General features: G+C 33.4%; 1 protein-coding gene across 3 annotated transcripts; it reads left to right on the top strand.

Moving 5' to 3' along the window:
* Window positions 1-5,883: 5,883 nt before the first annotated feature.
* On the top strand, window positions 5,884-30,949 carry LOC148618434 (uncharacterized). 3 transcript variants are annotated; one of them, XM_088577353.1, is made up of 16 exons: window positions 5,885-6,153; window positions 6,592-6,668; window positions 8,720-8,797; window positions 11,316-11,398; window positions 11,811-11,925; window positions 17,464-17,586; window positions 17,939-18,061; window positions 18,529-18,657; window positions 18,837-18,959; window positions 20,296-20,418; window positions 20,767-20,889; window positions 21,358-21,486; window positions 21,666-21,788; window positions 29,004-29,126; window positions 29,408-29,552; window positions 29,931-30,949. In XM_088577353.1, the coding sequence occupies exons 2-16, from the start codon at window positions 6,593-6,595 to the stop codon at window positions 30,076-30,078; spliced, it is 1,764 nt and encodes a 587-aa protein (XP_088433479.1). In that variant the 5' UTR covers window positions 5,885-6,153; window position 6,592; the 3' UTR covers window positions 30,079-30,949. The 3 variants fall into 3 exon arrangements, with proteins under 3 accessions (XP_088433481.1, XP_088433479.1, XP_088433480.1); XM_088577355.1 differs by lacking the exon at window positions 29,004-29,126 and having other exon boundaries at window positions 5,884-6,153; XM_088577354.1 differs by lacking the exon at window positions 20,296-20,418 and having other exon boundaries at window positions 5,889-6,153.
* Window positions 30,950-65,058: the final 34,109 nt, after the last annotated feature.

Genomic DNA, 65,058 nt, shown 5'->3' with positions numbered 1-65,058 from the left:
TGTATATATTAAAGACATGATATAATGCACATGTGAAGTCATATGATATGGTCAAACATTGCAGAGACGAGAGGCACTAGAGGCTCTAGAGAGCCTGAATCGATCACCTGGTCTTTCAATAACTCAAAATTTGAAAGACTAGGACCCTTAGCCCTATTGTACTTTTGTCATAAGAAGGATTTAATCAGTAGAGAGCATCATAGTTTTCCAGTCGGTTTTCAAATTATAAAATAAAGGCTGTGGCTATTTTGCGGGATCCGGTAAAATAGCTTATACAATGTTATTTTGCTATTTTGCCATTAGCATTTAACAAAAATACAAGACTTCATACATTCAAAACTTTATAAACATATTTTTTTTATTAAATTGGTGGTATGATGTAGAATGAAATTCTATAAAAAGTCATAATATTTTGAATGAAAAGTGTAATAAAAAATTAACACATAAATTAAAGTATAATAGGAATGCTAGTCATTAGAAATTTACAGATTTTCTGTCATAAAAAATGGTTAAATTTGTTAAAATTTTGAATGTATTTTTTTTTTAAATTTAGACATAAATTAAAGTAAAATAGAAATTCTACTATTTAAGAGTAAACAAAGGAACCAAGGTTATAGCAGCAATCAAAAGAATGTAATCCGGAAACAAAAACCAGACATGAAAAACAGACATACACAACAAAGAACATAAAGTAACTAAAATCATACACACAAAGTAACAAAAGTAGTAAATGAGCAACTCCGACTCCACTAAAAACTGGGAGCATGGACCAGGTGCACTGGTAGGGTAAGCGTCCTCTGCTTTTCTAGAAACACCCGTCGAGTTGTTCATAAGAAGTCAAGTCAAGGGTAGACGACAGAGTAATGGAAAACTAAGACACCTTGAAAAAAATCAGTTTTCACGGTGCAGATAGATACACCGTAACGATCCACGAGTTCATGGTGACCATAAAACTTGTGTAGTGATGACTTCGATCTTGTAGCAATATAACCCTGTTCCAGAAGCCTACTTGTAAGAAGTCTAGTGCGATGCAAAGTCTGTGTAGTTACGGCAAGCTCTGGCATAACATAATACTTGTGATATGAAAACTCAATACGCAGGTGCTGAAGGGATGTTGCTACAGATGATAGGAAAGTTGACCATTCTGAATGAAAAGTCATCACGTTTGTCGTAAAGTTTGGTTAATAGCTTTCCCTTACCATCGATTTTTAAGTGTAGGTCAAGATATGAGGCTGACTTCACAGAGTCTGTAGAATCCTTTATCTCAAGTTCTTTGGGGTAGATGCTATGTATCAAATTCCCGGAACCAGGATTGTTCCTAGATAATGCGTCGACCATCTATATAGCGGAAACCGAGATAAAAGCTCTAGCTATACGATATTCTTTCTTTCGGGCCAGTCAGCTATAAAGCCTCACAAAAGTGAAGAAATACACATGTAGATCAGCAAGTTGAGGAGCACATGCAGTTTGTTCCCATTGGAATGCCGAGCGTTTTTTTGTTATTGTTTTTTTTCAATGCGTCCACCACATTGGACAAATAAAATTGTCAATAAAAAATTCCAGCATTTTGAAAATATCTTCTACTATATATTTGGAAGATGATTTGGAATTTTTTCTTACAAAGTAAGTTGAAAATTGACACAAGTTTTCTTTACATAAAAATATAAATGTTATATACGTTAAAATTAAGAATAAAAATGGATAAAATTTTATACAAAATTAAAGTACAATAAGAATTCAAAATTTTCAAAATCGATACAGATAGTCTTTATATGAAAAATGGGACTGCAGTTAAAAATGTTATGAATTAACATTGTACATACATGTAGATTATATGAATCTTCGTCACAAGTTTAATTTACATATTTATATCGGATGGTCCGAATTTTATTTAAAATGTTTTACTTCTGATAAAATCATAAAAAGAAATTGAAATGTACTCAATATAGCTTATATATAATGTCAGTAATGTCATGTAATATTTTATAATTTATAATAACAGCATATCATCATTTATAAAAAAAAAATATAGGTTCGGCAAAATAGCCACTGCCTAAATTAAATCATATTCAAGGTCAATAACTCCAACATCGGTCGACAGATCTGTTTCAACCCTTTTGTATGCGAGTTATTTCAAAAATCTTCAATTTGATCCCTATGGCCCTATTTGCCATATCAAAAATTCCCACAGTGATTGTTAAGGATATCGTAATAAACTGTTGGACCCCTATGTTCTATTTTTAGTAACGACGGTCACGTTTTAACGGGTCATAAAACCCAACAGCCATTTTGTGCATAATACCATAAGTATGGGTCCCGTAGTCTCTGATGAAAAGATTTTTGAAAAATTGTCCTCGGACGACGACGGGCGCCAGGGACAATATGGTACTACTTACTATATAGTAATATAAAGTCCCTGCGGGCGCCAAGTGGTGGTAATAGCTCACATGACCCTTTGGGCCATGTAAGTTAATAACCAACATTTATATCCAAATTAACTGTAATAATATGCTGTATGTAGTTTTCATATATTTTTAAAAGAATGTGTAAACAGCTATCGGGCACAGCAGAGAATAGGCAATCGCAATGTGCAAGATTACAACTTGGAAGCAATACATAATCTATGCTATTAAATTTAAGCCATCAGTTTTTATCGAATACTAACTACTAAATACCTTATTGGCGCAAACTCGTCAACAGCAAACAAGAGGCTCCCAGGAGCCTGGATCATTTCAGCAATTGAAAGCTTCTATCTATTATAGTTTTCAAGATATTGGCTGAACACTGTAAAAAATACATCATTTTTTACCTTTTAAGTTCAATAACTCTTACAAGGAGTCGCCTGACAACTTTGATCCCAGAAGACGTTTGAAAGCCTTATAATAAGGATCATTTCAGCTATTGAAAGAATTTGGCTGGACCTAACGGTTTTAGAGAAACATTTCTATATGCTATAAGGGTTAAGGTCCAATACAGATAATATTACAATATAACGAAAATAGGTATCGTGAATATGTCAATGAGACAACGACCCCACCGGGATGAACAAGATCAGCTCAGAGCCTCCAATGGGTCTTCAAAGACTGACGAAGAACCCTTCACACTACAAGACTGCAGCTGGCACTAAAACAACAGTATACACAGGTACAGCGAAATACTTACCCCATATACTCCAGCAACATAAAATTAAAAAGTAAACTGAAAGTGAAAACGAAACAATACATACAGAGTAGTATAATAGGGCATCTAATGGAACATTAAATGATACCCCGCCACATTGTTTACATGTTTAAATGTAGAATTTAAAAAGAGTAGAAATGGTGAAAATGTCAAAGAACCAACACAACCAGAATGACAAATATCAGCCAAAGGCAGAAAATTATTTTTAGGATTTAGCTGAAAATTGATCTTCACCTGTAAGTTCATAAAACTAAACAAGTGTGCAAAGTTTCGAAGCAATTCTTTCATTCATTCTCATCTGGAAACATGTATCGGTAAAGACAGGGGGATGGTAAAGAATGAAAAAAAAATGGCATTACTCGAAAAACAATTTTTGAATTTACATGAAAATCTAAATTAATCTGTATTCTATAGTACTAAATAACTGTGCAAATTTCAAATCATCGGTAAAAAGGGGAGGGGTAAAGAGTGAAAAATGGTATAACTCAAAAAAAAAATTATTTAGCTGAAAATATTTAATCTGTATTTCATAGTGCTAAACAACTGCACGGAGTTTTAAATCAATCAATTGATTCGTTCTCAATTTATCATATGGAAACTGCGGGGACGGACGGACGGATGCACAACCGCAATTTTGTTCTGAGGGTATCACATGATACCCCTGTGATTGGTTATAAATAGGAACAGGTATGGTGAAAAGCATCAAATGAGGAGAGATATTCCTGATTTTGAAAAAAAATATATACTAAACACAGTTATACTTTAATCATTAACATGGTAATTAAAACATCATTAATAATATATATGTAAAACTATAGTAGACTCTTCATAGCAATCAAACAGTTAACTATAAAAGAGGAAGTAAATCTGAGAATTTTGTGATTTAAAAAACGACATGTTGACCGTATTTTTGTTATTTACTATATTAGATATTTTCTCACATGTCGGCAACAAATCTCTTTATATGTGAGAAGTTAGTGAAACTTTAATCATTCCAGATTGTTTTGTTTTCCTCATTCGAAACCGGTTTTCACAGTATATGTCAAAAAAAAAACGCGATACAAAGTGCCCACCTAAAAGACAAAGAGTTACCATAGGAGAAAAAAAGAGAAAAAGGATAGGAAAAATAACGGATCTTAGAACTGATGTCTGACATAGGTTCTTAGCTTCTAAATTACTAGATCAGTTAAAGAAGATAGTTCTGAAAATAGGGGTACCAGCAGCAGGTTCATCAGAAAAAGAAGGTGCTAGGGCATTATTTGCCATTTTTGTCAATTTTACATACGAAAATTTCAAATTTCCAATAAAAAAGAGGGGTGCCAACCCCTTGGACCCTCCCCCTGGATCCGCCACTGACGTGTATGGTACTTCGATCGCTTCCTGATTGTCCCACATTTGAAAATTACAGGTTGAACAGGTAAGATTTTTTGGTGAGACAATTTGGGAATGGTATGTGGGACAATCGGGTATTGTTTTGATTATAATTTTGCTTCGTAAAACTTGCATTAGGTTTAAAGGCATCAGTAGAGGACGTTTAGATAAATTGAAGATTTTAGCTGAACAGTCTATACTCAACCTCTCACGTGCTATACGTTACTACCTAATGGGTCAAGACAAGCAGACAAACCGAAGGACCTATAACTATACTATCACTTCGAATGAGGGCATAGTTGCTTCAAGAGTATGATCTAGTACCAACATCAACACATCTACATCCTATTCAAGTATTGCAAAGAAGGGAAAGTGGCCAATGACGTTAGCATTAACCAGCACCAAGCTGGAGGTATCACCCCAGCCAAACGCCAAAAGTACGCACTGATCAACACCAGACTGCAACAATACAGAAGTATGCAGACATGGCCAATGTCCGCCTGCTATCATATTTTTGCGATGGCTGTTCGACAAAGAAGAAAGCAATTTGGTGTGTGGCCAAAATGTAAACAAAGTGATGTGTCGATTATAAAAATGTTTTGTAGAGCAATTTTCTTCTTTGAATAGCTAAAACATCACATTCATTTTGTAAAATTTATGTAAATATATTCTTTTGCAAAAGTTGTAATATAAAGAAAAGAAAACACCAAAACATCCAGATTTAAAACTTTATTAATTGACAAGAAAAATCTTCTAAATAAGCAATAATTAATTTAACTATTTAGCAATATTCTACCCAGAATTATATGTGGGGCAATTAGAACTTTTGTGTAGGACAATGAGAACTATAAAATTTTCAAAAGTGCGACAATCAGGAATAAACCTTATGCAATACCAGGTCATTATTGTGTGATTTGGGGGTTATTTGTGACTGATTTTTTTTTACATCAAGCCTTCTTACTACTCATGAACTACTTATGAAACCACTATGGTAGGATTTTAGTTGATGTGTGTTGTTATGGAGTCTTGGTAGTATAGAGGGTATGTACTGACATAGTAAGCGTCTCTACACGCCGATGCTAACAAGCGACAGAAACCCGAAGAATCTGTACTTGACGCATATGACTACACTGTGCATATGATTTCTCCCGCTTGACAATATAACATGGGTGATTGTGTAAAGTACCAGTGTCGTTATATTTACCAGTTTTTATATACTAGTATACCTTAAATACATATGACGTATTTTAAATCATTAAGATAAATAGAACATGACCAACTTATTCTTCAGTTAAACTGAATTTCTCTCAACCATTCAACTAGAGAGTATACGTAATTATATAGACCCTGTACGCATAAACTGTCACTATTAAAAGAACTGATGAAAACTGGATTTTTTTTTGTGCACAAAAGAAGTTGTCATGTTGGTAGTCTGATTTTCTGCATATGGTAGTCTGACGATCTACAGTGCGCATGTACCACAAGCCATTTCTCTGAAACTCTGGAAATTTTCAATCTACATACTCAGTTGACAGGTTCTGGATCAGTTTACTCGGCAAATCTATATTTAAAATATCATTCAACAAAGAAAATCATGTGAAAGTAAGTCTTACTTACACGTGTGTTTGTTTTAATTGGGAAGAAAATGACATTTTACATGTATTTTGAGACGTTGAGATTTTAAAAATGAAAATGCGAATACTATTCAGAAATTTGGGTTTAAGAAACCAATAAATCTCTATGTCGATCTCTTCACTGAAATGGTACGATATGGTGTGATCATATTTTACAAGTATTTCTAATAAATTAACACATTTAAAAGACAAACATTAAGTACACTTTAAATTGTATGGTCATATTGAAGGAGTATTTAAGTTTTAATCCCTTTCAACAGTAACCAAGTTTTCTTTTATTTGTTTACATCATTGTCCATTCATGTCTATTATTAGTTTCTATAAAAATTCTCTCTTTCCAATTTCTTTTTCACATACACACACACACACACACCCTATTAACGTGATTTGTTATATTGCTTTACAGGATGCAGGTTATGGTAATACTACTCGCTGTTTTGTTTAACGCGTCCTCTGTGTCTAAATGTTTTGGACTTCTCTCTGGTAAGTCAACATTTTTTTTAACTTCCTCAAATTTTAAACTTCGGTCTTTTATAGGCATTTATGTGTATGATAGTTACAAACAATTGTTTTCTTTGTAAACCACGTAGTATATAAGTGAAAAAAAAAAGATTTCCAAAACTAATAGTTCATTAATTACTCCCACTTGCTCATTGACTGTTCAGTAACGGCGTGCAACTGTTAATCGCGGGAAAATTCGATATGCATGCGTGTTATACTTCCGGGAGGTAAGACTGTGCAGAACAAAACAATTTACTTACGGTATTGAATATTGAACATGCTCATCAACTACTCGGCAGTTAACACGAAAAGGTCTGTAGTTATTCATTAAATAATTTTTTTTAACCAAAAGAGGTGTCTGCCTCGTGATAACAAGTCCAGCTTTTAACCACTCGGCCACACTTCCCCAAACTTATCAAATTTCAAATCAGAAATGTTATGATATATAAGTGTCGTGATTTTAGAAATTTGCACTAGAACAAATTCCTAATCTGAATACTTTTTGGCAGCATCACTTTAACTGTGGAACAAATTTGCGCAGATTACTAGGAATTATAACTCCACACATTTTTGGAAATCGGATTCAGGGAAATTTGACATTACTATATTGGTGCACGACAGTGCTTCACTTAATGAACATCTGTTCAATCTTCTAATTGCACCTGTGATCATTTCGAATCAACCTCCCATTTTCTGCTTTTTTTGTCCCAATTATACTCTATTACGAAATAACAACATATTTTCAATCTTACTTGACGTATCTTGACTGTTAACGTATTGTTGTGTGGCTCTAATTTTCTAAATACTGAAAAAGGTGGAAGTTGTTCTTAAAGTTCAGAAGTTTATTATCAAAAGTGAAAGTCTCGTTAATGCTTGATTTTCATGTATTGCATCTCTTCACTATTAAAAAAAAATGAAAAAGTTACGATGATTTAGTTGATACCCCATGCCACTCATTAGATTTTTTGCCAACAAAAAACAAACCACAGGAAAGTGATGACATCACGAAGAACTCTCCTATCTCCGAGTGCTATTGTACCCTGAGGTTGCTAAATCTGCCCTGCTTATTCCGGGCAGTCGATCTCCATCTTTTCTCCGTCAACTCTTTTGTCTGGACACATTGATTTGTGATAATTGCCGGCAAGCGAATGAAGTATTATCGTAAAAAAAGATAGCTGACGCAGTAAAATTTGTTCTTTTTACTAATAATTTTCCACATTCCATTCAAGACAATAACACATAGCACGCAATTTCAAGTTTGGATGCATTTTTTCCAACGCCTCTGATCAGTATTTGGGCACTCGGGAAACATAATTGTGATCAGGTGACTTACGTTTCCATAGAAGAGCGTCTTTAAGGTCAAAGGGTAAAAAGTGATACTATACCGACTGCGTCGGAAAAAATGACAAATTGTCTTGCCCTCCTGTGTAGTTACAGTCTATAATAGCGCAGAGGGACACCATTGATTGAGTACTATGACATAAGTGGGCGGATAATAATTTATCACCTCCATTGGTCACCACTGGGCGATACCGCTGCTGGTGGACCTGAGGTCCCCGAGGGTATTCACCAACCCAGTTGTCAGACTTGTCTGACCCCGTATTATATCTATATTTTATTTACCCTATTTATGAAATCTTGCAGTATTCCAAATTTAAAAATACGTAAAACACTGAGGCTTCATTCCTTGCATTGCATATGGTAGAACCTCTCGGTGATGGATTTGGCTGCCTCTTTCGATAGTTTTGGTTTTGAGTACTTCTTGTATATAAACTAATATTTTGATTATGATCTTCCTACATATTTGATTTTAATGCTACTGACGAGAAACACGTGTGCAGTATATCGAAATTTACAATATATAAAACTGGTATGTTTTGTTAATTAATTATCCAATATGACCGCTGGTCATTTTTACCGGAAGTGGTACGACGTCATGAGAAATTTATGTAACGTATGCTTTTAGTGATATTTGCTTGTGCTTACTTGAAATGTCGTTGAGTATAAACAAAAATCATTTTTATCAATTCTAGCGAGAGATGTTAGCCAATCACGAACAGAATTTTATGACAAACGGACCGCATTTAGCTTTTTGACTCGCCATAAGCGCCGTAAGTATTGTAAGATGTGTTTGTGTGTTATTCCAGCAATGCCTTGGAATTCCAACATCTTACGTCGTAGGGGTAGTGTGGGTTTGTGTGTAATTTATTCTGATTGTTCCTTAAATTTGGTAGAATTTAAATAAGTAATCAAGGGAACCAAGGTTATAGCGGTAATCAAAAGAATGCAATCCAGGGACAAAGACCAGACATGGAAAACAGACATACACAACAAAGAACATAAAGTAACTAAAATAATGCATACTAAGTAACAAAAGCAAATGAGCAACTCGGACTCCACTAAAAACTGGGAGCATGGACCAGGTGCACCGGTAGGGTAAGTATCCTCTGCTTTTCTAGATTATTGCTTTTAAATAATGTTTATTAATCACATTTTAACCCTATTTTAATTTCCTTATTTGTGGGTAATACCTGATTAAAAGTGTTTTAAACGCCATACACCATTGCGTGTCTATCTCTTCTGTGTATTTTAACATATCGGGACGTTTATGACATTATGACAAAAAAGAAGTATATGTTTTGGTTCAGTATTGCTGTTGTTTCCATTTGCCTTAACAGGGCTAAGCGCTGCAAAAACATATGAAAGTAAAATGAGTTTTTTTTAACCTTTTGCTAGAAAGCTTGAATAGTTTTTATATGATCTAAAAAAAGAATTCGGTCATATTATGGTATCACCCTGTCGGCGTCGTCGTCGTCGTGTTGGCGTCCGTGAACTTAAGTTTATCTACGAAAAGTTGAGTAAAACTTATCCATTCCATTTGAAAATTAAACGAACATGGCGGGGGTGGGGGGCTATAGTTTTTGAACGTTTTTTCTCAACTCCTTTTGGAGACATGGGGCTAAAACGGAGAAAATAGGTGTAATCATTAAAATTGATAGAAAAAGTTTGTTGTTGATCATATTTTTATGATTCAGATGTCAATCTTTTCCTTTTTCAATTCTGTTTTGAAAACTTTTACAAGGTAGGAGTATCTTTAACCGTTTTGAATTTGAGGGGTACAAAATTCGGCCTTGCCCTAAAAAATAAACTCTTTCATTTCTGGTCCGATTTTGAAAATTTTCAAATTTTGTGCTTTATAGTGTCCAAACCGATTGTATCCATAATGAACTATAACTCCCTAGTCTTGAGTGTGTCAAAAACTAATATTGTGTCCACACTGGCCCCAACCGTTCAGGGCTCGACCATTACGATCGTATCATGCTGCGCCCTGCGAAGCTCTTATTTTTTGTGTGCAAAGTTTCCGTTATGACTTACAGATTACCACCATTGGCATTCTATGTATCTTTTTACACGTAGGTAAGAAAACATTGATTCCTACCTATAAGCAAAATGTTCTTAAATAATATGAGGCAGGTTTAATATTTAGGAGGACAAAGTTAAATGTATTGATATTTTTTGTGCCTTTTGCTCTTTTGCATTAACTAAGACTTATAATTTAACAAAATTTTAAAATGCGAGCTATGAACATTTTATTTTTGTTAAAGATACAAAACTGGTAAAAATCCCTTTGCTGTCGAGACCTTTCAGAGCTTTCTTAAAGGTGTGTTTACACGATGATCTCTGAAAGTATGTTCTATTTGTATTTAAGTTATACGCTGGGTTTCGCTATGTCCATTCCCTTTTCTATCACTCGTTAATACAGATGACTAAAATCAGGCTCCTAATGCTTCTAAAGTCATAGGTTAAATTCGTATTGATTAACAATTCAAGGATTTCGTCTATTAATTTTCATCTTGTTTATCCATTTATTTTTTATCGTTTCGTTTCGTTTTTTTTTTGTCAGATACAAATTAGTTTCTTCATTATGGTTCTTTTGTTCAAAATTATAATTTGTCCTCACTCTCTGGCTGTTTAGCTTTGAATAATCTATCTACCTTGTTTTTCTTGATTTCAGTTGTATATAGTTTTTATTTACGGTCGTATAAATGGTATGGCAGTGTCGTCGTCGTTGTCCGCAGACGGTCACTGCATAATAACTGTAAACAAAACCAACATTTTTCTAATTTCCATGCAATAACTCAACTACAAGTATTAGTGTATGGATCCATAAGAAATTGTACAACAAGGTTTCTTACCCCAAAAGAGTGTTATTTTTTTATAGTTATGACTTGGACGGTTTTAGGAGTTTTTGCAAAATAGGCCAGCAACAAGCATTTTCCTGATATCCGGACACGAACTTGAGTAAAAGTTTAAAATCTCTTTGTAATTGTACCACAAGGTGCCATACCCCATAGGAAGACCTGAATCATTTTTGGTGGTTGTGACTTGATCTGTTTAGGAATTAGGAGCTAAAATAGGACCACTTCGACTCTTTCTTATCCTGTTTCAAACATTTCATCGCAATCAAAATTAAGAGCTGTATCAAGCATGAATGGCGTGTCTATACTTTCCCCTACTTTTTTCAGGATTAGATCTCTGTGTTATCAAACTGCGGAACATTTTATTAAACACGTTTATTGAACGCGTTATAAGTAAAGTTATTTGAGTCTTAATGCTTGCTATTCCTAGATTTAGAAGAGGAATGTAGTCGCAACGAAGGGGGTTGTAGATGGGAAGAAGTTGAAGAAGTGTTAACCCATAGTTCCGCTGTCGTAAGTTTATATGGTTTATGAATAAGTAAATTTATGTACATACATAGGCATGAAACGGCACTGAATCCATTGAGAAATACATTTTTGTTTACGGAATATGTACTAACGTGATCGACACTATAAAACACTAATGACAAAAAGTGCGCATTCAATTCGTAATCATTGCGAATTCAAATCTAATTACGCGATCACTCGTAATTGAAATAATTCACATTAATATGGATATAATGTTATATTTACGTTTCCAGTGCGCATTGACTAAATGCGAATTACGCGTGAACGCAGCTCTTTAGTCAGTTATGTTTTGACGTCTGAACCTACATATGTAGGACGTCGCTGTCCCTATTATATGAAATAGTATAGTCATTTTTTTAAATAAAAAAACTGAAATCGCTGTTGTGTAAAATTACAGAAAAACTTCATGATACAATGGAATTGTCGGAGCAGAACATGTGAACCGGGAACAAAATGTACTAACAAAAACAACGACTTTTCACACATCTACAATGTTATCGTCCACTGTGCAGGTCTGTATCGATTACAAATAGCTACTAGTATGTCAATTGTTTGTTAAACAATTGAAAGGTCTTTCCCTTGAAAACTTTCTCTTTGTAATATACACATTAAAACATCTACAACAGTTTGACTTTTTGCACTTGGTGACCTTGTCAAATGCAATTGTCGATGTTCCCATCATGACTTTTGTCATGTCAACTCGACGACCTTTCGTTAGATATACAACAACCCTACTTTCTGTGAACTTTAGAATTTTACACTTAATAACCCCAACTGGGTTCTTTTTCTATATAAATAAATTGAAATTTGAGACGTACACATTATGACCTTTAATTTGATATGAGACAACCTAACTATATAAACAACTTAAGTTTTGCACTCATTGACCTCACCCAAGTAATTTATTTCGAGTCAAAACATCGGTATTTCAGATGTACGCTTTAAGACCATTCATTTGATATGTAACAACCTTACCCTCTAAGAACTTTAAATTTTTGCACTTAATGACCCTACTATTTGAACATGTATTACTTATCATGGTTGAAATTTGAAATGTGCTTATTTAGACCTTCAAAATGATACATGACCCCCTTCGACCAAGTTGAAAAAAAATGATACAATATATCAAATCTATAAATAGGTATTGATGAAATAAATCAAATCATTGGAAAATATGAAAATTGTAAGTATCAATGGTTTTTTATATTGGTTGTATTGGTATTTTGTGAAACAGTTGTACTTGTGCAGATTTTTCATTCTGTGGAATGACCATTTGTGTGTCTGCTGTGGATTTTAATATATATATATAAAACTTAAAATTTCAATAGATCCGAAACTAGACCAGATATGTCAAATCTGAAAACTGTATGATAATGTAGAACATATACAACAAAATTACAAAATAATTTGGGCAATTTTTGAGCTCATTTTGAACCCAAATTATTATTAAAATATGATGCAATAACAAACTCCAGAACCGGAAGTCGTAGAGACATGAAACTACCACCATACATCTTTGGATTACCTAATCTTGAAAAAAAACTTACAAGGTCAAGGTCATACGTTTATGTCAAGATCACAAACCGGATTCTGCAAAGCATTTAATTTGTCATAACTTTTGAACAGACGGTCTGACAATGTAGGGCTTATCGAGAGGGTCATTTCATACCCTGTATGTATACACATACCTCTTATTGTTTTCTCACTATCAAGGCCTGTAGTTTGCAGTGAGAACGCTTTCTAGCACTCTATGAACTTTGACCTTGGTTGCAAATGAAAGGTCACATGGACCAAAGATCATTGATGAAGGGCCAATGTTTCTACAACTTCTGGTTATCGAAATATAAATTTGAAAAAAAATAAGTATGATATTTCAAGGGATATAACCCCTGTATGGTTTGATAATAAAATACATGTTTATATTTATTCATTAGGTATTCATCTTGTGTACATGAAACAGTTTTTAGATTGATTCTATCTATTATGGTTTTCAAGATATGAGGGATTGAAATAAATTGTTTTAAGGGGACATAACTCTTAAAGATGATAATGAAATCCTTAGCAGGGTCATTTTCTAATAGAAAATGATGACATCTACATGTTCACCAAGTATGATAATGATATCCTGAAAAGTGAGTTCGGGGGACCTATTAATCATATTGATAAGACGCTAATAAACGGGGAGATAACTTCTACAATGGATAATGAAATTCTTCATGGGATAATCCTGTAACAGAAAGAAAGAATATTGTTTAGTTAGATCCTTCAATCTCAGTTTCCGCTATATAGATGACGTGTTATCTTTAAACAATCCTAATTTCGGGGATTTGATACATCGCATCTACCAAAACGAACTTGAGATAAAGGATACTACAGACACTGTGAAGTCAGCCTCATATCTTGACCTACACTTAGAAATCGATGGTAGAGGAAAACTATTGACCAAACTTTACGACAAACGTGATGACTTTTCATTCAGAATTGTCAACTTTCCTTTCATCTGTGGCAACATCCCTTCGGCTCCTGCATATGGAGTGTTCATATCACAACTCATACGTTATGCCAGAGCTTGCCGAAACTACGCAGACTTTTTGTATCGCGCTAGAACTCTAACATATAGGCTTCAGGAACAGGGTTATATTGTTACAAGATTGAAGTCATCACTACAGAAGTTTTATGGTCGTCATCATGAACTCGTGGATCGTTATGATGTATCCATCAGCACCATGAAAACTGATTTATTCAACGGGTCATAGTTTTCCTTTCCTCGTTTGTCTACCCTGGACTTGACTTTTTATGAGCAACTTGGCGGATGTTTCTAGAAAAGCAGAGGACTCTTACCCTACCGGTGCACCTGGTCCATGCTCCCAGTTTTCAGTGGAGTCCGAGTTGCTCATTTACTTTTGTTACTTTGTATGTATGATTTTAGTTACTTTATGTTCTTTGTTGTGTATGTCTGTTTTCCATGTCTGGTCTTTGTCCCTGGATTACATTCTTTTGATTACCGCTATATCCTTGGTCCCCTTGATTACTCTAAGAGAGGTCTATCGATGGTTCAAATTTTGTAATGATATCTTGAACGATGACGCTACAGGGCCGTGCCAAAGTAAATATTGAAAGGGGAAAAAACTACCACTCTGTGACTTTTGACCTTGGGTGCAAATAAAAGGTCACATGGACCAAAGATCATTGATGAAGGTTCTACGTCTCTACAACTTCCCGTTCTCGAAATATAAATTTTTAAAAATTAGGTATAATATTTCAAGGGATATTACTCCCGTATAGTTTGATAACAAAATACAAATTTATGTTTATTAATTAGACCGTCTGCTTATGTGCATGAAACCGTTTCCAGAATTATCCTATCTCTTATGGGTTTTAAGATATGAGCGATTAAAAGAAACTGTTTTAAAGGGACATAACTCTTAAAGATGGTAATGAAATCCTTAGCAGGGTCATTTCCTAATTGAACCTGATGACATCGACATGTTCACAAAATATGGTCATGATATTCTGAAAAGTGAGTTCGGGGGAACATATTGAAAAAAAAAGCCAATAAAAGGGAGATAACTTCTATAATGGAATTCTTCACAGGGTCATCTTGTAAAAGTCTTTAATGAGCTCTATCGATGGTCCAAATTCGGTAATGATATCTTGAAAGATGAATAAGGGAGAGCATGTCAAAGAAAATTTTGCAAATAACGGAAGAATAAAAAAGAAAAAAAAACATTAGAAAAACAATAAGGTTTTTCCCTGGTAGGGAAAGCCCTTAAATATTTTCGAAAATAATTTGGATATTTAAAGTTGTATTGCAGTCAGAATAAAAATGACCTAGTGTAATAATAAGGTTAACACTGTATGGAATTTTCACCTCTTAGTTATTCGCGGGCCAAAGATACACTGAAGTTTTTATATAAATATTATAAAGCTGAGTGATGTTAATATCAATGTTCTGTCTGTCATGTGGCCATAATATTGCTCAACCTTGAAACGTCACGTTCGACAGCTTTGTCTGTATACTGTAAAAGCGCTTCGTTTCTGGGTACTTAGTTCCAGAGACATGCAAATTGACATAATCGCCGAAGTTTAAGAATATGATTTCAACAAGAAGGTCTGATGAAGGAATCACTAGCCCTATCCATTCAACACCAAACATGTCCCTTGAACACCTCAATTTCAGCTCTATTATCACATATAATCCTAGATACATCTAGGTTTGATATAAGACGTACCAACTTATGGATTCTCAATTCTTGTAATGACTACAATGCATTTTTTATTGAAATTGTAACAATTAAAGAATTTTAACAATAAAATGGTGTAAAGGTTGCCCGATTAACATGTATTTGCCTTTCACCTGAAATTTTACTGTTATGGGGGCCAGCGATTGTTCGCCGTTTTTTTTGGGGGGGATTTATAGCATGGCAGTCGTTCTTGTAGTTTTGGCACGTGTCCGTGATCCTCACTTAAACTGTCTTATTATTAAATAGGTGTTCAACCACTTCTAATTTTTCGAAATGAGACATTCTGTCGTATATCATTTTTCCGTTTGCTACTGAAGAACCATGTTACTTCCGGTATGTAGTTCTATACGCATGTGCGCACACCTACATATGCAAATTTTGTACTTTTATGACCTGACATGACCTTGTTTTGGGAATGTCGCATAGAATCAGAGTATTAATATACCGAAGTTGTAACGAATTTTTCTTGCTATTTTTACATTAAACTGTTGTTGATTTTTATTGAAATAGACTTATAGAAGATTTATATGTTCCGTGAGCACATTATTTACGATAAATAGAGTTAAAATTTTATGTATCGGGGATTATTTTTCGATGTGAATCCAGCGTCCCGATGGTTGCTAGACGTTACTCCGATAGTTTTTAGAGGTATAAAAACCTTTTTCCGACGATTTCCCAAGGTTGCTAGTTTTGATTCTGGAGTAAACAAGATGGATTTGTTTGTCCAGAGCTGATTTTGGAGTTTGCCTAAAGTAATTATTGTGTAGAATTTAGCCGGAAAGAGCAAATTATAGCGTTGAAACACTTTTATCATCGAAATCAATCTCTGTCCATTTTTGTAAATATTTAGATCCGTCCCTACATGATACGACTGCAGCTCATGATCAAGTAAGTAAAATGTTACAAGGAAATCCGTTGCAGCAGTATTGAAGTGACCTTTTCTCGACAATGTTTACATTTTTGCTAAACTTTCTTACATGCACACGAAATCAATATCAAAACTAAGTTATTGACATTTTTGTGTTTCAAAGCAGACATTAAAACTGTTAATTACATTAAACGAATCTTCAGCAGTGAAATATAACGCTCACACCACGAATGGTCATGTTTTTGTGGCAGACAGGTTCGATTTTGGATTGTTAAAAAAAAACAACGAAAACAAATCATGTTCCCACGGTAAAAATGATTAAATGAATGATCGGACTAATTGCTGTAATATTAGGGACATATTTACATAAGAACAAACGAAAACATGGAAATGATCCGGACATGTCCTGTACGCGATTCCGAAAGAGTCATTTTTACCCAAAAGAATCCTTTGTGGCTACGCACCGTGTCATCATGACTTTGTCGACCTAATGCACAGTGATGACAACTATTTACAATCCCGTCTATGTTTTTACCATGGTTTACTGTAAGTGACGGCGTTCACAGGAAAACAGAGAGGACGTACAATCTGCCGATAGTCCTACACTTCGTTCATGCACCCATCTGTTGAAGTATTGATACTGATTCCTATGCGGTTTACATCTGGTTTCTATATATGTTATTCCTATCCCATATTTATGGCTTCATTTTTGTCCATTTTGAATGTGCATTACAATTCTCTCAAACTATGCTTACTCCTGACTTCACTATTATACACAAGGGAATGCCTTATCACAATTGTTAGTACAAACGACAAAAACAAGCATATAGTACACAGAATATTTTTCTATGGGGAAATATCGTTTAAGAATATAATAAAAACTAAAATACCCATGAAACACTTAGCATTTATAACAAGTTAATGTATTTGAATTCCAGATATAGACGAGTGTAAACAAAACTCCCATGGATGTACACATACTTGTCATAACACACATGGTTCTTATTTGTGTTTATGTAATGATGGGTTCCAACTTCACCCAAACAACCGTACCTGTGTTGGTATGTATTTTAAAGACATCTCCCACTGACGTCAAAGGAGTTTTTGTTTTCCTTAAGACATGAAATATATTTTTTTCACTCCAATTTAGAAACAAAAAGCCAAATACTATATATTTTTCAAGTAGAATACCTATTTATTTATTTATCTACTAGAATCTATAAAAAAAAACTTCATCTTGTGCAAAAATTGCTTTTACGACAAAATTTTCATTTCTATAAATAATGAGAATTTATCCACTTCTAAACGCCAATGAAATATTTATATATGGAGAGTATTTCTCATTGAAGTCCGATATCATCCTCTTTTAATGGGATTTCTTTAATCTACTATTATTGTTGACGTTTGTTGCAGACATAAAGGAATGTGAAACTGGTCAACATGACTGTACACAACAGTGTTATGAAACAGAGGGTTCATACAGCTGTTCATGTTCCGACGGATACCGACTGTTGGAAGACAAAATAACTTGTACAGGTTAGAAGTGTACAAAACCTGTTCTAATGATTTACCCGTTTGGAAAAGGGTAAAAGAAAACTACTGTCGATAACGAATAACAAACTTTGACAGTCGACATAAAGGTTTTATGTAAAAGAATAAATGATTACCATGGTCAGAATTGAACGAAATGTCATTCCCTGTCAGAACATCAGGTCCATTTTTAAGCTTTAATCAGTTTGTGCATTTCATTTTGGTTTTTTACCAGAGGTTACAATATTGTACTTAAGGAGTTAATTAGACTTGTAAACTGCAAAACACATGAAAACTTCGTTGTTAATTCGAAATATCTTTAGAATACATCAAGAAATGTTTTCAGATATTCATTTAATATGGCTGAATCCTCATTTTATACAATTTTGTCATTAAAAATGTTTTATTATTAGTATTGAATTTTTAGTAGGGTAAAAACTTTGTTACCATATAAACTTCCGTCTTTTTTTTAGATATTGACGAATGTACTGACAAGAACAAGAACACGTGCGATAATTTACAGGAATGTGTTAACGTTCCAGGATCATATCAGTGTCCATGTGTCCAAGGATATTCAAAAGATAATTCAAACGACTGCATAGGTACGATAAGTTAACTACTATGTTACCACTTTCATTAGCTGCTGTTACTAACTATAAAAGCACATTATACTATGTATTTAGATCGCTTTATATAAGTTGCATTTTGTATATTTGTAATGCATACTTGTTTCCAATAGTGAAAATATTATCATAGTTCAACATTTACTTTCATGTTCTAGACGTTGATGAATGCAGTAATAACATCGCTGGATGTTCACATGACTGTGTAAACAATGCAGGGTCCTACGAATGTACATGTAATGGGGGATTTTTTATGGATGATGACAACCATACATGTATCGGTAATGTATAGTTTTTTAATACCAATTATCTTTCCGTTTGTTTGTTTGTATAAATGTTCCCCATCGATAGAAGGATACAAAATGGTGGAGAATTCAAATTTATGAAGATTTGTCTGGAACGCTGTTCAAAGTACGTGGCCGGTAATTTGTAAGGTGTAATTTTGTTGTAGACTTTTCAATCAAATTTAATTCAATTAAAAGTTTTTTAACCTTCCCTGTTCATAGTACAAAAACCATAGTCGTTTTATCAGACAATAAGACAGGTTACTTTAGTAATGGGGTTGAGCGTACTGTTGAATAGGAGATTCATTGTTTGACCGAGATTGTGTGCATCCATCCCACATTTAGCTCGAATATGGTTCCTGTGTATTTGCAAGTGTGTGACATTTGAATGTATTGCTGAATGACTGTTTTACATTTGTAATATCAATTATGTTCCAAATAGGTGAGATTTGTCTCTCCAAGCTGAGTAAACAGATATTTGTATTTTTCGGTTAGATCTTTCTCGCTATGGTTAGTCAACTGGTTTAAAGTACAGGGGAGAATTGTCTCGCCGAGGTGGGTTTCATAGTATTGAAATGGTATGAATTGTCATACAAAGTGCAACAACTCTGACTCAGTTGAAACATGCCCAGAACTTTCTATACAGTAAAAATCGAAATTACTTTTAGATGACTCGTTTTTAAGACAAAACGAAATTTCAATTTCTGACTCATCTTATACTCAAACATCTGTTTCACACAGGCTTCCTTTTTCGTCAGTCTACGGCAGAAAAACTTAAATTCAGTTTTTCCGTTTCACAAAATACACCGATCCCAATTTTGTCACAAATATCAGAGCAAAGTGACGTATTTTAATTTCCTACATATACAGGAAATTTGATAAACGCATGATTGTCGCCTTTCATCTCCATCTCCGGGGACCCGCATTGACATGGTACAACTCTATAAGTGACGGCGTTCACAGGAAAACAGAGAGGACGTACAATCTGCCGATAGTCCTACACTTCGTTCATGCACCCATCTGTTGAAGTATTGATACTGATTCCTATGCGGTTTACATCTGGTTTCTATATATGTTATTCCTATCCCATATTTATGGCTTCATTTTTGTCCATTTTGAATGTGCATTACAATTCTCTCAAACTATGCTTACTCCTGACTTCACTATTATACACAAGGGAATGCCTTTGCAATTGTTAGTACAAACGACAAAAACAAGCATATAGTACACAGAATATTTTTCTATGGGGAAATATCGTTTAAGAATATAATAAAAACTAAAATACCCATGAAACACTTAGCATTTATAACAAGTTAATGTATTTGAATTCCAGATATAGACGAGTGTAAACAAAACTCCCATGGATGTACACATACTTGTCATAACACACATGGTTCTTATTTGTGTTTATGTAATGATGGGTTCCAACTTCACCCAAACAACCGTACCCGTGTTGGTATTTTTTAAAGACATCTCCCACTGACGTCAAAGGAGTTTTTGTTTTCCTTAAGACATGAAATATACTTTTTACACTCCAATTTAGAAACAAAAAGCCAAATACTATATATTTTTCAAGTAGAATACCTATTTATTTATTTATCTACTAGAATCTATAAAAAAAACTTCATCTTGTGCAAAAATTGCTTTTACGACAAAATTTTCATTTCTATAAATAATGAGAATTTATCCACTTCTAAACGCCAATGAAATATTTATATATGGAGAGTATTTCTCATTGAAGTCCGATATCATCCTCTTTTAATGGGATTTCTTTAATCTACTATTATTGTTGACGTTGTTGCAGACATAAAGGAATGTGAAACTGGTCAACATGACTGTACACAACAGTGTTATGAAACAGAGGGTTCATACAGCTGTTCATGTTCCGACGGATACCGACTGTTAGAAGACAAAATAACTTGTACAGGTAAGAAGTGTACAAAACCTGTTCTAATGATTTACCCGTTTGGAAAAGGGTAAAAGAAAACTACTGTCGATAACGAATAACAAACTTTGACAGTCGACATAAAGGTTATATGTAAAAGAATAAATGATTACCATGGTCAGAATTGAACGAAATGTCATTCCCTGTCAGAACATCAGGTCCATTTTTAAGCTTTAATCAGTTTGTGCATTTCATTTTGGTTTTTTACCAGAGGTTACAATATTGTACTTAAGGAGTTAATTAGACTTGTAAACTGCAAAACACATGAAAACTTCGTTGTTAATTCGAAATATCTTTAGAATACATCAAGAAATGTTTTCAGATATTCATTTAATATGGCTGAATCCTCATTTTATACAATTTTGTCATTAAACATGTTTTATTTTTAGTATTGAATTTTTAGTAGGGTAAAAACTTTGTTACCATATAAACTTCCGTCTTTTTTTTTAGATATTGACGAATGTACTGACAAGAACAAGAACACTTGCGATAATTTACAGGAATGTGTTAACGTTCCAGGATCATATCAGTGTCCATGTGTCCAAGGATATTCAAAAGATAATTCAAACGACTGCATAGGTACGATAAGTTAACTACTATGTTACCACTTTCATTAGCTGCTGTTACTAACTATAAAAACACATTATACTATGTATTTAGATCGCTTTATATAAGTTGCATTTTGTATATTTGTAATGCATACTTGTTTCCAATAGTGAAAATATTATCATAGTTCAACATTTACTTTCATGTTCTAGACGTTGATGAATGCAGTAATAACATCGCTGGATGTTCACATGACTGTGTAAACAATGCAGGGTCCTACGAATGTACATGTAATGGGGGATTTTTTATGGATGATGACAACCATACATGTATCGGTAATGTATAGTTTTTTAATACCAATTATTTTGTATGGCAGTTCTATTAATAAGCAAATACACTAACACGAGAAGCAAGGACATTCATTCATTCCTTTATTTCCTCTTTATAGAGATTTGATATGAAATAACAATAGTTATACATACAAGAATTAGACAAATTGAAATGGAAAAACTAACGTTCCAGGATCATATCAGTGTCAATGTATCCAAGGATATTCAAAAGAAAATTCAAAATACTGCAGAGGTACGATAAGTTGACTTATAAATTATTGTATAAAAACAACATTTTATACAAGGTTTTCACTGTCGCTAGCTGCTGTTACAAACTTAAAAACATAGAATATTATGTATTTAGTGTTGTATGTCTATTTTGGATGGTTGTCTGATCACATATAGGTATTTTACTTTTCTTGAAATGCGGGGGTCTGTTCAGATTTCCGAATAAAAAATTAGGTTGAGCTTTTTCCTGTTGGCAGCAGACATATATTTTTTTGTTGTTTACTTGTTTGTGTAAAAAAACATCATAGAAGCTTAAATTTGTCGTATATCTTTCCATTTGTTTGTTTGTATAAATGTTCCCCATCGATAGAAGGATACAAAATGGTGGAGAATTCAAATTTATGAAGATTTGTCTGGAACGCTGTTCAAAGTACGTGGCCGGTAATTTGTAAGGTGTAATTTTGTTGTAGACTTTTCAATCAAATTTAATTCAATTAAAAGTTTTTTGACCTTCCCTGTTCATAGTACAAAAACCATAGTCGTTTTATCAGACAATAAGACAGGTTACTTTAGTAATGGGGTTGAGCGTACTGTTGAATAGGAGATTCATTGTTTGACCGAGATTGTGTGCATCCATCCCACATTTAAATTTGAATATATTGCTGAATGACTGTTTTACATTTGTAATATCAATTAAGTTCCAAATAGATGAGATTTGTCTCTCCAAGCTGAGTAAACAGATATTTGTATTTTTCGGTTAGATCTTTCTCGCTATGGTTAGTCAACTGGTTTAAAGTACAGGGGAGCATTGTCTCGCCGAGGTGGGTTTCACAGTATTGAAATGGTATGAATTGTCATACAAAGTGCAACAACTCTGACTCAATTGAAACATGCCCAGAACTTTCTATACAGTAAAAATCGAAATTACTTTTAGATGACTCGTTTTTAAGACAAAACGAAATTTCAATTTCTGACTCAACTTATACTCAAACATCTGTTTCACACAGGCTTCCTTTTCGTCAGTCTACGGCAGAAAAACTTAAATTCAGTTTTTCCGTTTCACAAAATACACCGATCCCAATTTTGTCACGAATATCAGAGCAAAGTGACGTATTTTAATTTCCTACATATACAGGAAATTTGATAAACGCATGATTGTCGCCTTTCATCTCCATCTCCGGGGACCCGCATTGACATGGTACAACTCTATTGGGGACTCAAATAAAATTTTTTGGGAAATCGTACGTAACATTTTCACTGAAAAGTTTGTTTCATTTAGCGGACATGGGACCAGTGTCTTAATGCATAGTGAAATCCTTCTAAAATCTTGTTTTATCACCAGGTCAAAACGTAGAGGACTTTTATTGTCAGGTATACGAAAAAAAGGAAATGGCTAGAAAAGCCAGAAAATGAAATGCTCACTAGATTTGTCAGTGATTTGCCTGAGCTAATGTCATTTTTTTGTCCGTGCAGAGTTACCTAATGATATGCAGTCTGCACTTTCCTCAGCAAAAATAGCAGATGTATGTTGGTACCGAAAACATGATGAATCGATTAATGCCATTGGAGTATATGGGCCAAAATCAAATAGAAGTGGTACTTGTCAAAGTGAAATTCAAGACCTTAAATGTCAAGTCCAAACATTTACTGAGCTCGTAAGTGGCAATAAATCTGGTAGTAGTGATCTGTCCAATGTTTCGCACACTAAATCAGATGTTTCTGAACATAGAGAGGAGGTTCAAATGCTAACCTCATTAATTTCGTGGACGAACACTAAAGCAACACCTCAAAGTGTACATGTCACCAGTCCTCGGATTGGTAGGGACCATTGTTACAAGTGTAAGGGGCGAGGTCACCAAAAGGTAGATTGTAATTGGAACGGCGATAGCGACAGTTTTCCGTCTGCAAAATGTCAGTTGTGTATGCAGAATGGGCATACAGCAAACAAATGTAATCAATTAGCTTCGGAAAACCAGCCAAGCCCGGAGAACGGGCACGATTTTCCGGGATCAACTCCGTAAATTTTCAGTCTGGAAGAAATACAATATTTTTGTACATGTCTGTGTATATAAGTGATTTAAAAGTTGCTGCGCTTGTAGGTACAGGTAGTTCTATAAATGTGATGTTAAAAACTTGTATGGTTCAATTTCTGGAAAGAGTAAAATTTCGTTTGAGTGGTTAGAAAATTCAGAAGTCAGACTAGCTAACAATGAGACCATCCGAATTATTGCGATGGCATCTATTAGTGAATAAATCGAGTCAGAAGAGGAACTCTGTATTGAAGTATATATTCTCTCTGTTACTTAAAATCCGTTGATAATAGGCCTATTCAACTAGTTAAAGCGATTTTTTCTGAACTATAGTGCTGGTTTATTAAAAAAGGGCAAAAGTTTGAATGGGACACTGACCAGGAATCTGCCTGCCAGGAACTAAAGGCCACGTTAGCCAATTCTGGCGCATCAAAATATCCTAGATATGACTTAACATTTCAGACACTCCAGCACGTGGCATAGGCTTCATGCGTTACCAATTAGACCCCAACGACGAATCCAAGAAACCTCGCATAATCCTGTTTGGTTTAAAAGTCCCAGGCAGCAATCATATGGGCCTACAAAACTAGAACTGTTAGGCATGGTAGTCAGCATTTTAGATTTCTGACTATTTGCAAGGAAATTAATTCGGAGTGGAGTGTGACCACCAAAGCCCTGAAACCGCTGTATCAAAAGCAATTTTAAGGGGTTATATATGAACAGTGGATGGCAATACTTCAGCAATTTTCGTTTGAAATTGTGTACAAGAAAGCCGAGGGAATGCAAGTTTCCGATGCATTTTCTAGATGTGAAAATGAGAACGCGGAGCTCTGTTGAAGATGATCCACATTTTTTGTTCGTTGCAAACATAATAGGCAAAGTGAAAATTTCCGACGGCAAAACATTTTCCGACCTAGTCAGTTTGTTGTTCAAGCAACGGACTAAGTTTCAACAAATAAAAATGAATGATCCGTACGATGCGGACGAATCTGACACGGAAACAAATCTAGGAAAGAACAAAAAGATAACGCTACATGTACAACAAAATTTAAATCAAGAAAGTTTTGGAAATGAATCCGTGAACAACTACGTTTTTCAAAATTTATCCATTTCGGCTGAGAAAATAAAAGTACTTCAACATTAAGACAGGTCATTGGCAAAAATTATCAATTATTTGGAAAACGACACACTTCCTGGAGTACAAAAGGAAGTCAGGCGTTTTCTTTTACAAGTACCAGATTACGCCTTAATAGACGGAATACTATTTCATTCCCGTGTAGCCAAAAATAAGCGCAGTAAGTTGATGAATCACTGTCAACTTGTTATTCCTGAGTCTCTTATTGACACTGTGGTAAATGTTGTGCATGATTCCCCACTAGGAGGACATTGTGGCATATACAATACTTTAGACCATGCAAAGGAACATTTCCTCTTTCCGAAAATGCAAAATTATTACAAGTTATGTACAATCATATCACGTCTGTCAAGTACGGAAAATTTCAAATAAGAAAACTAAACAACCCATTGTTGCCTTTCCAACGCCAGCGGAACTGTTTCATGTATGGCAAGTTGATTTATGTGGTCCATACTCGGTTTCAGTTATCGGTAAATCATTTGTTTTCACCGCAGTTGATATGTTCAGCAAGTTTTTATTTGCTCAACCTATTAGAAATAAGGATGCACTGACCGTCTGTGAAGTTTTTTTCGCTTATTCACAACATATGGAACATGTCAAACATTCTCCGACCGAGGCGCGGAGTTAACTAACAAATGAACTACTAAATTAAATTCAAGAATTCACACCCCTTTTGCGCACCATTGTTTTGGAGCATGCAAACGTCAACACCGGACATTAGCAGAGCGTTTAAGAACTCAAGTGCTACAGGGGAAAGCTTGGGAAAACAAACTTCAGTCGTAGGTATTTTCCATGAATTCGTCAGTAAATAATAGTCTTTCTTTTTCCCCGTTCAAAATAAATTTCGGAATACGGCCAAATTTTTCTCTTTTTAAATTGCCGGTGAATGCATTTAATGACATACCATTAAACATGCAAAATTACTTCAAACAGTTGACATTCAAACTATTCATGACACAGCTAAAGAAAATGCAATTGAAACAGCATTCTACATGGAACAGAAAGAAAATGACAAAATGCATGAACTCCATTTGGGTATTGGGGATTATGTGTATATGCAGCGTGCTTCTACGGGTCCTGGACGAAAATTTCAAGCCATATTTGTTGGACCATTCATTGATAACAAAAGCCATGCCTGCACTTAAGCAAATCTAGAGATCACACTGGAAAGAGAACTTTAAAGGACCCAGTACACATAAACAGATTGAAAATTGCACATGTGCGCGCACCTTATCAAGCTGATTGTATGGTTCAAACTGGTAGTGACATTTCTGACATCATGAATAGTGCTAAAAGTCACGGTAATGATGAATCTTTTGAGTCAATCGGCAGGAGAAACACACACACCCTAAAAGGCGTTCTACAAGGACATTTAATAAAACCGATGCGTTACATAGACGAAAACTTGGTAATCGGTGAAACAGATTGTAAGACAGACTTCTGAAAAAGTTAAAAGGATTCTCGCTAAAAAGAAAAATGGAAGCTCCTACTTCACCTGGTTCAGCTTGTTGGTGAACCAGCAGAAAGTGCGCAGTGGAGAACTATTTCTCAACTATAAATATCTCCAAAATCTCAAGAATTGCCGATTTCACGCCCGCCGCCACTGATAATGTAGGCAACAATATATATAAATTTTTGGGAATTCTTCAGACCCTTCTATAAGTTTAGGTTATCTTCCCTGTATCAATTTGATTCGATGGAGCAGTGTAGCGAATAGTTTCGTCACATTCTGAGGCGTTTGTATAATATCGATTTGTTGTGACATGCATCATTAATTTGATCCTCTATCCTACATAATAACACCTAGATGAACTGTCCCGTACTACCATATATACATCGTGTACTAAGTTAGAGCCCTAGATTATTCCTACGAGGAGGAATGACCCGGCCAGCGAAAGCTATATTTTTATATAGCCTAGCTGTCCGAGTGCTCTAGGGCGCTGGACTTTGTGCAGGCGGTGTTGCCATAGATGTCACAGCGGTACGAGTTCGAGTCCCGCGGAGGGAACGACCAAAATTTGCATCGCAAATTTGACAGTTCTAACATCGTTAGGAATTTTTCAGACCCTTCTATAAGTTTACGTTATCTGCCCTGTATCAATTTGATCCGATGGAGCAGTGTAGCGAATAGAGTAGTCATATTCTGAGATGTATATATATATATAACGTCTCAGAATGTGACGACTCTATAATCCTACATATTAACATCTAAATGAACTGTCCCGTACCACCATATATCGTGTACTAAATTATAGCCCTAGATTAATCCTACGAGGAGGAATGACCCGGCCAACGAAAGCAATATTTTAATTAAATAGCCTAGCTGGCCTAGTGGTCTAGGGCGCTGGACTTTGTGCAGGCGGTGTTGCCATAGATGTCACAGCAGTACGAGTTCGAGTCCCGCGGAGGGAACGACCAATATATATACAACATTACCGTACCTTATATAAAGTGAGAAACAACATGTAACGTCGATGAAAACATTTTCGCCAACATGTTACTAGCACATGTACATAATATTTTCACCCTTTCTTTTGTAACCATGGATAATACATGTTCGTCGGTGAGAACATTCTCGCCAAATGTAACGTTTTGCTGTGTATGCACTAATTGAATTATTAAAACATTAAGTGACGTTACAGCGATGAGTTAGTGCTGTGCTGTTGTGAATTTCCGTGATTCGGTGAAATCATTTTTGCCATTTTTGTCTAGATGTATAGTGATTTTTTCCACTTAACTAAACATTGTTAATAGAGCAATAACTTACATGTCACTGAATGATCACAGTAAAGTCATTGAGGAGTTGTGTAGGAGATAGATTAATTTTCTAATAAGTAGAACAGTGTGGTATATACTTTATAGTGTGGTGGTGTGTATAAAGCTGCATATTAGGAGTTTAGGTCTCTAGTGAGAATTAGTAGTACTCCAGGTTGGTTAAACCAGAACTCTCTAGCACCATTACACTATTAAGTAATGTATTAATTAAATGATTTATTGAACGGGTCATAGTTTTCCTTTCCTCGTTTGTCTACCACGGACTTGACTTTTTATGAGCAACTCGGCGGGTGTTTCTAGAAAAACAGAGGATGCTTACCCTACCGGTGCACCTGGTCCATGCTCCCAGTTTTTAGTGGAGTCTGAGTTGCTCATTTGCTTTTGTTACTTTGTATGTAAGATTTTAGTTACTTTATGTTCTTTGTTGTGTGTGTCTGTTTTCCATGTCTGGTCTTTGTCCCTGGATTACATTCTTTTGATTACCGCTATAACCTTGGTTCCCTTGATTATTCTCGCTTATACCTCATGATTTGCTAAGTTCCATCGTACTATAGTTGACACTTTATCACGTTATTTGCATATGTTATAGGTATGGAGAGGGGATAGGTAGTATGGTTGTGATGAGAGAGTATATAATTTGATTCACATAGTTTCTTTGATCTTGTATTATTTTTACGTGTTGTGAAGCAGACAACCATCGAATAAATTAGAAATTTCTTTTTGTTCGGGCGGGATGTTGTATGTCTATTTTGGATGGTTGTCTGTTCACATAACGGTATTTCCGGAAATTCGGGGCTGTTCCGATTTCCGGATAAAAATTAAGGTTGAGCTTTTTACCTGCTGGTTGTTTACTTGTTTGTATAAAAACATTATAGAAGCTTACTTAAATTTGTCGTATAGCTTTCCGTTTGTTTTTATCCTATATAAATGTTCCCCATCTATAGAAGGATACAAAATCTGATCACTTCATTAAGTTACATTTTGTATATATGTAATGCTTACACATAATAGTGAAAATATTATCATAGTTCGACATTTTCTTTCATTATCTAGACGTTGATGAATGCAGTAGTAATATCGCTGGATGTTCACATGGCTGTGTAAACAATGCAGGGTCCTACGAATGTACATGTAATGGGAGATTTTTTATGGATGATGACAACCATACATGTATCGGTAATGTATGGTTTTAAATACCAATTATTTTGTGTGGGCAGTTCTATTAAGAAAAAAAGCAAAAACACTAACAAGAGGGACATGCAAGAAATGTAAATGTATCAATTAATTAACCGAGAAAAAATTAGCATAAAAGAACAAATTTTGGAAGTTGCTTTAATCCCTCTTGAACGTTATATTTTTTAACTTTTTGAATTAAACCAACATTTGTAATAGATAAGATTAACAGTTTGTTTTGACATTCAAAAAAAGCTATAGTGCGTTTTAATGTAATTATGTAGGTTCTGCTGGCCAGAGCAGTACAAACGATGCCACCGTTATAGGGTCCGTTACTGGTAGTATTGGTGTAGTGGTGTTAATTGTACTCATTATGGTCATTATATATATGTTGAGGAAGAAACAACAGCAACCAGAGAGAAATTCTATGTACGTTTCTAAAATACCTTAATGTTATCCATGCATTTAAATTTAAGACAGAAGGTTTTTAATCAATTTTACTGCATGTTCGAAGTATATTTATAGAATTAGAAATAATATGATATTATACAGTTGCTTTACTATACTTTAAAGGGTTTCATTAACAACGATTAAATAGCTTAATTTTTCAGGGGTTTCAGTTATAATTGCTTTGTCGTATTTTCAGTTAAAATTCATATGTTGTATTTAACATGTGCTACTTAGTAATGTGTTGTGTATAATTACCAAGTCTTTATTAAAAGGGGTTCCAAGTATGATTGCTGTTTTATACTTTCAGGGGGTTCAAATACACTAGTATACATTAAATTTTCTCCATTGTATTTTCAGGGCTTTTGACAACAACTGCTACGCTGAAAACTATGCAAATAACAGTTATCTGTCTGATTCGAAATGTATAAATATTATCAAGAATTCGATATCCTCAGATAGGCCAAAGAGTGAAAACATCTACAGTAATTTGGAAATTGACGTATGATTGGTGTTAAACACTTCTCACTTATAACAACACTCATTATTCTACACACAAACCATTTGTCAATTGATATTTGGCATACAAAAATCGGAGTTGCCATATGGCCATAAGCGGACATGGAAGTAACTTAACAAAACTAACACAAGATTTGTCTGTTTTAAAAAGGAACTAGTTTCGGCCGTACACAATGTAAATTTTCTGCTGCAAAAAATCAAATCATCGTTCAAAGTCATTTTATTTTGTATAAGGAAATTAACAGTTTCTTTTATTCATTGCGTCATTGTTGCAAAAAGTTATAAATACAGAAGACATTTTTAAGTATTATGTAACACAAATGCATTGAGAAACGGTATGTGGTCATACTTTCGATGGAATTATTATGTACTTTTGCATATCAATAATCTATATATTATCTATCACACTCAACTTAAATTAAAAGTTGCCAACCAGAGCTGTAAAAATTTGATATATCTAAATAAATTGACTATTGCTTTTTCTTCTGTACAGTTTCTATTATCATGCGGTTTATAAAATAATTTTTCATTTATTACATTTAAACGAAGCATTTTTTTCTAATTTTGGAATTATGCTAATGAGTAAACATTATTTTGTAAAACTGCCCTATAAGGGGTTAGTAATGATTTTATAACTATGGGTTTGTTTTGGCAAATCATGGCGTCATGACAAACCCCCTTAGTAGGGATATTTTCTACAAGTTATTTTTCCTCCTCATTCCTACTAAAATCTTAATAATACTAAAATCAAATAAATACAATTTTGTGATGCTTATGCAGTGTTTTTCGACATTGTATCGACTATTTGTACCTTGCTTTGCTTTTTTTTATGTTGGCTTATGATTAAAGTTAATACCTGATTACTGTTATGTACTTGTTTAGTTATTGATAATTAATAATAGATAATTTGTTTATTATAGTGTCACATATTTGATCATACATAAATATGCATACAACAAACATCACATGTTAAAAGATTAATTATCCAGTGTTATTAGACTTATGAGATGCTTACTACTATATACAAACAATTCTAAAACCAAAATCTTTTTTTTTCTTTTTTTTTTTTTTTAAGAAATCGAAACATCACTAGAACATATACTGAATATAAAATAAAATCACTTAGTCTATATAAAATAAAAGTACGTAGTATAAAACTTACTAAATTCAATAAATAAATTCAATGGAACTGGTCTCTTTCTATAACACAGCTAAATTCATTAAGACATTATTTATGACATATAGTAGTCTAAGAGTAATCCAGGGAACCAAGGTTATAGAGGTAATCAAAAGAATGTAATCCTGGGACAAAGACCAGACATGGAATAGTAATCAAGGGAACCAAGGTTATAGCGGTAATCAAAAGAATGTAATCCAGGGACAAAGACCAGACATGGAAAACAGACATACACAACGAAGAACATAAAGTAACTAAAATCATACATACAAAGTAACAAAAGTAAATGAGCAACTCGGACTCCACTAAAAACTGGGGGCATGGACCAGGTGCACCGGTAGGGTAAGCGTCCTCTGCTTTTCTAGAAACATTCACCGAGTTGCTCATAAAGAGTCAAGTCCGGGGTAGACAAACGAGGAAAGGAAAATTATGACCCGTTGAATAAATCAGTTTTCATGGTGCAGATGGATACACCATAAGGATCCACGAGTTCATGATAACGTCTGTAGTGATGACTTCAATCTTGTAGCAACATAACCCTGTTCCAGAAGCCTATTTGTTAGAGTTCTAGTGCGATACAAAAAGTCTGCGTAGTTTCGGCAAGCTCTGTCATAACGTATGAGTTGTGATATGAACACTCTACGCAGGAGCTGAAGGGATGTTGCCACAGATGAAACGTAAGTTGACAATTCTGAATGAAAAGTCATCACGTTTGTCGTAAAGTTTGGTCAATTTCTTTCTTTTAAGTGAAGATCGAGATATGATGTTGACTTCACAGTGTCTGTAGTATCCTTTTTTCTCAAGTTCTTTGGGGGTAGATGCGATGTATCAAATCCCCGAAATTAGGATTGTTTAAAGATGATACGTCATCTATATAGCGGAAACTGAGATTAAAGGATCTAGCTAAACGATGTTCTTTCTTTCGGATCTGGTCAGCTATAAAGTCAGTCTCATAAGAGTGAAGGAATAGGTCAGCAAGTAAAGGAGCGCAATTTGTTCCCATTGGAATGCCGACCGTTTGTTTAAAAACACGTCCACTACACTGGACAAATATGTTGTCATTTAAAAATTTCAGCATTTTGTAAGCATCTTCCTCTGTATATTTGGAAGATGATTTGAAATTATTTCTTACAAAGTATGAGGAATCTCTACCAAGAAAAACGTAAAACCATCAAATGGTAAAAAAATTAAATTTCAAAAATCCAACAAAGTACATTACAGAATTTGAAAGCAGTGTTAAAAAAGTATAATTAATTTATTAAAATACTCAAATTCAAAACAATATACGCCGATGAAAAAAAGTTAAAAATTGAATAAGACAATGATGTCTGGGTTTCATCACATGACATTATTCTTAAAGATTAATCAAGTGAACTAAGGTTATAGCGGTAATCAAAATAATGCAATCCAGGGATCATTGATAAAAGTTCAAGCCCTTTCAAACAGTTCAAATCGCATACAACGGACATACCATCCATGGGGGATCCATGATTTTATTAAGGGGAGGCGTGATTACGATAATCAGTATAAAAGGAAACCAGATCATGATATGTTTAATGAATGAATATGATAAACTGCCATATTCACTCAAATTCAGTTAAAGTGCGCCAAAGCCAATTTTCATAGTCAAACGATATTTTCAAAGACAAAAGGCTATTTCCTGATATAGTTTTGGGTTCAATTTACTATCAGGGTTACGCCAGATTGTAAAAAAAACATAGTTTACGGACATTGATCAGGTTCACTGAACAAAAAAGATAAATATCTTAGACTAAATCGACAAAAACCGTATGTCACAAATTAGGGTTCCCCTAAAAAATACATAGAAAAATATAAAATACTCCAAATGAACAACGCCAATAAGTTTTCTAGGGATAGAAATGGCCAGAAAACATAATTTTAACAGTTATTTTTACATCGAGAACGATTTAAATTTTGTTTCCCACAAAATACGGATGTCCCATGAAACACAGTGAATTACGTTACAATTTTCCTGAAGCTGTAATACAAATGTATCTGACACATACGGTAAGTCTATGTGATGAAAAAATACCACAAAATTATAAACAAGATGAAAATGAATGATTCACACGTAAAGGATAATGTTTTTATTGAAAAAAATACACGATTTTTATCTTTTTTCTAAATATGCATTTAATTGTGGATTACGTTATGGTGTCTCTTGCATCTGGTAATGGTGGTAGCAAACTTTCCATATTCTTGATTATACACATACCAATGTCATTCATAAATGACTCTTAAACAGATTTTGCAGGTGCTAAAATTTTTTTCACATGCTTGGTAAAGTACAAGTACATGAATTACGTTACAGTGAATTACGTCACATTAATTTCTTTTAAACGGATAAAAAACACTGTTCTCGGAACAAATTAAAAATAAATCATTATCAGTGACATTGCCTATTATATGGGCATCTTTAGAAAGAAAATTGTGACTCGGGAACAATTGAAAAGGCGTTCCTGATGTAAACATTCCCTCTAGTCCTTAGTGTCCTTAATTTCTGTTAAGTGCAATTATTTAGATATTATTGATTCACAGTTTCATTTAATTTAGAAACGGAGAATACATCTGTTTGCAAGATATTATGACAATAGAATATCGCTATGTATGCTATAATCAAGCATTGGTATATATTACGGTGTAACGTAATTCACTGGTTCATAAAGAGTAATCAAAGAAACCAAGATTATAGCGGTAATAAAAAAAAATATAATCCAGGGACAAAGACCAGACACGGAAACACACACACAACAAAGAACACAAAGTAATTAAAATCATATATACAAAGTAACAAAAGCAAATGAGCAACTCAGACTCCACTAAAAACTGGGGGCATGGACCATAAATACCAGAAATATTTGTTATAATATGTTAAGCAATTGATCGAATCAATTGCACCATTATCAATTCATTACATGCCACTTCGATATTTCTTCGTGTGGTGTATATAAAAATGACAAATTTAACAGATATGATTTTTTTTAAATATTACTTGCCAAAATATAGCAATTAGTTGTTTTTCGCGTTTAACATTCCAATTTTGTTATATGTTCCAATTAAAGCATGACAAAGCCACGGATTATATATTACACTGTTATAAGCGAATTACGTTACAAAGGTCTTTGGAAACATAATTAGCAAAATATAATTATGTTTCCAAAGAATAATAATGAAAACTTGTTTTCCATTTCATTTTGTTTTATTATTTTTTCACTAGATGTTATAAAATATAGAGTATCTTCAAAAGATAACAATTTCTGAACAAAATATTTGTTTCGTGTTGTGAATTTATTGTTTATCTATCGAACGATACCATTTGAAGCCCAGTTTTGAATAATTGTATAATGAAACTATTACTATTCTACATGGGTATCCAGAAGTAACGTAATTCACTACCAAAATACACTGAGTATGTTCAAAATTTCGTACAGTGCATAAATTAACTCATCAAGAGCTATCTTATGCGTTTTCTTGCGTTTCAAACTTTGTTTTATTGAAATTAAACCATTTGAGTTGTTTTCAGTGTTCAAAATGTCTGGCCGCGTTTCTGTTCCTATTGGGACACTTTAACTGAATTTGAATGATTAAATACAATATTTAGCAGATTACGATAGATGTTTGTTTTTTTTTCTTTGAAAATGGTGACGTACGTCCATTTTGCCCTCACCTGGACCGGCCCTGCTACCGTAAAATGTCTTTCAGCTTCTACTTCGTTCGTGTCACAATGCTGGCACGACCTGTCATCTACTGGATACGCGGTCGGGCACATCTTTTTTCCTTAATCGCCGACGGCTAACTCAGGTTTTATATAAACGATATGTTCGTATTTTGTTTCCATTTACATTATTGGTATCATTAAACACGTCATGTAGAAACTCATGTTTCCCAACAGCTTTAAAACGTTCACGAATCGTTCGCATTACAGTCTTTACAGATAATCGAGTATCACTAACTAGATCATTCGCATCTATTGTTTATACAAATGTTTTCACTTTAGTGTGCCAAGTTTTTGACTATTCGCTGTCCATTCCATTATCATGTAAGTTAGACGCATATCATCAGACCGTACTATTCGATACAGGCTTTAATGTTACTGTATTCTGACAATAATATTGAATTGAGGGTCTCCAGAAAAATTTTTAATTTTTTCAGGATCCACTTTGAATTAATACCACTACGGAAGGAACAAGTGTTGTGATAGGACTGGAGACCTCTTTGATAGATCTGAGCATAACAGTTTTGAAAGAGGTTTGCTGGTACACTCTGCAGATCCAGCTATGTAGCGCTGTTCTTGTGGAGGTTAGAAAATCCAGTACATAGATGGTAGAACACAATCATCGTCTTTGGTAGAGAGACAAAAAGTGGATAGCACAGATTAATGGTTTTTGACCTTCGCTTTTTTGGAGAGTGTGATAGCAGTATAGGTCTCATTATTGCTATTGTTTTCTACGTCTACCTCTGATAATAAACTTTGGATGTAATACGTTTTGCGGACAAAAACAATGTTGTTTTGGGTTTTGTCTGCTGGCAGGACAACACATTTGTCATGTACAGTTGACAATATGTGAAACACGACGTCCAACCCATGTCACCATGAACAGAGGTATTTGGCGTATACCTTCCTACGGACTTTTATGGCCGCTTTGTTCTGAACAGAGTTTATGGCTGAATACGTTTAAGTTCCCCAGATACCGAAACAATAAAATAACACAGGCTCAATCATAGAACTGTACAATTTGGAATAAACTGAATGTGTCATTACATCAGCACTGATGACCTTACCATACAACGTTTTGGTCAAAAGCCGTTTTGTTTCGCGCAAAGTATATCATGCTCCTCTACTGTGAATATAGACGCGAGTTTAAATATTGCAGTAAACTTTACTCGGCACAGATGTAAGCGTAATCCCATGACAGTTTGTAGGCAGACGGTTATCGTTTGTTCCCGGTTTTAATACGGGGTAAACTATACCAGATGTCCACTGTTCAGGAACTTTGCAACTACAGATAACGTATAACAAGTCAATTTCTTATTAATCTTGATGACCTCGGTTGGAATCTCGTCGTATCCAGCGGCTTTACGTAATTTTGCTTGTTCAACGGATTTCAAAATTTCACCTCGTGTAATGAGGTCGTTTAAATCCCACAAAATGCGTGTCATTATCATTGATAGTATTGTGGTTTTTCGGCATTATCACTTTGAGTTCTGAATTAATATTCTGTATTTTCGGTTATTTAAGCATGACAATTCTGTTAAATTAAATTCAGTTTTAATTGATAAAAAAAGTAACATTTTACATAAAAAAGTTATTGTCCATGAAAAGTTTAATCCAGTTTTAAATATATACACTTGAAAAGCTAATATTATAAGAGTGGGAATCACGGGCAGATAACGGCCCTAACACCGGAACCCACCAATTGTTAGTACATGTGCATGACGGTCTATGGCACATACTAAAAGAAAAAAATATTAGAACATAATGTAGCTGTAACACATGCAATATCACTTAAACTACACAAACAACTACAAAATATCATATAAGCATGGAGACACACATACCAGGCATTACTTAAATCAGGAATAACATGCAAAGACTGACGATCAGCTGGCGTCGTCCCAGTATTAAAAAAAATAATCGAAAACATCATAAGTATAAATAATATACACAGCCTTGTTGACATTCTATCCCTATTCTACTTCTGGCTGACAGCAGAACCAGAGTTAATGCAAAATTAAGAACAACTAACACAAGAACAGACACCGCTACATCATTCTCGTTGTTTTACTTGGAACGCTATGAAAAAAAAGACTTTCAAGTAACATCAATTAACCACTTCTGATCACAGTTAGGGCCATCATCTTACTGTGGTTTTCATTCACACTATTCTCTTCTTTTTAAAGTTGTCATTAGGTGTGGCGTAAAATGAAAATGAATCTTAGATTCTCCTAAATCATTGTTCGCACTTTTATACCAGTTTGAGTGGATTGGTGCCTGATGTTGAGTTATCAGTCCAATTAACATCCTAAAATATCGGTCTCATCTACTGGCAATATTCTATATCTGTTACTAATTCTTGTAGTTGTCCCGATGACATATGTATATATGTTATATATATAAAGAAGATTAAACATATTTTATTGTTAAATAAAATAATCTATGTTATCTAATTATATTGTTATTTAAGGGAGGGGAACTATATGTATGGTAATTTATTGTTGAGCAGGGGAATAACATGTATCAACAACTCATTGTTTCATCAGACGACGCATTTCCAAGCATTGCACGCTGACCATGCTCTCATTTATTTACATTTTGGGTTGCACATTTTCTTAGATTTTTTGGAAATTCAGTGTTGGTCGTTCTTTTTTTTCGGTCTACTTAGGGTTTTGCTTCGTCTACGTCCTTAAATATCGCACCAACAGACAATTTCTCTAATTTTACTTGCATTATGTCTCATTTATACATTCAAATATGCATCTGTAAGGACAACTACTTTACAACGGTAATCTATTTGAATAACCATGTAGATTAGTTCGCTTCAAAAATAATACTTTCCTTAATGAAAGTCAATAATACTACTAATTTGCACATAATTATTTATGGCCAGAGACCTATTTTCTATTAGATTGTGATCTTTACATTAAAATTCGAAATGACACGTTTCATGATATTTTTAATTTTAATGAATATACGTTCACGAGCATTATTGCTCAGATGAATCTTTTAATGTCTGAACATGCTAGGAAGTAAGCAAAGTTTATTGTCCGAGCTTCTAATTCAAGACGTTCTCACATATACAAGTAATTGATCAACTGATGACGTTTTTTTAAATACATCTATTTTTCAAATTCCTTTTTTTTTTGGTCATTACGTTAAAGATGTTCTATTGAATCCGTGATTGTCTTATTGTTGCTATTTTAATGATTTAAATATAAGGTGACTTATAGGTCAAAGAAATAATAAAGTATTTTAAACCATTATTTTATTAAATTGTTATAGATTGAGTGCTTTCAATTTACATTTGATTGTACATATAAGTCGCACGTCAGTACAATATTTAAAACAGTGTAAACTAATTGATAAAAAATGTTAAAGAATCTTAAGAATTTTATCATAAAATGAGATCATCGTCTTTACAGTCAAATTAGTTCCTATGTTTGTATATCCCGTTAATGATATAGAGAAAGACACATTGTTAAAATGGAGTGAGACATGAATGTCGAATAATGCAAATCGTATCAATTTTTCAAATGAATTATTGGTATATGAAATGTTTACGCATTGAAATTAAAATTTTGAATGATGAACTGCAGAAAATTATTTAGTATTCTTGTGAAGATACATGTACATTCTTAAATAAATAGACAAGACGTCTATTATTGAATGAATGCAAGTATGGAAAGTATCTTTTGAATTTCTGCAGAGGCAACTGTTTGTTTATACTGAACGGAAGAGTAGGAAATGATAAAAACATAGGAAAACTAACGTGTAGAAATGCAAGTCTGTATATGATTTTGATGTACTTGACATGAGTTAACTTAACTCAAATGTTCATTCACCTGTTAATGTCATATTTAAATTAAATAATAAAAACATAATACATGGATGTCGTAATCCTGAAGGTAGTGGAACAGTCACGCAAAAAAATTAAGCCTTGAGATAATGAACAGGTAAATTAAATAAAAAACAATATTAATAATAATGAAGTTTTGTAACTAGAGGAAAAACTAATCTTTCAAAGTAAAGAACAAGACCTAACGACCGAGACAGTTGACTCACTGCTTAATGACTTAAAGGACATTTTCTTGAACTCTGCTGCAGAAACTTTCGGGACTCGTGTTATCAAATATACGAAAAACGAAAATCAGATAGAAAACAAAACAAATAAGCCCTTGTAATGAATGTAAGAATTATAGACAGAGTTTTCGTTAAGCTTAAAGAAAATTTAAATCAAATTCTAAGATGCAAAATAAAACACTCATGTTAGGAACAGAAAAGCAATATAAAAATATCGTAGACAATAAGTATTAATCATTTTGTAATAAATTGTCTGACGAACAACATGATGCATCAAATGATAATCCGAAGAAATTTTGGAAAATGCTTGGGTCACATAAAAGAATAAAAATAAAACAATATCGAACAGTATGTTAAGTGGAATAATAAATCAATATATAAAAATAAAGGAGATTCGAATAATCAAAAAAAAAAAAAAAAAAAAAAGAAAGAAAAAAAAAAATCGAGCAATTACTATCGTAAATTGTCTCGGAACATTGTTCACAGTTATATTGGGTAAAAGATTGAATAGTTATTCAGACGAATTTGACATTTTAAAGGAAAACCAATCCGGTATCAGAGAAAAATATTCTACTCTCGACAACATATATTAGTTTAGTTTAAACATATTTTATGTCCGTAATTATGCAAAAGGGATAAGACACAAGTTTGGCAAACTTGTTAAGTCTTCTCCCATATACATTGTGTAACAATACATATTGAAAGCATGCAAAAACAATACAATAAATATATAAACATAATATTGACATAATATAACTAACAAATATTGGGATGATATGATGATGTATGTGGTTGTTATAAATATACTTACACTATCAATGATACTGATTATACAATAAGGAACCTCTTAGATCCTTTTATATAATTATATACATGACTAAAAATTATTGTATTTTGCTCATCGGTAAAAGCCGGGTGACCACACGTTAAGGTACTTAAATTTACTGGACCATTTTCCGGTAACCAATTTAGATTAATAAGGAGTCTATTTCTAATATCAGAATAGTGAGGAAATTTTAAAAAAAATGATTTGAATCTTCAATGCTAGCACCACATTGGCAGGATGGATCAGTTATAATGTTAACTCTCGAGAGTTCATAATTTAAAAGAGTAATCAAGGGAACCAAGGTTATGGCGGTAATCAAAAGAATGTAATCCAGGGACAAAGACCAGACATGGAAAACAGACATACACAACAAAGAACATAAAGTAACTAAAATCATACATACAAAGTAACAAAAGCTAACGAGCAACTCGGACTCCACCAAAAACTGGGGGCATGGACCAGGTGCACCGGTAGGGTAAGCGCCCTCTGCTTTTCTAGAAACACCCGCCGAGTTGCTCATAAAAAGTCAAGTCCGGGGTAGACAAACGAGGAAAGGCAAACTATGACCCGTTGAATAAATCAGTTTTCATGGTGCTGATGGATACATCATAACGATCCACGAGTTCATGATGACGACCATAAAACTTCTGTAGTGATGACTTCAATCTTGTAGCAACATAAAAGAAGGTGGCCGAACATCGTATTTGTGTTAAAATAATGTTTAATTAACGATATCCAAACTCGAAATATTTAGGAACTCTGTTTGCTGGATTTGATTTACTCCTCTTTAATTCATTTTTAAATTTACCTATAGATTCAATGTTACTAGTAGACAAATTGAGTTTATTCCATAACTGTATTGTTGATGGTAAGAACGAGTCATGTGTCAAAGACAGTCGACAAAAAGGATGTATCAAGTCATTTCCATTACGTAAGGGGTAAACTGTTGTACTCTAAATTGTATAAAAATTCTGGAGCATTATTATGTTGAATACTATAGAACAACTGTAGTTTTCTTCTTTCACGACTTTCTGCTAGAGTTTCCCATCCGATTTCACTATAAATGATTCGTGCACTAGTAAAGTCCAGTTACTATTCGAGCAGCCTCTAGCTGCAATTGTTCAAGTTTATTGCAATAACCCACGCCCATATTGTCCCAAACTTCACATGCGTATTCAAATAACGTTCGAATAAAAGTAAGATATAGTGATTCAAGATTCTTTCTTCCTAAACTATACTTAAGTTTCCGTAATACATTTAAATGTTTCGATACATTTTTGATTATACATTCAACATGATTATTTCATTTTGCATCGTTACTAAATGTTACACCTAAATGTTTATGCATATCTGTAACTGGTATATTTTTATCATTAAATACAAAGTTTATTTCGGGAGTTTTAATATTAGAAAACAACATAATTTCCGTTTTGTCAGGATTAAAAGACATGAGCCATTTTTTGGACCAATCACTTAGCTCTCTGAGGTCATGACCAATCACTGTCTCTATGTGTGATAAGTCACGATCAAAGTAGCTCAGAGACGTGTCGTCTACAAATAGTCTACATAAGGACAAATGATTTTCAGCAATATCATTGATAGATATTATAAATAACAGAGGACCTAAAACTGAGGCTTGAGGCACACCAGCTGTAACGTTGCAAGGTTGCGAAGACGATTGTTTGATTACTACCCTTTGTTTTCTATTGTATAAATAACTTTAAAACCAATTCAATAAATTTCCACATATACCATATGACTTCATTTTGTGTAATAACCCTTGATGCCATACTTTATCAAAAGCTTTTGAAAAATCGCAAAACACAAAACTTACCTCCTTATTTTCTGAAGAGTTTAAAATACAATTATAAATTTATATTTGTTGATGAACTGTTGAACATTGTGGAAGAAAACCAGACTGATATTCATAAATGAGCTTATTTCTTTGTAAATGGTTAAACACATATTTATAAGCAATGCCTTCCATAACTTTTCCAACACAACTTATCAGGGATATTGGCCTATAATTAGATGGAAGAGAATTGTCTCCTTTTTTAAAGATCGCAATTACATTTGCAATTTTCCATCTGGTGGGAAACTTACATTGTTCTAGGGATTTCTTAAATATAATTCTTAATGGAATTGTTACTTTTTCGGGGCATATTTTCAACATTCTATGACTTATCATGTCAGGGCCAGATGCTTTATGTGGATCTAATGTTTTTATTATGTCTACGATTTCAGATTCATTTATTTCAAGTTCTGTTAAGAAAATATTTGTCTTTTCTTCAAAACCAGGTAGAGGAACATTCTCGTCCTCCAGAGAGGAAATTAGATTGAAGTATTTATTAGCAAGTTACATTTATCGTCGTCTCCGTATACGGTATCGCCAATATTTTCGTCATTAATAATATTTTTAAGTGGGGTATTTCACCAGAGCCCTTATGAGATTTTATAAGCATCTTCATTATTTTCCAATAAGTTTTTGAGTTAGCAGCATCATTTATCCAAACTTTTTTCTAATTTTTCTTTTAAATGTTTTTTTAAGATTATTTACTTTGTTTCTTTGCTTTTTGTATTAATTAATGTCAGTTTCTCTTTAAGTTTTTAGGGCCTTTTTACGAAATCGGTCCCTATTTCGAATTTCCTTTCTAAGCTGACTATCAAACCACGGTTTATCATTATTGCGTATCTGAACTAATTTTGTTGGGATACTCTCCCTTGCAATACCAATAAACCTTTGGGAAAATGTTTTACACATATCATCGACATCCTCGGTGTTAGACAGAAGTTCGTCCCAATCAACATTATCAAGTTGTGACGAAAAATGTTCTAAATTAATGTTATCATATTGCCAAATTTCTTTTTTGAATGCTTTTTGTACATATCTTGGACATTTTAGAAATATTATCGGGGCATCATGATCACTTATTTCTGATGATACTTTAAGTACATCTGTTAATGAATATTGAATTGTATCACTTATTAATATTGGGTCTAGCAGTGTGCTACTGTGATCAGTCACCCTTGTCGGTTTATCAATTATATTTTTTAAGTTGAAGAGATTCATTGTGTCATATAATCTTTTATTGTGGAGCCTAATTAAATTCGAGTTCATATCACCAGTTATCACAATTGGTAACTGAGCTCTATTGAGTTGTTTAGCCTTGTCCAAAAGTCAGCGTCCGTCCATTCTGGTCGATAAATACAACAAAGTAGAAAACATTGACCTTTACCTTTTATCTCTACCCATAATATTTCGTCAATGGGGTTTTCGAGTTCACCTTTTCGTATCATTGATATACCATCCTTTACAAAGATCAGTATACCGCCACCGGTATTGTTACGATCCTTACGGATAATATTATTAGAAAAAGAATGGAGCTGCAAGTCATCATTATTGACACTTGGATCTAAGTGAGTTTCAATAACGGTTACTATATCAAATTCATCTGTGAAATTTTCTAGAAAATTGACCTTATTTCTCAGACTACGGATATTGATAATGCATATGGAGAATATGGATTCGTTAACACTAGAGGTAGATCCACTTTCCGAATTTGGACCCGGGTTTGTTTCAATATTGCCAATGATAAGGACGTGTTCTAAACAAACAATAGGAAAATAATATTACTGTTGGGACTTAAGCTTTGGAGAATGCAAAGAGAGACGACGAGAAATGAACACCTAAAATTTGTAAGTTATATTTCTGTCATAGAACAATCATTACTTTTAGAGGTATAACAAACTGTCTTAAATGAATAATCACGAAGATTGAATAAACCAATAGCCGCCTTATATTGTTCAATACAATTACCCATTTGGTCTCAGTTTATGAAAAATATACACAAAAAGGCGGCTAAACGGCAAAAAAAAAACCAAACAAACAATTCTACGCAACCACACACATCATCAGATTTCACGAAAGTAAAATTCAAAAAAGAAATACAAATTATAACTAAACAAAAATAAAAACGGTTTGCATTGTAAATAAGTGTCGTGAAGCGTTCTTGGGAATTTGGATAATATTCTAATGTCATCGTCGAAAAATAAATATACTTAACTTTTACTTTTACTACGGTAAATATCATATATACTTTACACATCACAATTGGTTATTCAACTGACCACTATTTTTCAAATACCTTATACGTTGTGAGACGCCCCCTAATTTGACTAAAAGAGGCCATCTAAAGGATTGAAATAAACAATATTAAACCATAAATGATGAGTTTGTTATTTGTAAGATTGAAAGCAAATTATTTGGTTAAAAATGGCATAAGTAGTTGTTAAACCTAACGATAATATATGAGATTGAAGAGATTAAAAAGAGCGAGGGAGAAATACTAACTGCCACCTCTCAATGTCGATTAATTGTACACGCACATTTTTTGATAGGTATTCAATGACACTACTTTCGATTGTGTATTGAAATCGATCTGTATAGTACGTCTAGTCATGTAACATTGAAAAAAGGGTCAAGGTCTATACTTAAAGAGAACAAAAAGAGAGAAATAAAATAAAGTGTGCTTCAAGATGTTTACAAAATGCTGGAATTTTTAATTGACAACATATTTGTCCAGTGTGGTGGACGTGTTTTTCAACAAACGGTCGGCATTCCAATGGGAACAAATTGTGCTCCTTTACTTGCTGACCTATTCCTTCAATCTTATGAGGCTGACTTATAGCTGATCTGATCAGAAAGAAAGAATATCGTTTGGCTAGATCCTTTAATCTCAGTTTCCGCTATATAGATGATGTATTATCTTTAAACAATCCTAATTTCGGGGATTTGATACATCGCATCTACCCAAAATAACTTGAGATAAAGGATACTACAGACACTGTGAAGTCGGCCTCATATCTTGACCTACACTTAGAAATCGATGGTAAAGGAAAACTGATGACCAAACTTTACGACAAACGTGATGACTTTTCATTCAGAATTGTCAACTCTCCTTTCATCTGTGGCAACATCCCTTCAGCTCCTGCGTATGGAGTGTTCATATGACAACTCATACGTTATGCCAGAGCTTGCCGAAACTACGCAGACTTTTTGTATCGCGCTAGAGCTCTAACAAATAGGCTTCAGGAACAGGGTTATGTTGCTACAAGATTGAAGTCATCACTACAGAAGTTTTATGGTCGTTATCATGAACTCGTAGATCGTTATGGTGTATCCATCAGCACCATGAAAACTGATTTATTCAACGGGTCATAGTTTTCCTTCCCTCGTTTGTCTACCCCGGACTTGACTTTTTATGAGCAACTTGGCGGGTGTTTCTAGAAAAGCAGTGGACGCTTACCCTACCGCTACACCTGGTCCATGCTCCCAGTTTTTGGTGGAGTCCGAGTTGCTCATTTACTTTTGTTACTTTGTATGTATGATTTTAGTTACTTTATGTTCTTTGTTGTGTATGTCTGTTTTCCATGTCTGGTCTTCGTCCCTGGATTACATTCTTTTGATTACCGCCATAACCTTGGTTCCCTTCATTACTCCTTAAATACAGGTAATAAGTCTAATAAACAGTTTCTTTAGTGTTAAGAGTACATAATAATTGATTGTAGTTTTATATTTTTTCATGTGGTGATATTTAATATGGAATGACTATAAGGGAACAAATAATTACTTATGATTATTTTGATTATAGTCATTCTATTTGCAATTAATTGATAGATAAAAAAAATGGAATGAAAAAAATTAAATTATTATTTGCGAAAGACAGCATTACAAAAGTTGAATTTACATGAGATAAAATTTCACAACTCTATAACTTAAACCATAATGAGAAAAAATGTATATAAATGTATATCAACTGTTATTAATAGCAGTCTTTAGATTAGTATTTTGAAGGCATTGTAAGTTGTAAATTATAGTAGTCAGTCACATAAATTCGAAAAATAGAGACAACAAGTTAATTTAACAATTTTGTTTGATTGGATAGTTTATCCCCCGATTTGTTATCCTCAGTGGTATCCGGATTGCGGCCAGATTCTGATCGAGCGTGGCGAGCTGATTGATTAATACCTCTTTCAAAGTTAGAGATGTCCTCAAAGTTTTTTACGATTTCTTTCCTGCTATCTTCAAATCTTTTAACAAAGATGCATCCATCATATGTCCAATATGCGTGTATTTTGTCATTGTATTTAAATTGAGTGAGTTTTTTGGTCAAGTCCGTTCTAAATTTGGTGAGATTTTCAGTAATGAAAATATCATCTGTATTGTTTTTCAAATATTTCTTATTTGAGTAGACCATAGCCCTGGTACGGTAGGACACGGCTTATATCACTGGACGATAAGCTCAGACCTAGCCTTGCACAAATCAACGATAATGTCATCCGTATTAACATGATGAACTAGTTTTCCCCTTTGATCGACAGGTACTGTAATGTTGTGGAACCGGAGACGTCTAGAGTACTGTTCTTGACTCTCTGTTCTGTTTTCCAAATCTTGAATTTTTGCATTAAGCGACCCAATCTCTGAGTCCCACATATCTAATGTGTTTGATTTTTCTCTGACCTGTAGATCAACTATTTGAATCCATACAAATTGTTTACAATTTTTTTCTTTGTGATTGTTAAGTAAATGTTCATGTTCATCGATAGCACTTTGGCTCAGTATGTGCAGATATGCATTTTTGGACCTGGTCTTCAATGAGTGGGGTTAGGGTCTCACCAATTTTTTCTGCCAGTAGGGGAATTATTGTGTTTAGGACGTCAGGTCTGGTGAGCGCTTCAAGGACCTTGTTTTTCTTGCAGATGATGTCTTTTTTTTCTACATCTCGAAGGTTCCCTACAAAGTTCCGACGCTTGATCTGTCTCATGTTTTGTTTTTGAGTAGCAGGAAGACGATCAGGACTGTCTGGGATAGATCGTTTATTCGATTTAGATGATGATTAACTGATAGTAGGTTGAGAATTAGTCACCAGCATGTCAGGATCATGTCCACTCTCTTGAACAAAGGAGGCAGCCATATTTGATGTTTGTTTTGATTAGACCGTGCAACAAAAATCTTTTCAGGAGGACTTTTAAATACTTCAAATGTGTATAGAATTGCAATATTTATACTGAACCGACAGTTAATTATCTAAGTTTCAACTTTCAAACTTCCATCATGTAACGTTATCCAAACAATAATTCCCAACAGGTAGGAGAGCAAAATTTACACGTCCATGTCTAAGAGGCGCATGCTCAAACATATATACTATATATACTTCTTTTCAAATTTTTAAAAAATAAGAGAATACACTTGAAATTTTGTAAGATTATTTTAAACTTGAAATCAACTACTCCGGATTACATGGCTTATGGTGAGCTTGGTAGATTTACTATCGATATTGATATCAAATTAGATGTATTTCATTTTGGTTTAGATTATCTTATGGAAAAGAGCAGAAAATTTCTAATATAATGTACAGACTCTCGAAAAAGATATTTGACCAGGGCAATGGAACTTATAAATTGTTACTTATGTGGTTGTTCTTATATATGGGAGGCTGATATACCACCTAGTATATCTGCCTTGAAATATTTTATAAAATAACGACTCCATGATCAGTTTAGACAAAATTGGAATACACTTATAATGGACTTGGGAAAATCAATCAATTACAGATTGTTCAAAAAATAAATTAGAATTGAATTTTATTTTAAAATTTTGATAAAGAAAGATACTATACCGTTTTGTAGGTTTAGAACTAATAATAATTATCTACCTATTGAGAGAGGCAGCTTTGTAATTTATGTAATTGTGGAAAATTGCGTGATGAATATCATTATATTTTGGAATGTAGTGTCTTAAATGAGGAACGTAAACGATTTAAACACACTTAAATTGTCTCCACAAGAAAACCAGTGCTGCTTCAAAAATGTATAAATTTATCAGGCTCATTAATATTTCTATATAGGGACTCTTACACAGTACCATAGTTTCCTGTATACGTTATTGTAAATATTGTATATAGCTATTGTGCTTATTGTATTGTATGTTGCATGCTGTAATATCTGTACCAATGTATATTGGCTTTATAAAAAAAAGATACTTGCCAAACTCAAAATTGACGATATTTGCAATGCAAATACAATGACTCTATCAACTTATTTATGAACCGACAAATTTTTATTGAAAACTCGTCATCTTTGATTGATCTGATATTTACGAACAATTCTAGTCGTATTCAATATATCGCCCCTGTCCAATCGTTGGTTTTATAAATGCTTCTGAAAGCTATCATAAGACTTACAGACGTAAGATGTGACTTTATGAAAGAGGAGATTTGATTTGTATAGACGAAATCTAGTTAACAAAGACTAGGACTCTATTTCGCACGCGAAGACATGAATAAAATCAGGGGGAAGAAATAAGTGTTATTATTATTAAGTCCACCAAACCTTATATCCCTCATAGATATATTACAATTAGCACTGTCCTGATTGGTTGACGAACAGTACGCGAAAGCTGATAAGGCAAAAATCTAGAGCACACATGAAAGCAAAGTTAACAGATCGTGAAACGGACTGTGAAAAATTTCGTCACCTGAAAAATAAAGAAACATCATCGATACGTAAATCTGGTATTGAGTCCCTAAATAAGCTTGTTCAAAAGTTGCTATATGAAACACTACACTCAAAACAATGGCGCAATGCGTGTAAACTTTTAACGAGTTTAAAATAACAAAATCTCTTATAACGTGATAACGTTTTACCATATAAAGCGGAAGTTGATAATAAATGAACGGATCTTACAATCTCAGAACGAGATGTCGAATATGTTCTCAAAATTCTTAACCCCTCTAAATCGTCAGACCCACACCTTATAAGTCCTAGACTTCTGAAGGAGAGAGTTAAGGAACTGAAGTATCCTTTAACCAAGTTATTTAACTTATCCTTGTCTCAGTCAATATTTCTTGGCACCAGGAAACGAGCTAATGTAACACTTGTTTCCAAATTCGGTTATCAGAATGAAGTTAAAAACTACAGACCCATTCCTCTCCTAAGTATAATGTCAAAATGTATGGACCAATGTACAAATATATCCACAACTTTCTAATATCTAATGACATTATGATTCATAATCAATCTGGTATTACCAGTGAGGATTCAACCGTGAAACAATTAATTTTTATTACAAATTATTAGAAGTAAAGCGGGTGTGCCTCAAGGATCTATCTAAGGACCTCTCTTTTTTATTTTATTTATTAATGATAGTGTTGATGATATGAATGCATCAATAAAATTGTTTGCAGACGATACAATTATTTATATTTTTGTAGACAACTCAAAAGAGACTTAGAAAAAAAACATAACTGGTAATTAAAATGGCTTGTAAAGTTTACTCCACAAAAACGGAAAGGATGATTATTTCTAGGATAACTGTCTCCCCTGTGCATCATCCATTATCTATAAACCAAATAGACATTCAATGGGAAAATTCATGAACATCTTGGTATAGTAGTGGTACTTGGCATGCTCATGTAGAATATCTTGTAAAAATCAAAGACTGAAGTCTTCAAATTCGCTAATCGTCAGATATTCTCTGTCACTGATTTTGGCTTACTTTCAGCATCCGAAATGCCACGAATGCTATAAAATCGGGTGACTTCCGCTAAAATCTTGGATCCCTTGATATGACTGCTTCCTCTTTCGTAACCATGGTGACCGGAATGTTTACAATGATTAAACAACTGGCAATGGCTATATATAGATATCGGGGTCCTGATAATATATATGACCAAAATATAGTCAATTGTAACGAGCCCCTGTGTTTGAATCAGCAACTGGGTAATATTACATAAATTCAAAGCTAACCGATCATTTCATCTTTTAATGTAAACATTTTTTATCTCGCATGAAACTAGAACTATGACGCTATGGCGACAAACACAGCACAGATCTGCAGAATTACGTAGAGTACAAATATATAATAATGCAAATCATATGCGAATACAAAGTACTGAAATTACGAGTGCAAGAAGTCGCTAACAATATTGGCGACCGCAAAACATATGCTAGAATTAACATTTTACGAAAATTCAAATATACTGTGAACCGGAAAATCCGGTTAAAATGATCTTGCAAAAAACTTCTGTCTTGATCAACTATCAAAGTACTAAATTTTAATTCATAAGGCGTGTATCTCCCACAATAATATACAATAAGTTATCCAAATATTAGACGCACACTTAACGTCGGCGATACGTCGGGCCATTAAGTCATCCTCGTTCGCTTTATAATGCCAGTGTTATGTTGCAGGGTACAGCCAATATCACAAAGGTCACACATCAATACTATAATATCAGGATACTTTAATTTTACTGAACTCCTTTTGTTTGCCGTTTATGATTAGCATAGTAGCAAAACGCTAAACCATAGGTGTAAGTATTGTTTTTGGTAACATGTCCGGTAAAGAGGACCAAGCTGATGTGGAAGTTCTCAGATTCTATAAATGGACAAGTTAAGGGCAATGGTCCAACCATTTCTTCCAATCGAAATATAATTCACAAAAAATGTTTATAAGACTCTGTTGAAAATATATGTTTGGTCAAACGGAAGTAGATCTTAATGATACTTAATTGTACTACAGAATTTATCGACTGTGTCATATTTGAGAATGAAAGATTGGAGTTATTATATCATTATATATCTTATTACGTTATTTGATCAAATTTGGGAATTTTCAGCTGAGCAAACCAAAAGAAATATGGCTTGCAGGTTCACTTTGCACCTTACTCAATCACAGTGAGATCATTCTAAGTTTGCAAGGCCGAATATTGGAAACAGTAAGTACAAACAATTCTACTTATGATATATAGCAAACGAATAATACAAACTTTTCAAAAAAAAAGCAAACTTTGTTCGCATTCTATTTATGTAATCTATGTTTCTGATGAGTGTACTCCGTATAAATGGACTATTGTCTGATAACTCCATTATAAGTACAGTCATCAAAGATAAGTATTCATCACTTCAGTTTCACCTGCTTCCTTCAATGTTGACGTATTTAAATGCATAAATACGTATTTCTTTTTTCTGTATCTAAATCCAACGAGGGTATTTTTATTGTTATAGTTTTTCCTGAAAGGCTATCGACTTTAACACGAAAAAGTGAACTTTCCACAATTTTGTATTTGACACTTTATTTTTCTCATTTTCAGTAATTTAGGTCGCTTGTTTGCTTTTTGTTGTTTTATTCAATGTGTTGACAAAAGGGTTACAATCACTGTTGTCGAAAAAACGCAACAGGGCCAGACAATTTGGTAAAAAAATATTTAAAGCCAAACCTTTCGATATACATCTTGGCTGATTTTCAATCAATTATTTGATAATGATCACATTTTAAGAAGTAATTTTACTCTTAAACATTAACATTGAAATTTGACAAATGTTTTTCACACGTAATGTTTCACTACATTTCTGATTTTAATAATTTTTTTGTAAAAAGAGTTGTTTTTATGTCTTACTCACAGTAAGATAATTTGCAAACCTATTCAAATTAATATTTATCAACATTAGAAGGTACAAAACTAAACAAAAACTACTGCATAAATAGATCAACCAACCAACCAACCAAATATAATCTAAAAATAACTTATTAAGAAAGAAAAACCAGGATTAAAACTGTAATAAACAAGAGGTTCCCAGAAGTCTGAATCTCTCACCTTGTTGAATTTTGACTTTCAAAGGCAATAGATTGAAGAAGAAGTTGTCCAACAATTTGAACTCAAGAAGTCTTTGGTAGGACTTATCATAAGGATTATTTCAACAATTGAAAGTTTCTTTTAATCGATCATAATAAAAAAAGTTTATAACCTGTTTATTCAGCCTCAAACACTCAAACACAGCCATGGTTAGAAAACATCAAAATCCGTGGAATATATGTTAAGACATATTACACTATCATTTCATACGTTTAAATCTTAATTGTTAAATAGCATAAGGCAAAATGAAGACAAAATTCTAAAACATGAATCATCACCAGATCTTACAAAAACATTCACTCAAGGAAGTTTTCCTTATTTTAACTGATCAATCTATCATAGTTTTCAAGATATTGACATGAAAAAATGTCATTTTTCCCCTTTCAAGAGTAATAACTCTTACAAGGTGTTGTCTGACAACTTTTATCCCTTTTACAAATTAAAAAAAAGTAAAAAAAGGGCAATAACTCAAACACACCTACCTCCCGACCCATTCTTTTGTTTTGCACTAATTATGGCTATTGCAAAAATAACAATTTGAAATTCGGCTCTAACACAATGTCTTCTTCCAATTTCATAAACAAAGTAAAAATTCAGCTAAAAACATATAGTAATCGAGTTATTGATTCTCCTTCAATCACTTTGAAATCGTGAGATAAAATACCAGTAATAATTTGCAAAATGTCAGGTATTCATTTTGTTTTTAAACAGCTTTGTCAGAGCAGTGTGGTAGTGGTTAAGGTGAATGCTGTTGGTTGCGGGGGTGTATAGCTCGTCCACATCTGCTGTAAGTTGTGTAATACATCAACAATTCATTGTTCAGAAACAAAAATATAATAGCATAATTATATAAGTAAATATACAATTAATTTTTTTTTACATGAATCTAAGTAAATAAAAAAAGGAATTTATGCAACATATGCTACGCGTGTGAAGTAAACAAGGATCGATACGCACGATAAAAAATACCCTCCCCCTTTTCGCTCTTCATATGGGTTATTACAATTCCGTACCTTTAATTTAAACACATACTATTGTCGGAAACTATCGTTACTCTTCGAAACTGTAGCTGAAAAGTGAAAAAAAAATATTGTTAGAAAAACCTACATGATACGGTGGCGCTGTCAGAAAAGAATGTGTGATGTAGGGAAAATGAGGGCAATCTAAAGACACGGGCAAAACATGAAAACAAGAAACAGATACAAACTGCAACTACATGTATAAACTGAAGACAAAAGCAAGAGTACACACACACACACACACGCACACACACACACACACCACTAAAACACTTGCAATAAAAACTTCCACAAAAAATCTGTGAGATAGAAATCTCATACCAGTCAATCTAATGGTGATGTGATGAGAACCAAAAGGCTCTTCCGAGGAACCACACGCAGTCCTGATCAATTATTTGATCAACTGTGAAATGTTGGGCTGGAGATATTTTCAATTATAAAGGGGAAAATTAAAAAAAATCATCATATTTAATTTTTCGATTTCAAATGTTCTCTGTCATCTATAATGATAAAAATAAAAATATCATATTTATACATATGAAATAAAACCTCGTACTTGCTTAAACAAAGTGGCAAAACCAGTATAAAAATTTCAATGTTTATTTTATGTATAGATGAGTGTTTACAGAGAACTTATAGCAGTACACATACCTGTCACAATATTGATGGTTCTTATATGTTCTTATGGCGTGATGGCTATCAACTTCGCTCAGATAATCGAACCTGTGTTGGTATGGTGGTTATAAATTGTATCAATATATGTTCATGTGGAGACGGGTGTCAACTTGATATACGATAATGCTACTTGTGGAGGTTTGGATCCTTTAAAGAGCAAAAGTTTATATGCTTTACTATAGCTTGACTTATATTTTGTTTTGTTTCTTTTGCACCAGTACGATAATCTATTCTCGTAAAAATATATTTTAAGAAATATCAAAGGTTGTCATGAAAAAAAACTACCATATTTTAAATATAAAGAATACTCAGAAATAAGACAACCCCCTTGTATGAATCATTCTGTTAGCAAACATTAATCCACAAAATAATAATTAAAAACAAATTTTAAAATCACAACTTTCCCGATTACACCATCCTTGACTGTGGACACAGTAGACAACTTGTTGGATGTTAAAAAAAGACAATCCTATCTTCGTAAATTATAGTATTTTTGAATAATACATATATTATTATTATCATCAGGATTTAATGAAAGATTAATCAAGGGAACCAAGGTTATAGCGGTATACAAAAGAATGTTATCCAGGGACAAAGACCAGACATGGAAAACAGACATACACAACAAAGAACATAAAGTAACTAAAATCATACGTACAAAGTAACAAAAACAAATGAGCAACTCAACTCTACTTAAAACTTGGAACATGGACCTGGTGCACCGGTAGGGTCAGCGTCCTCTATATAAAATATAATGGCAAACTATATATTGTTTGTATTATGAATACACAAAATTGTCAGGGTAAAATAACAAATTGTCGATAATTGTGTTCAAGGAGTTATCAAGGCAACCAAGAAAGTAAATAGCTAACCTTTCTTTTGGGCAAATAAATATTAAATTTTTCAAGTATTTTCAAAAATACCAATCATATAAATACTGCTTGTTTCAGTATGCTGAATGCATATTTCAAAAAAGTAACCTCTCATCAGCAGCATTAAAACCCAATACTTAGGAAATTCCAGATAAAAGATAAATTATACACAAGAATTTATCAAAACGTATAAATATTGATAAAGGAAGAAGCCAAATTAAGGCACCAAGAAGTTCTACTGTGTTTTATGCATGGAATGAAGCATCCGTGCTTAGTGTTTAAGAGCTTTTAAATTTTATGATACTGCAAATTTCGGTAAATTATCAATGATATAATTTAAGTCAGACAAGCGTGACTAATAAGTTGGTGAATTCATTAATACAAATATGCCTAATATCTTATTTTCTTTTGTGTGTTCGTTTTATTTGAACGGAGTTAGTTAGTTTTATTGGTAATTTAATCAAAGATGAAGTATGAATATGAAAACTTTAAACAAAAGAATGGAAGGGATATCCATTTTAAACAGGGTAGTCATCGAGTGTTTTAATTTGATCAGGGTAAAAAAAAAAGAGGTACGAATTATTAAGGCTTAAAGAAGACCACACAGTAAGTTGCTTTTACTGTCCTGAATATGTCTGCATTAGTACATCTGATAGGAAACAAATCAATATGTTAGGACTAGACATATAAGAATAATCAAGGGAACCAAGATTCTAGCGGATATCAAAAAGACAAACTCAAATAAGAACAGAAAATAACCAAAATAATACGTACAAAGTAGTAAAAATAAATGAGCAATTCGGACTCCATTAAAAGCTATGAGCATGGACCAGGTGCACCGATGGGGTAAGCGTCATCTACTTTTCTAGAAATACCAGCCGTCAAGTCCAGAGTACACGAATGACGATGACGACCATAAACTTCTGTAGTAATGACCTTAAACTTGTAGCAACATTAATCTGTTCCAGAAGACTAATTTCAACAAGTTTAGCGCGACACAAAAAGTCTGCGTAGTTATGGCAAGCTCTGGTGTAACGTATGAGTTGCGATATGAAAACTCCATACGCAGGTGCTGTAAGTATGTAGCCACAGATGAAAGGAAAGTTGACAATACGGAATGAAAAGTCATAGCGTTTGTCGTGTAGTTTGGTAAATATTTTTCCTATACCATCGATCTCTAAGTGTAGGTCAAGATTTGAGTCTGACTTCAAAGCGTATGTAGTTTCCTTTATCTCATGTTCTTTGGGGTAAATGTGTAAAATCCCCGAAACTAGGATTGTATAACGGTAATATGTCATCTATACAGCGGAAACTGAGATTAAAGGGTCTAGCTAAAGGATGTTCATCCTTTTGGATCAGATCAGCTATAAAGTCAGCCTCATAAGATTGAAGGAATAGGCCAGCAAAATAGAGGAGAGCGGTTTGTTCCCATTTGAATGCCGACCGTTTGTATCATCTGAAATGATCCAAAATAAAAGAAGCATATTATTTTTATACACGTACACAAAGTGACAGAAATCAGTTTAAAAAAAAGTCGGAAGGAGTTTAAATATTTATGTTAGATATAGATGAGTGTATACAGGGAACTCATAACGGTACACATGCCTGTCACAATATTGATGGTTCTTATATGTGCTTATGTCGTGATGGCTATCAACTTCACTCAGATAACCGAACATTTGTTGGTATGGTTGTTATGAATTGGGCCAATTTAATTTACCCATATTTATCAAAAGTTCACAGTATTATATTATATTAACTGTAAATTATAGATAAACATTTCAGATTCAGCTACAAGACAATACTTTTAATGCCAAGTTCTTTTAAAGGATATTAAAATACTAAATACTCATGATTGTTATATGATGAAATAATTCGTTTTCATGCTTTACAAATTCAGATATATAGGAATGTGTATCAGGTGTTCATTCATGTTCACAAGATTGTTATGAAATGGTAGGGTCTTATAGATGTTCACGTAGAGACGGGTACACAATTCTACACAATAATGTGACTTGTACAGGTTCTAATTTTTCAAGATTCGTTTGACATGATTTACCATTGTTTACTTAAGTTTGATATTTTTAGACATAGATTGTTTCTTATCTTGCGAATTGCTGCTCTTTTTACCAACAGTAAAATATTTATAATAATAAATGTCGAAATATATAGTTTAGTGTAAGGCAAATAAGTTTTTAGTGTTTGGCAGGAAAAAAAACATTATTGAAAATGAAGGTTTACCCTTTCTTTATGGTAATCTAAAACAATTTTGTGATTTGAAATGATGCATTTTCATTTTTTTCTCGTTAATTCGAAGTTAGTTATTTTTATTGGTAATTTTATTATTACGTAAGTTCAAACAAGGGAAGGTAAGTGGGTATCCCTTTGTGAAATCGGATGATCATCAAATGACTTTATTTTATACCCATATATTGGTGTTGAATGAATTTTACGATCGTGTTCGTAAAATGAGACACTGGCTTTAAAAACTTTAAGTGGTCCCCTATTAAAACTATTTCTGCTGTCACGAACTGGTGTACATTTTTCTTGGTCTGCAAGATACATGTTTGAAATCGAAAAAGGGTCATTTTGCAATTGAAATATACAAAAAGGAGCCCAGGACTAAAGCCTCTTTATATGCCTACTAGTTGTAACAGTTAGTCCGTTGACATGCCTACTAGTTGAAACAGTTAGTCCATTGATATGCTTACTAGTTGAAACAGTTAGTCCATTGATATGCCTACTAGTTGTAACAGTTAGTCCATTGATATATGCCTACTAGTTATAACAGTTAATCCATTGATATACCTACTAGTTGTAACAGTTAGTCCAGTAAATAATTAATCGCAAAAATAAATTTACAACGTTCTATTTTTCTTAGACATTGATGAATGTACCGGCCATAACATATGCGGCGATTTACAAGATCCTTCATCACTCTTTTAAATAAAAATTACCTTACTTGATTTACAGTTTTATAGTACAAAGATTATTTTTTGACTTGTTTCAAATGCCTTAAGTATCAAAAAGTGGGGTTTTTTTTAAATTCATAAACCATTAAGTTAAAGACAGGTACAGACAGAGGGAAATACTTTAAAAAGATCAAAAACAAAACACGAAGAGAAAAGAGCTCATTAATCAAATGGTACACATAGAAAAAAACAACACAAACACCATTAATTATACTGTAACTATAACTGTAAATAAATTCAACGATTATTTAGGATAAAGAAATCAAAATTAATAACGACAAGCTTACAAATATACGAACAATAAATTATCTCCATTCTAATACAAATACTGTACAAATCTCTGAAAATTGCAAAGAAAATCTATAAAAATAACCTGCTGAATTTGAGGCAGTCAATCAAAAACCCATTTATAACGTTGTCCAACGAAATTGAACGTATCGGGTTTTAATTATTTATGCATCGTTCTGCATAATAGGAAATCTTTCTTGTTAGCGCAATAATAATGATAATAATAATAATGATAAATCTAGATAAGGCGAATGTACAAATGCCGTCGACGACTGTACCCAATCTCGTCACAATACTAATGGACATTACAAGTGTTCATGTAATAATATATACCATTTCCTCTATGATAACCGTGCCTCTCTTGATATGTAGGATAATGTACAAAAACAATATATAAACACGAAAAAAATATATTTCTTCATAATTACACATTGGATTTGTTAAAAAGTTTCGTAGAAAACGAAGGCTTAGTGGGGGTAGTAGATAGTAAAATGTTAATTTTATCTTTAGTACTTCGATAGATATGCTTTCTTCCATTCCTGTTTTCAAGTTCAAACTATGTACTTGGATTTAGTTGTATTTAAATTTCCAGTTTGTTGACATTTCATTATAAATTTGCCGATATTCACATTCCTTGTTTGTGTTCTCTTATGTCAGCCTACTGTATTCCGTAGAAACATTCTATGTTATTGACGAGTGTAGTACAGAAGGTATTATTCTTATCTTATGATATCTATTTGAAAAATAATGCATACGACGAAAACTATCATATTTTAGGAAGTGCAAACTTTCCTTATCATCAACATTGCGTTGCCAGTTTCGTTGAAATAGAAATAAACAGTCTAAACTGACCTATGTGTAATCATTATAATTCACCTTTGCAAATCATCACTTTATTTCAAACAGAAGCGAACACTAAAAATACGACTTTATAAAGGAATTTTATAGTTATATCAATGGTCACAAAATGTTAATAATGTTACAATACAAAAGTCCTTTACATTCATTGGAATACCATTTCTTCACGTTCTCTTTTTTTTTAAAGATTTTTAAACGTTTATCCTTTTTAAGGCATTTCAGTGTTTTTGTGAAAGATGAAGCAAGCACGATGAATAATCAGCTGATAAATTTACTTTGATTTCAACATTAACAAAATGAATACGTTTCTGCTCGTTAATGTCAACTTTTTTCTACCCATTGACTACGAACGTCACATAAAATCACGCTCTGTGGGATGTATGGCAGTCTTACCGTGACATCGCCATTGCGGGGAAAAAGAAAACGTCAAAATGTATAAAACGTGGCAATGTGTTAATGAATACGGTGTATGATGTCTATGGTTATTTCTATCTTCCAAATTATTCCACAGTATGGAGATCGCAATTTTGGATCATTCGTTAAACTGATGTTCAATGTTTGAAAGTTAACAAAAAAAAGAAAAGAAGACATATAATTTTGCTCAAGCCACTGATACATTTCTGAGGGGTGATATGGTTTGTAGACCTTCTATTTTATTTCCGTTAGAATTTCCTTCGAGCATATGTTGTATGCATGGTCTCATCGTTTTATTTTTATTTCATTCAACTTTTCGCAATATTTTGTCCATTTCGGATATGCTTCCACTACTGTTTAGTTATTTACTATGTCTACATGAAAATTGATTTGTTCAACGTGTCATAGTTTTCCTTTTTTCCTTTATCGTCTACCTCGGACTAGATTTTTTATGAGCAACTCGACGGGTGTTTCTAGAAAAGCAGAGGACGTTTACCCTACCGGTGCACTAGTCCATGCTCCCAATTTTTAGTGAAGTCCGAGTTGCTCATTTGCTTTTTTTTACTTTGTATGTATGGTTTAAGTTACTTTATGTTCTTTGTTGTGTATGTCTGTTTTCCATGTCTGGTCTTTGTCCATGGATTGCGTTCCTTTGATTACCGCTATAACCTTGGTACCCTTGATTATTCTTTTACTTAGGTGAAATGAATGATTTCGTCTCAATGTGGAAAGTGTTTGATTATTACCGGATTATACTTACTTGCAATTTGGCGGGTGCCGGTGATGGAGCAGAGCATGCTTACCCTTTTTGGGCACCTGATGTCACTTCCGATTTTTTGTGAGAGTTCATATTGCTCATGCTTTAAGTTTTTCGTGTGACGTCTTGTTTTCTTTATATTTAGTTTTTAATGTGTTATCTTTTTTGTGCAGTTCGCTACATTATGTATGTAGATCGTCTCTGTTTCATGTGTTCACGTTTAACACGTTTTTGTTTTTTTTTTCGCACTTTAACTTTCCCATTGCTGACGCTGCGGTATTTTTTGCCGATATTTATATTAGCATGTATATTAAGTTTAAGCTTATACTAAGTATTTTACGTATCTACTGACATATGCAATATATTACTCCAGTTGTTTATATTACATTCATTGAATGTATACAGGTTGTAGTGTTTATATTATACCATTCGTGAAGAAATATGTCGAGTTTGATTTATCTTATGTTTGAAAAAATCAGAGGCAAATATAAAAAAATAGTTTAAAGATTCCTGCTCACCGTATGTATTGTTAAAAAAAGATAGTTCGTGGCGATAGATGCCTTTTAGAGTGAATTTGATCGAGAGAAATAAATGTTATGCTAAATGTGGTCTGTTTTTCCAGAGAGAATTTTATTTTGACATTATGCCATTCCTTCTCAATAGAAAATGGCTTCTTAAAGTTCATTTTCAAAGCATGAGTCTGCTTAATTTAACGATTTTTCTTTAATAACTATAAACATCTTCAATTTGCTAATGATAAACGCGTAGGCCTGAATGTGTTTATCATACAAAGTTACCGTTCAAAATAATAAAATACGTTTGCCAATGGAATACGAAGTAGTACTTCACGTTTTGTAAATAACTTTTCCACTTTTAATCACATCAAGTACCGCGCAAACATATTAGGGAAGCAATGAAGGTATAAAATACAATTTTGCAAATGGATTGAACTAATAAATATCTGGGAAAGTGACTACAGTAAATCATTTAACCATTATAGTATCCTCAATTTTATCGTTAATTGAGAAGAAGGTTTGTTAAGATACCAGACAGCGCTTGACTTAAAAGATTCAACTAACAAGGTCGTTGTTTCATACTCGCAGACAGTTTTTCTTACATCTTAACTTCATTTTGTATAACAAATACACATGCTAAGCAAAACACATATCTGGATAATTTTTCAAACAAAACAAACGTAGATGAATTATATTGCTTTTTTCCTTAAAATATACTTGATTTAACGAGGCTTTTTATAAAAAAACCTTATTGTTACAGTTTTCATATGAACCCTTAAATACAAGGTATATTACAGGTTAAATCATCATTGTCATCTGATTAACATAACTATTTATAAATACCATATTTCATTCGGCTTTATTCAGAAATTTTTCGTCTTTTTTCGATAATTATAGACCTAATTATAAGAATACAAAAATGTACTTTATATTTTGTCCCAATTATCACATTATGAAGAACGATAGCCCGTATTCATATTAATGGAATTTTGAAGAATTTATAGTACTTTGTACATGAACCAGATTCATCGGAATTAGATTCACTGATGGCTGTATTTCATAGTAATGGTGAAATATCTTCGTCCATGAACCAGATTCACTGTTTATTGTATTTCATAGTAATGGTGATATATCCTCGTCATATACCTGATTCACTGTTAATTGTATTTCATAGTAATGGTGATATATCCTCGTCATGAACCAGATTCACTGTTAATTGTATTTCATATTAATGGTGATATATCCTCGTCATGAACCAGATTCACTGTTAATTGTATTTCGTAGTAATGGTGATATATCCTCGTCATGAACCAGATTCACTGTTAATTGTATTTCTGTAATTCATAGTAATGGTGATATATCCTCGTCATGTACCAGATTCACTGTTAATTGTATTTCATAGTAATGGTGATATATCCTCGTCATGAACCAGATTCACTGTTAATTGTATTTCATAGTAATGGTGATATATCCTCGTCATGTACCAGATTCACTGTTAATTGTATTTCATAGTAATGGTGATATATCCTCGTTATGTACCAGATTCACGGTTAATTGTATTTCATAGTAATGGTGATATATCCTCGTCATGAACCAGATTCATTGTTAATTGTATTTCATAGTAATGGTGATATATCCTCGTCATGAACCAGATTCAATGTTAATTGTAATTCATAGTAATGGTGATATATCCTCGTCATGTACCAGATTCACTGCGATATTTTATTATATTATTTTCGTTTGTGAATTAAAGACAATGAGCAATTAAAAAAGTGAAAAAAAATATGTCACTCTACTACACTCCTTTACAAAACAAGTCTTGACACACTTGAACCTACCTCATCTCCATACAGACTTGTTCCTTTCATCTGTGGCAACATCCCTTCAGCACCTGCGTATGGAGTGTTCATATCACAACTCATACGTTATGCCAGAGCTTGCCGAAACTTTGCAGACTTCTTGTATAGCACTAGAACTCTAACAGGGTTATGTTGCTACAAGATTGAAGTCATCACTAAAGAAGTTTTATGGTCGTCATCATGCACTCGTGGATCGTTTTGGTGTATCCAGCTGCACCGTGAAAACTGATTTATTCAACGGGTCATAGTTTGTCTTTTCGTTTGTCTACCCCAACTTGACCTTTTATGAACAACTCGGCGGGTGTTTTTAGAAAAGCAGAGGACGTTTACCCTTTCGGTGCACCTGGTCCATGCTCCCAGTTTAGTACAGTCCGACTTGCTCATTTACTTTTGTTACTTTGTATGTATGATTTTAGTTACTTTATGTTCTTTGTTGTGTATGTCTGTTTTCCATGTCTGGTCTTTGTCTCTGGATTGCATTCTTTTGATAACCGCTATAACGTTGGTTCCCTTGATTACTCTTCCATGTTTGCTCTTTGTCCCTGGATTACATTCTTTTGATTACCGCTATAACCTTGGTTCCCTTAATTACTCTTCCACTACCGTTTGTCAACAAATGTATAGATACAATTATTTTGGCTAAAATGCTCCATCACAAAAACGTAACCAACAAAAGTACTGATTATTTCAAATTCCTATATTTCACCCATTGCACCCAAAATTTTCAATTATAATAGGCTATTGCAGAATCTCAAGATTAAGGTCTTCAAGGCTAAACCACCGGACTGTTCTTGCAAAAACTCTCCATTCAAATATGGTCCTTCTGGTCACGTCATCACGGAAGATTTAACCATCATCGAAAACGAATCTCTGCGTAATATCCTTTCTAAAGGTCCCAAGTACCGTGAACCACGCTCCATAAATTGGAATTATAACTTTAAAGTTCTTATGAATGCAATGGAGGACTATGGATCAAACGAGAACAAAAAGACATTGATTCTCTGTCAGAGTGGATAAAGGCAGTCAGGTCTTTTTACTTCTATACTCAAAGCTGTCAAAAAGCGTCTCCAGTCTTACCACAGCACTTGTTACTCCAATAGTGGTAATAATTTAATGCGGATCCTGAAAAAATCGAAAGATCTTTTGGAGACCCTCAATTCAAGATTATCATAATATAATAGCATTAAAACATATGTTTTTTCAACATTTTATATTTCTATTCCTCATACTCAGTTGAAATCCTGATTAAAAAACATTATACATCGTTGTTTCTCCAAAAAAAGATGGTACACCTAGATATAATTATATGGTTCTTTGTAGAGATTCCTCATACTTTGTAAATAATAATAATTCCAAATCTTTTTCCAAATATGCAGAAGAAGATGTTTTCAAAATGCTGGAATTTTTAATCGACAACATATTTGTCCAGTGTGATGGGCGTGTTTTTCAACAAACGATCGGTATTTCAATGGGAACAAATTGTGTTCCTCTCCTTGCTGACTTATTCCTACACTGTTATGAGGTTGACTTTTTAGCTGATTTGATCCGAAAGAAAGAACATTGTTTGGCTAGATCCTTTAATCTCAGTTTCAGCTATATCGTTAAACAATCCTAGTTTTGGGGACTTGATACATCGCATCTACCCAAAAGAACATGAGATAATAAAAAGTCAAGCCAGGGGTAGACGAAAGAGGAAAGGAAACCTGTGACACGTTGAACAAATCAGTTTTCATTGTGCAGATGGATACACCTTAACGATCCACGAGTTATAGGAAACTCGGTGGGTGTTTCTAGAAAAGCAGAGGATGCTTACCCTACCTAGTGGAGTCTGAGTTGCACATTTACTTTTATTACTTTGTTGATATTTTTGTTGCATTTTATGTACTTTGTTGTGTGTGTCTGTTTTCTATTTCTGGTCTTTGTTCCTGGGATTACATTCATTTGATTTCGCTAGAATCTTGAAATTTCGACTATTTAACAATAAGTTTCAGAGTTATTCTTGTAAGAGACAGGTTGTTTCGTTGAATAACCTTTTTCTCTGCCTAATACTAGATTAGCTTATCCCTTGTTTTTGAGATCGACCTAACGGCTCATAATAGGGTTCATGTTTTGAGTGATAACTCAACGTGTGGCCACAATACTTGCATAGCATTGCTTCAAAAGTTATATCTATGAAACTTAAACTGAATATCTTAGGAAAAATAAAAATTTAAGGCAAACTCAATAATCAGGAAAAAAATTATCAATGGTAGTACCTACCTTGAACTTTACCATAATGACAATTAAGCATATTTATGACAGGAGAAAAATGATAAAACTAATATAATAATGAAAATATCGATAAATTATTGGGCAGTTTTGTTCTTCACTGTCCTTTGTAACATAGATACTGTATTTTTATAAACTTGATATTTAGCTTGACAAATACATAAGTTGGAAAAACAACAGAAAGTTTAGACTCCCATGTGTAACAGGGGTGATTCTTGCATTTTTAAATGTACTTCCTTTTACTGAATTGAGACAATGTTTGCATCATTTGTCGTCTGGAATAATACTACAGTAAGCAATTGAGTGTTCATGAATACCGTTGGTGTCAAATGTTATATTTCGTTCCACATTATTTTGGATGTTTAGTTCGATGTTTTTTTGTGGATTATCAAACGAAATAAACATATCAAAACTTAACAAAACACCAATACAGGATGAAGTCATCTGCGTGAGGAAAAATTAAATTTATCATATACTGTTTTGGCCTATCGTTGATATGTCTTTCATACCTTAATTGGAAGATAAAATTGCTCACTTTAAAAGAAATATTGTGCACGGTATTGATATTCCAGAATGTAGCGTCAAACATAAGATGTGTTTTGGCTTGGATAAAGGATTTTTAACACATTTGATTTTTTTATTCTATCTTTAAGTCTGCCTTTACAAGACATTCGTCCTTAATTGTCATTCATTTTGTCAGTATTCCAGCTCTTTAAATGGTCATCAAATTGATCACCCTCCCTCGATCCGAACATTATATGGCTATATTTTTTCTGATGCTTTCTTTAGAAAGAGTAATCAAGGGAACCAAGGTTCTAGTGGAAATCAAAAGAATGTAATCCAGGGACAAAGATTAAACATGGAAAACAGACACACACAACAAAGAACGTTAAGTTACAAAAATAATACATACAAAGTAACGAAAGCAAATGAGCAACTAGGACTCCACTAAAA

Source organism: Perna viridis, chromosome 4, assembly GCF_037379345.1.
Source record: "Perna viridis isolate PV_CMFRI_1.1 ecotype Kerala chromosome 4, ASM3737934v1, whole genome shotgun sequence".
NCBI classification, from domain to species: domain Eukaryota; kingdom Metazoa; phylum Mollusca; class Bivalvia; order Mytilida; family Mytilidae; genus Perna; species Perna viridis.
The sequence above is the reverse complement of the archived record's forward strand: the minus strand, read 5'-3'. Positions and strand labels throughout refer to the sequence as shown.

Bases quoted from the DNA above. Each gene is read 5' to 3' on its own strand.
- LOC148618434 (XM_088577353.1), top strand. From the start codon at position 6,593: ATGCAGGTTATGGTAATACTACTCGCTGTTTTGTTTAACGCGTCCTCT. The intron at 11,399-11,810 runs GTAAGTTTATAT...GTAAAATTACAG, and splicing joins TAACCCATAGTTCCGCTGTC to AAAAACTTCATGATACAATG. The intron at 20,419-20,766 runs GTATTTTTTAAA...ACGTTGTTGCAG, and splicing joins AAACAACCGTACCCGTGTTG to ACATAAAGGAATGTGAAACT.